Here is a 65,248-nt window from a genome sequence, read left to right as displayed (position 1 = left end):
ATAGCATTGCAGTGCAAAACTGATGAATTTTATGCGCAAAGTGACCATTATAAAGAAAAGACTTCCTCTCTCTAGAAACCCTTTTAAAGGTAAATGATAAACAATATATGTAATTTTTTTTTTTTTGGGGAAAAAATCAATAATTAGGATAAATCAAGAAATATATGTCCCTTATTTCTCATAAAAAATGAGGTGGAGAGATCGAGAGAGTTATTGGATAGGTTTGCTTAAATAGATAAAGTAGTCCTGGTCAACAGAGAGAGAGTGAGAGATAGTGCCCATCATTTACTATAAAAAATGGCGCGACAGAAAGAGAGAGCCATTTTCTTCAACAAAAATAAGAGTGAGAATCTGCACCATCATTTTGGTCGCCTGCCTCATCAAATCATGACTCCCTCTGAACAACCTCACCTTCCCACTTGTCTCCTTTGATTACAAGTGCCCCATTTGCACTGTAGACATCAAGTGGCTCTTTCTCTAGTTGCGGGCATTCCTCTATCATCACATGATAAATCAGTGGGCAAAACAACACACATTTGCCGCATATACTGCTCAGCAGAGCAGCGGTAGAGGTTTGAACCGCAATGTTATTAACTTGGATAGAGTTAATGATAATGGTGATGGTCCATCATTGTTGTTGTCTTCTTCAATAACCTCCTCCAATCCTTCACATCTTTTAACATTTATGTACACCAAGTTGTTGAAATGTGGCGCCATGCCCTTTGTGAATTTCAAACCGTGTTACACTTAAATTCAAGTATCTTAGCTTACTTATATCTCCCATACCATCAGGCATCGTTTTCAAATTTTTACAACACCAAAGGTCCAAAACCTGGAGTTGTTGGAGCCCTCCAATTGGTGGTAATTCTTGCAGGCAACTGCATCCTCTTAATATGAGCACACGGAGATCCACTAAATGTGATAGGGAAGAGAAGACGGAAGAGATTCAATCCGTGTACAACTAAGATCAAGCACACGAAGGCGTCCCACGCATTCAAAGAAACTACTTGTTGGGATGGGATGGCCGCAAGAGTTTCGTTGTTGTTGCCCTGTGACAATTCAGGGAGAAACTCTAGCTCATTTTCTGATAATGAAATTCTGTCTACTGCTTCCCACTCAGTAGCATCTGGTGCCTCCCTCAATGAAGCTCCCTCTCGCACCAAGAACTTTTGGTCTCAGGAGAGGTGATCCACAGTTGCTAGCTCACGGATTATATCATGCATTCTCACCTCGCCCTCTTCTTCCCCATTTTCTAGCATACATGAGCTTTTGAGACTCCCGACCAAGGTAGCAACTTTATTGTGAGTGGCTCTCAAGCTGCCTAGCCTGTCCACTAATCCTTCTCCGATGCATAGAACTGCTAATTCATATCGGTGTATTGAACAGTTCTCAGGAAATAAAGCACAAAAAAGGAAGAGAGACTCGTGCATATCACTCTCTAGTCTATCATAACTGAACTTTAAACAATCAAGTACTTTTTCCTTCATACCTCGTAGGCTTGCAGCTGACTGGTTCAATTCTCTAACGGCACCCTCCCATTCCCCTCCCCTATTGTGTGTCGGTTTTCCATAGCATGCGCAACAGTGTTTATGGCTAAGGGCGGGCCCTCACATTTTTTAAGTAGAGTTCCAGCATGGGGTTTTATTGAAGGTGAAGTAACATTCCCACCAGCTCTTTTAATGAATAGTCTCCAAGCTTCCGCCTCTGATAATTTCTTCACTTCTATTATGAATTCTGCCCCTGTGTCAGTACATACATCTTGATTTCGGCTGCTTACCAAAATTTTACACCCACTCTCATTTTTGGGTCGAGGGATTCCTATGCTCTCGAGTTTCAGTTCATGCCATAGATACTTCTTCCTCCTTAGAGCACCCAACAACTTATCTTTTGAATCCTCCTCACCGCAACTCGACAAGTCCAATCCGAGGCGTTTGCCAATCTTCTTTTGGATATTCAATATATTTGTAGTGGCAGACACTGTAACCACTATAACTGTGTCAAAAGAAGGCTGCTCTTTGAAGCGATTATTGATATTCATGAGCAGAGTTGTTTTGCCAACACCCCCAATGCCATAGACTCCGATGATGCTGTAACTTTTGTCATTTATGCCATCGAATACCTTTGGTCTTCTACGGTTGGGGCCTCCATCTCTTCCACGCTTACCGGAGGAGGTGCTCTTGTCAATTCAAATTGTGCTGCAAGCCTTTGATCAACCTCTCTCTTGAGTTTCAGAGCTCTCTCGCTCAGACGATAGCGTGACGGACAATCTATACACAAACCTCTTAAACATGTCTTTCTGTTTCTGTACTCCTCTTCTATTGCAGCTACTTTTGCTTCAATTACACTGACCGCTGTTAGCCAATTCGTAGCTTCAGGAGTGGGGACTCAGCCATTAATCTCTGCTGCATCAATATCGTGTTGTTTGTTATCCCTCATCGCCTTTAGATTGTTTGTGGCTCTTACCAGAGTCTCAACATTTTCCTCGAGGTGCACTGAGTAATTACATCGCAGATGAAGAGGATCAACTACAAATTTACCAACAACGTTTACAATTGCACCTTCAATTGGACCTATTATGGAAGCCATAGAGAGAGAGAGAGGGAGAGAGGGATAGCTGATGCTTTTAGAGAATTGCTAGACTAAGTATCAAAAGAAAGTAGATGGTAGATGGAGCAGGTGTATTGACTGTGTTACAAAAGGAAGTAGAATGGCATATGAGGCTGATGTTTAAGGAAAGATGGATGGCTGATGGGGCTGTTGAGCGAGACTTATTGCAGTAACCAGCAAAGAGGGAGAGAGAGAGAGAGACGAAAGGATAGTGTGTTTGAGAGAGAGAGAGAGATGAAAGGAAAGTGTGTTTGAGAGAGAGAGAGAGAGAGAGAGGGAGATCGACTACTGAGTTATGAGTGCGGGGTGATGATGGTCTTTCCCCTAAGGCTGCTGGACGTTTAAATAATTGTGTTTTCCTTTCACTTTTTGTGATGCATCTGGACTTTGAGCTGTTACCTATATAGAGAGAAGAAGGAGACCATGTCAATGTGCATAACGGCAAGTGGCATATAATTAAAGAGAAAAAAAAAAAAAAAGGTGTGAACTTAATGTTCACTTCATAGACTTAGGGGAAGGACCACATCCCCAAGTTAAAAAAATTATTTTTTTTATCAAAATACACTTAGTTAACCCATATTTCTCTTGTTCTGTCACTTGTGCTCTCCAAGCCAGGACCAACACAACTTGAATACAGAAGATGATCCCACATATTATCATTATGAGCTGGTCCAATGCATTTTGCACTGGATTGTTAGAATTTTAATAGCAAAAGCCAATGTAGCATAATTTCTATCAAACCAACGCATTTTTTCAAAAGTTGGCTTAATACATTATGTGGCATGTCAGCATATTATAAAGATAGGACGCCAGCCAGACACTTTTTTTGTGTCGGGCTAGTACATGCTGGACGTCACATTTTGGGAGAGAAATGTGGTTTAAATAGGAACGTCTTAGGTAAAAATATCAACTGGAGTGGGCGCAAAAGGTTTAATAATATGATATAAATTTTTTTTATTTTTTTTTTGAGTTATTGGGTAGTGTGGACTTACTATTCAATTAATAGAATGGCGGTTGGGTAATGTGGACTTAATATTCAATTAATAGAAGTAGGTAAAATGTCGCAGTGCGGAATAGAACCAAGTTGATTTGATTTCTGTTTGTGTTTAGAAAAAAGACAGGGTACGTGAATCAACGCAAGAAAGACAAAAACAAACAAACAAAAACAACTTAAGAGGGACTAACCACCAAATGAAAATCCCTAATTTAAAAGTGAAGTACAGTAATATTTAGAGGGACCCTGTTTTTATGCGGCAAAACCCGCATATGTAGAAATACGGCCCCCTTAATAAGTCTAATTTTTAGGTGAATTTTAAGATTTAATTTTTAAGGATATGTAATCTCTAGTACTTATATCATGAATTTAAAAAAATAAATAAATTTTAAAAATTAAAAGTAATAGTTCTAACAATAAAACTGTGCAATAGCATGGCATCTAACCGCCTGAGCACGTCAATAAAACCACCTGCAACGCTTCATTAAGACAGCTGGTGGGGCCTCTAACCACCTGAGCACTTCAATAAAACCACCTGCAACGCTTCAATAAGACAGCTGGTGGGGTTCGTTTGGTGGTTAAAGCGTTTTATGAAAAATGATTGTATCGTGTGAATCTAATGCTATAAGGGTTTTATTTTGTTTTGGGTGAGTCATCGGGGGAAAGGGCCCCTATCCATGGTGAGAAATGAGTTTAGAATGTAGCATTGCAAAGCACCAAGCCTTAACCAATTAAGCCCAAGTTTTTTTTCTTAATGTTATAAGGGTTTATTAAAAAGATTTATACCAAATAGGTCTTCAAACTAAGGGGGTAAATGTACAGTATGTTCCTGCTGGTACAAAATATTAGGTCTTCAAACTAAGGGAGTAAACATACAGTATATTCCTGCTGGTTCAAAATATGTATTACGTTTCCATTTTATTTTCAGTGAGGCAAGTGTCTTGAAGTGTACTTCTTTTTGTTTTTTCCTTTATGTTTTGGGAAAGATTTATATGTTTTTTTTACAACATAGAAGTTCTATCATCCTCCTACCATCCAGCCGTCTAATTTTAATCAAGAGAGACATTCATCGTTTGATTTTAGATCCGACATCTCAAAATATTTTATTTTTAATTTTTTTATACAATTGTATAAATATGAAATTTGGTACATGCCATCTTTTCATTGGAGTGCACCTATAAAAAATATTTAAAATAATTTTTCGATAAAATATAATGACCAAAATACCCCTTAAAGTTTTCAAAGGTACTTTGGTCATTTTATTTTATTGAAAATATTTTTTTTTATATTTTTCGCTAGTGCAGGTTTAATAGAGGAATAGACTTCTAAATTTTAGTGTCAAAATAGTTTATAAAAAAAAAACTAAAAATAAAGTAGTGTAGAGACGTGACATTGTGATTGGGACAATTTTAGCCCTCTATTCAGAATGAACGGTTGGATAAGGGGTAAGATGGAACTTCTTTACTATAGAGGAAGCATAGAAAGCTTGCCCTACTGTTTTTATCATTTTCATTGGGTACCACTAGTCCTGATCAAGAGAGAGATGTGATCAAACATATAAGAAAACATAGAGGGCAAAGGTTTATATGCTCCCTACTTCACAAAAGATATATGCTTCCCCTTCATCCACTCGTCTAATTTAGATCAAATTAGTCCCTAACCATTTAATCTGGATACTTTCTCTTTTTAAAATTTGATAATCTCTTTCCTATCTCTAAAATTTTAATAATCTCTCTCTCTCCCTCTCTCTAAAATTTAAAATTTGAGATAGTTTCTCTTTCTAAAAATTTTAAGATAGTTCTCTCTAAAAAATTTTAAGTAGTTTATCTCTTTAAATTTTAATGTAGTTCATCTCTCTAAAATTTTAAGATATTTTCTCTCTCTAAAACTAATTTTTCTCTCTAAAAGTTTGATATATTTCTCTCTAAAAAAGTTCTAAGTGATTCCTCTCTCTAAAATTTGATGTAATTTCTCTCTCTAAAATTTTAATATACTTTTTCACTCTAAAACTTAATATTATAGTTTTTCTTTCTAAAATTTTAAGATGCTCTCTCTAAATCTTTAAATTTGATGTAGTTTCCCTTTTTAAGAATTTCATGTATTCTCTCTCTAAAAACTTTCATGTATTTTCTCCCTCAAAATTTTGATATAATTTCTCTCTCTAAAATTTTAATATCAAAAACCTTTCCCATTTCTGTTCCTGTACATGCAGGCTTTGAACCTCGTTCCACCTCATTTACGATGGCTACGATCCTACGTCTCCATCACATACAACCCCAAAAATTACACACTCTCAACTTCCCAATGCCTCTGCTAATTTAACAAAATTAGAACCCAAAATTTAGACACTCTCGACCTCCCAATACCTCTTCGGGATAGCAATATGGCTAGGGGAGAAGTCACTGGGATTTGTGCGTTCCTACACACTCCTTGCCACACTGCATAATATGGCAGGGAGAAGTTACTGCAATTTGTAGGAGAGAGAGGGAGGACGAGTGGAGAGAGTCAGAGAAAGATAAGAGAGAGAGTGGAGAGAGTTAGAGAGAGAACGTAAGAGAGGGCAAATAGAGAGAGAAAGTGTCAAGGGCTAAAAAGGAAAAAGAGTTAAAAAAGGAGAAAGACAAAGAAATATAAAATAATAAACTGAAAAGGATAATAAAGAGAGAAAAAAAAAAAGAAGACAATTTTATCTCAAAATTTATTGACTTTTTTACTATGGGTTTAAAACTTTAAATAGAACGAGAAATAGAGTTGGGAAGAAAAAGCATTGGAGGATAGAAGCCGTAAAAATTTGATTTTAGGGTATCTATAATTTACTTTTTTTGTTTTCTTTTGTCGTCGAGTAGCATCGGTTTAAACAATTAACGTTTTTGAGCAATTAATTTTTCTATTTTCGATAGGGAAGAAGGGGACGATGTCATAACTGCAAGTGACTTCAGAAAAAATATGATGCCAACTTAATATTCAATTAATAGACGTAGTAAAAATGTCACATACCATGAAAGAGAACGAGGTCATTTGATTTCTATTTTTGTTTATAAAAAGATTAAGCTGGTGAGCTATGCCCCACAAAAAGTAGTAAAAAAATGACAAAAATAAAAAACTAAATAAATAAATAAAAATTAAGAGAAGACTTGAGCGATTGCCACCAAATGAAAACGACTAATTCAGCTGAAATATAGTAGTGTCTAGAATTGAACTCTGTGATACCATAGTTTCTAATCAAAACCACCTCCAACACTTAAAATCAGACACGGGTTCGCCTCATTGGTTAAAGCATTTTCGCCATATCAAAATAAGGGATTGTCTATAGAAAGACCTTAAACAATTTTAAACAAAAAGATCTTTGGGTGTGGTTTGTATTAGGTTGCAACCTCAAGCAATCCAATAAGGGATTGTCTACACAAAGACCTTAAACAATCTTAAACAAAGAGATCTTTGGGTGTGGTTTGTATTAGGTTGCAACCTTAAGCAATCCAATTAAGATGCATCTCTAAATTTTATTATAAATTCTTAAAAGAAAAAGTTTATATAGAGCCAAGGCTCTAAACAATTAAATTAGAGCCTATGCCCAACAAGTTTTGGATGAGCTATCCAAGATTGGCAAGGTCAGGTTATTCTCACTTTTGTTGGGTTGTGTGGAGTTACCACCGCTAACCAAGCTGAAATATTCACGGTTCTTTATGGTTTGACATTATTACTGGCAGAAAATTATGTGGGAGGTATCATCATAGAAGGGGACTCGATGAATGTGGTTAAATGGTGTAAAAAAGAGCAATGTATCCCCCTGGAAACTCAAGTGGATCGGGATTCAAATCTTTGAGCTTTTGTCATCTTTGACCTGCTTCTTGCAACATGTGTATAGGGAGGCCAATGATTTGGCCAATTCCTTAGCTAAAAAGGTGTTTACCTCGCTACTTTTGTTTCCTCTGCTGATATCGCTGCAATCTTGTAACTCTGCTTATTATCAACAAATATTGAATTTTGTTAAAAAAAATAGGGCCCACCTAAAAAATTTTACTAGAAGATGTTGTTTTGATGCCCAAATATCCTTAAATTGATCATCTCATAAGAAGAAGCATGGACATGAGAAAAAATGAATTTCAAGTTTTGGAAATAGTACATCTTGTAATGCATTTTTTGACCGTTTCAAGATTTTTAAGTTTTCATAGATCTATTCGATGTACTCTACTTTCGAAGCTTTAAATTTTATAATTGAAGATGAAAATGTATTTTAAGGCTATCACAATGATTTTCAGTATTGAAACCACATTTCTCGACACTATTTGAAAGTGGGCTCTACTTTGATTGTTTAAAGCCTCGGATCTATACAAACCGCACCCTTCTTAAAATCACTTGAGAATCAATTTTCATCTCTAATTATAAAATTCTAAACTCTAACAATTGTTCAAATCAAATAGATATATAAACACATAAAAATCTTAAAAATAGATGGTCCAGATTATTGGGTTTGTGTGGCCTTTAGAGGCCTTATGACAGCTTGTATAAACATTTTATATAAATGAAACATAAACTTAGTGGGAGAGTGTTCATCTTGAGAACCATACTAGATAAATGTTATTTGTCGATATTTGAATTAGGCTTGACGTGTTAAGCCAATCGAGTTGAAAAACCCAAGGTACCTGAGCATACAGTTAAATCGAAGAGGGTTCAATGGGTCATTCCTCGATGAAGTCGGTGTTGCCTGGATGAGTGAGCCGAGAGACTGTAGCCCTTGTGTGTAATGTTTGGTCATTAGGGATAGGGCTAAAACCTCATCATAATACCATCATATGACATGTACATAAATAGCCGTATCGAGATAGTAATCTATCATTGAGGGTGAAGTGTGTACATGTACAAGGGATTACCCCTATGCACCATGGAGCTGTGGTAGCATCATTGTCTGGAAGACTATGGATTTATATCTAGGAAAGAATTTGAAATCCATAGACTGGGATTACATCCCTTAGTTTTTTGGCTGACTTAAGTAGCCCAATCATGAACTCCTGTAATGGATTGTGGGTCATGAAAATTGTTGAGTCAGTTTGAGAAAGCTAATGTGGATCGTGGTCTACAATTGAACGTGGAGTGCTCCAGTATATCGATAATTATTAGACCTATAACGATCTGATTCCCATCAAAATTAATTAGTTTAATTAATTTTATGTTATACAATGTTTTAAAATGATTATTTGAATTCTTGTGATTCTCTTGATATTTTATTTCCATCATTTGGATTTATAAAATAACAAGAAATCAATTTCTGATATTTTAAATAATCTAAGAGAAATAAATTTCAGTTTTTAAATTCTAAAATTCAAAATAAAATCTTTTCTAATTTACGTGGGCCCTTCATATCATATGGAGGTCGTTTAACTACATAATAGATTTGGGTGGGGCCCATGAGGGGCCACCAAGGATGGCGAGCCCAACCCATAGGAACCTTCTCTTACTAATTTTGTGATAGAGGCTTCCATGCAACTTGGCTTTCTATTTTGTGTTGAAGCTTTCATGGATTAGGAATCAATATAATTAATTATAATATGCCTTGTGAATCAAGATATTTGACTATTCAAATATGATGTCAATAATGAATGAATATCCATAAAAGAGAATGTATTAGTAATATTGTTCGTTTTAAATATTTGATGGGAATAAGTTTAGGAAATTGAGGATGAGGTTCAAGCACCTTCATTAGAATCTTGATGGTGGATCTAAAGATTTGATAGCTCATATCTCTCACCTAACAAATCTTTTTAGATCAATAGTAGAAATTTAATCTCACTAAAGATGGTAAACCCTATGACATAGAAAATCTTTAAGTAGCGGCTATCCCTCGTAATTATCTACATCTCTCTTCTTCTCTCTTCTCTCTCGAAAGGGTTCTCTCTCTAAGCTCTCTCTCTCTCTCTTTCTATCTCTAGGGGCCCCGTCCCACCTAAGGCTCTCCCTCTCTCTAGCTGGTTCCAAAAAAGGGGGGGGCGGGGGGGGGGGGGGGGGGGGGGGGGGGCACACCCCAAGCTAGCAAGATCTCTCTGTCTCTCTTGGTAGGTTATAAAAAAAAGGGAGGCACGCCCCAAGCAAAGATAGATCTCTTTCTCTCTCTTGGTGGGTTGTCAAAAAGGGGGCACTCCCCAATTAAAGATAGATCTCTCTCTCTTAATTAGTCTTTTCTCTCTATAGTTAAAACAAAGGGCTTGAGGTAGGCTAAGGCATTAAGGCCTAAGCAATTTGGTTTTAAATTGAGATACATATGCTCGTGAGAGGGTTTTGCCATATTTAGTATAATTAAGATACCAATCATTGATACTGTGCACTATTGTATTATAGAGTATTTTTGACGTATTTGTATCCTCAGTGTGAATAAGGAATGAGCCGGTCGCAACTTGGTCCTGCAGGTATCGAAAACTCATGCGAACTACAGAATCATTGTTTAAATAAGCCTAATTTTGGGTGAATTTGAAAGGCTTTCGGAACGGCCTCAAAACGTATGTGATGGTAGCTTTGGATGCTCTAAGGACACTTGCCAAGTTTCATCTTAATCCGATACAGTTAAAGCCGATCTAGACGAAATTTAGTTAATAATTCCAGTTCATATAATGCTAAAAGATACCTCATAACTAGAGCCCTATTGTCGGGGTCTCAAATGAGTACCAAACCACTTCCGGTTAACTCAAAACTCACAAAAACCCTCGAATACCAAATTTCGGCTCATTTGGACCTTTCCAGACCATTTTGGGCCTAATTTACGTAAAACGGAAGAGGTTTACATTATTTATGTGCAACCTCAGTGAAACAGTTTCCATATCTAAAAGTTGTCTTTTGATTTCGAGATTGCTTTAAAAATCATAACTCTCTCATCTTGAGGCCAATTGAACCCAGATTTTGGTATGTAGTAGAGCTCATCAAGCCGTACGTTTCGGTAGAAGGCACGACTCATGTTATTGTCCGAATGAGAGAATTTATAGAGAGAAGTTGGATCTGAAAACTTATGTGTTGCAGAATTTTTAAATATGAACATCCATCCATTCAATAACTCATATCTCGAGGACCCAACATTGGATCGCCTCAAATACGGATCCGTTGTGACCACAATTCAAAGGGCTTCGATTTGAGGTATAATTTCCACGATACCACGATATTAAAGGCCAAAAGACACCCAAATTTTGAGTTCAAGAAGAGTATGTTTTCCAACCGTCGCAGTCTCATTCAGTGACCTCCCCAATTTGGAAAGTACTCAAACGGTAACCAAATCGAGGGATTTTCATTGCAAATGATCCCGAACTCCCCTTCGATTTGCATTCAAGAAAAAGACTAAAGACATGGCAGATCGTCCAACACCTATGCTCGAAATTCACAAGTTTATGGGTTTGGCCAGATTTTGAGATCAATCTCAATAATAGGTGTTAAAATGATCGTGACGATACAAGCAACAATTCTATGGTGCCCGACTCCCCAGATTGTCATCGAAAAGCTCTGAAAAATGCACTGAAGCTTGGCAATGGCATGAGGCCCCTCCAAGAGGAATGGTTGTATCATTTCCCAAATTGTGCCAAAAACGGGATTTTCATTTTAATTCATTTTAATTCATTTTAATTGTAATTTTAAGCAATTCAGTCATGTTTTGAGTATCCACCCATGTTTCAAGGGTACCATATATAAGTTCTTTACCCAATTTGTAACCTAGAGTTTTGGAAGTTTATGAGAGCATAATCAAAACATTAAGCTTCTTATCCTTGCATGTGCATTGCTTCCAAACCCAAGAGAGATGAAAGAGTAAACTTTACCACTTTGGGGTGGAAAAAGTTTTTATAAGGTTGCAAACTTAAAATGTGGAACTACAGATGCACCTTAAAAATCCATCGGAAAAGGTTATTTTAATATTGAAAAACTTTGTAATTGATCATCTCAACATCGAGATGTATGACTAAAAATATATATCTATATATATATTTTGAGTCCCAGAAATAGTGCATCTTACAACACAATATCTATACCATCCATTTTCAAGATTTTCATATATTTATTGCTCTACTTGATTTTAACCCATTTTTAAGTTTAAAATTCTATAATTAGATATAAAAATATATTTTGAGATAATCCTAATAAATTATTATAAATTACATATTACGATAAAATTTGGAGGTGCACCATAATTGGATTGTTTTAACTCCTTTGGGATTGCCCTTGGACTCCATACTCCCTACTCCCTACTTCCAAATTCCATCCTCCCTTCTCCCTAGACCACCCTACACCGAACCCTTTCATACTCCCTAGATTACCTTAGACCATACTCCCCCATACTCAGCCATCTAAACCCACACACACTATACTCCCTAGTCATTTTGACCCATACACCCTAGTCACCTTGATCCACCTAGGCTCACCCATAATCAAACCTAGACCCCACCCCTCTACTCCAAGGTTCAAGCCCACACTAAAGAACATTATAGGGATCATCGTGCATGCACATAGCCGCTCGGCTCGAGCCAACACTCGAGCCTAGGTACCCGGTCTACTTTCTCACTCTTCTCTCTTATCTCTCTCTCTTCCTTCTCACTCTTCTCTCTCTATTATCTCTTTCTCTCCCTTCTCTCTCATATCGTCTCTTTTTCTCTCTTCTCTCTTTCTCTCTTCTCTCTTCTCTTTTTCTCTCTCTTTTTTTCTTTTTTCTCCCTCTTCGTTCTTTCTCTTCGTCCTTTCCCTCTCTTCTTTCTCCCTCTTCTTTCTTTCTCTCTCTTCTTTCTCACTCTTCTTTCTTTCTCTTCTCTTTTTCTCTCTCTTCTTTTTCTCTTCTTTCTATTTATTCTCTTCTCTCTCTTTCTTCTTTTATTTATTGTCTTCTCTCTTTCTTTTTTCTCTCTTCTTTCTATTTATTCTCTTCTCTCTCTTTCTTCTTTCTCTCTCTTCCTCTCTTTCTCCCACCTCTCTCCCTCTCACCGGCCTTGCTCTCTTTCCCTTCCTCTTTCCCTTTCTTCTCTCTCTGCCTCTCCCCCTCTCCTCTCTCCCTCTCCCTCTCGCTCTCGCTCTCCATGGGTCGTCTTGGGCCTATACCTCCCCCTCTCTCTTTCTCTCCTCTCCTCCCTCTCTTCTCTCTCTCCCTCTCTATGGGCCCATCGGGCTGTGCCTCCCCTCTTTCTCCTCTCCCCCCTCTCTTCTCTCTCTCCCTCTCCATGGGCACATCGGGCCCGTGCCTCCCCTCTCTCTCTCTCCCTCTCTCGACTTTCTTCTCTCTCTCATGGGGTTGCAGCAAACTCGTGCTCTCCACCTCTCTTTCTTCCCTCTCCCTCTCTTTTCTTCCCTCTCTTCCCCTCTCCTCTCTCTCTTTCTCCATCTCACGGGCCCATGCCCTTCCTCTCTCTTCCTCCTTCTCTATTTCCCCCTATCACGGGCCCATAGTGGGCCTGTGCCTCTTTTTCCCTTTCTTTCTTCCCTCTCCCTTTCTCTTCCTTCATCACTCCTTCGTTTTCTTCCCTCTCTCTCTTCCTCTCCTTCTTCTCTCTTTCTCTTCTTCCTTCCTCTCTTTTTCTGTCTCTCTCCTCTTTCCCCTTTCTCACGGGCATGCAGCCTCTCTCTCCCTCTCCTTATTCTCTCTTCCTCTCCTTACATCCCTCTCTCTTCATTCCTCTTTCTCTCTCTCTCTCTCCTCTCTTTCTCTCTCTCTCTCTCTCCTCTCTTTCTCTTCTTTCTTCTTTCCTCTCTTTCTCGTTTTTTCTCTCTCCGTCTCGTTCTTTTCTTCTCTTTCTCATCTCTCTTCCACTCTCTCTCACTCTCTTCTTTTCTTTTTTTCTCTCACTTCTCTTCTCTCTTTCTCTCTCTCCTCCTCTTTCTCTTCTATCTCCCCTTTGAGTATCTTACTCATCTCTCTAATTTGGACACCCTTCAGGAGGCTCTTTGGGAAGCATCTCTGAAAAGGCTTCTCCAGGGTACGTCTTTATCTCAGTCTCTCTCCTTTTTTCTTTTTCTTTTCCTCTTTCTCTTCTATCTCTCTTTTGTGTATCTTATCTACCCCTCTAGCGTGGATACTCTTCGGAAGGCTCTTTGGGAAGCATCTCTGAATGGCATTGTTTGCAAACCCTATTTTTCCTTAATCCTCCAGAGTACCCTAGACTCTGATTAGAGTCATGAGGCTGTCTCCAATATTCTCGTTTATCTCCTTAGAGACGGGACGTTGAAAGGCTGCCTATGTTTTGAAAGGCTTTTTTCTCTCTCTCTTCCTTTCTTCCCCTCCGCCCTCTTCTCTTTCTTCTTCACTTCTTTCATTTTTCTTTTATCTTATTTCATCTATTGATCACCTCGTTTTTTTGTTATCTATTAGGAGGCTCTTCGGGTAGCGATTCTTGCCAAGCTAAACCCGTGGACTCCGCTATGTTGAATCCTTCGGCATACTTTGGCCTCAAGCCTAGTATCTTTTTTTACTCCAGTAATGCCTATTAGTAGAGGTGACGTCAAAAGGCTGCCCAATTTTTGGGTCGATTTGTCTTTCGATCATCTTCTATTCCTTATCTCTTCTCTCAACCCCTCGAACCCCTAGATTAAACCCCCAACCTACTATAAATTCCCATTAGGAGGTAACCCAAGAAGTATATTCCAAAAACCATTAACAAGTGGATATAAGGTTGTATAATGACGCAAGGGAGGCAAATTCAAATCGAACTGCAGAAGTTTACAATATGCTACTGCAAGAACATAGATGCACACTCTTCTTTTAATTTGCACATTTGAGCTTGCCTCATTTCTAAGTATGAGAATTCTTAGGAATGAGCTCAAGGCTAGATGACCAGAGTAGTAGTTTGTTATTTTATGATGCCTTGAATTTTATTCTTATGATGAGTATGGGACTTAACCCCCACTGCTAAGTGTGATACTTCTCCAAAAAACACAGGCAATTTTAGCCCCATAACTGGTACGACAAACTCAAGCAGCCCATAACCAAAGTAACAATGAAATTAACACCAAAGTCAAAAGTGCAAGCGACAACTTATAGGCCCCCACCATTCTTGAATGTCCCTGGATTATCCAAGAGCAAATATGGACAGATTTTGCAATCTTGGAAGTGATCACTTACATGAACGTGTTATTTCCCAATACATAGCCCACGATTATTTGGACTCGAATTCTTCACCTTTAGTAATGAAAGAAGTTTAGAACTAAAGTGCATCTGAAAAACAATCGACAAGTTGCTTTAATGTTAAAAAACTTTGCAGTTGATCGTCTTAACCGCGAGATGAATGAATACGAATTAAAAAAAAAAAAAATTTAAGTCCTACAAATACACATTTTGTAATATATTAACCGGACTATTAATTTTTATGATTTTTAAGTGTTTATATATTTGCTTTATTCGCACCATTGAGTTTTAAAAATCATGATTAAGGTGAATTAAGGTTCAAATAGATTTTCAAGCTATTGCAAAAACTTTCCGCACTGAAATTGCAACTTCCGAGTTGTAGGGGCCCTTACTTTTATTTATTAAGGTTGACACCTCGTGCAAACTGCATCCTTTAATAATTCATGAAAACATAGATATTAACAGGCAAAAACTATATCTATCACCACATTCCAATCAATTAGTTGTACAAATGTAGTCATATTCCAACCAAATAGTTTTACTAGATGGGGTGGGTGTGGGGTCGCACTCCAACCTCTTTTCATCACTTTCAACAAATTGATCAGAAAGTGATGAGCCTCATGACCACGTAATCCACCTAGTCAAGATGATCACCATATATGGACCCCAATCTCAAAGCATCAAAACGTTTTGTTGACCACTATAAAACAAATGGGAGAACCTTTCTGCAATGGATTCCCCAACCATATATAAACGATGTGCCTGAGGACTCATTTGATTGAAGGAATAGCTTGTCACATGATGTACCGGACCCTAATGGGCGTTTGGGCAATCAGGGTTTGCTGGTCACATTTCTTAGTTTTCGCTCAGCCATCACGGAAACCTCTAGGCAAAAAACATGTTAAAGAATCTTAAAGATGGACACAAAAAGATCGCAAAACTCGCGGGAAACTTCACCACAAACTTTCAACAACTCATTCAAAAACATCATCCAAAGCACAAATTCATAACTTTGAAATCGGAGACCTTGTTGCCTGATTTCCAGAGCTCAGCTTTTTATCAAAGTAAAAACTCTGCTTAATCATCAGGAAATAGAGATTTTTGGGTGTAAACCCATCCAAATTCAGCTTCTTGGCAGTTGGATCTTTTCCCGTTGTCCTGATGAAATAGAGAGAGTATTGAAAAGGACTGCATGAGTGTTTCGTATGGGATTCGAAATTGCCGGCAAAGAGCCAATTCCCAATGTATATTTTTCTGCAGGTATTCATCCAAGCCATCCGATCGAATTGAGTAGCAAGAAGCCCCAAGAAAGATAATTTACATTTGACATTCTATACTTTTAAGACCATTCGCTTTTTGCTTAGGAAGGTCACATTCACTTTTTAACCATTGGATGCAAAATCCAACATATTCAAGTATGTCACATCCGAGAAACAAATTTTTGGACTGTCTCCAATCAATGACAATCCCCAACCACCTATTTTCACATCTACCTGTCAATAATGATTGTTACCTCCTTTTTATCAAAGTAACGTATTTTTTTGTATATTTTTGCTTTATATTTTTATGAAAGTAATGTATCTTTTTGTATATTTTTGCTTTATATCTTAAGTGGTTGGGTACTCGTGGAAAGTTTTCCCTAAACAAATACTTAGTTTTGAGGGATTCTTTCCTACATTGTTAGCATGGATTTATTTTATTTTTTATTTTATTTTATTTTTTCAAAATAGGTACGTCTCCTTAATTCAGTTCAGTTATTGGATCCCTCCAAGATCCAGGACTAAGAAGAAACTAAACATACCTATAAATGCCCCAAAAGCCAAACCCAAGACTTAAAACTAGCCTGCTTCACATCCAATATATTACACAATATACTGGTAATGTCCCTCTATATTGGGATTTTCGGAAAATCTTGTCACGACATCAACAGACCATGGATGACATCTAGTCATCCAAGGCATTAAAATTACAGAAGCCAGAACACAAGAAATCTTGTCAAAAATTTTATTTTTGTTTGAGAATAAAGATATACTCAAGGAGCCCACAGAACAGGTGCCTGTGGTTGAATACTCGATGCAATTAAATCCTGGGTTCTGCCAGAAAAACAAAAAGGCAAGAAAAAAGAAACAGGAAAACCGATCCGACAATGTGCCGGATTGCAAGACCAGGCCTTAACTTTTAGGAGTCAGACAGGGTACTCATTTGTTCACTAGTTATGATGAAAGTGCCTTCTCGACTTCAGTAGTGACTTCTTTGGGAGGTTTCTCAGCATGTACCGTAGCAACAACATTCTTCTTCGAGTAGTAATTGATAACCTGAAGATTAGAGAAGAAAAAGAATGAGACCTGATGTGAAAAATCATATTCTAAATGATTGAGCCTACAGTCTAGCCCCTTGATTGTTGCACACTTCTAAAAAAAAAAGAAAGAATGGTAACAGAGCACCGAGCACTGAGTTTTGAAAGAGAAAAAAACACAGACGTTTCATATAAAATGCCATGATAGGTAATAATATTCAGCTAGAAGTCAGCCATAAATCAATGCATTAAGTTCAAGATCCAATAAAGTTAAATAGCCTAAGTCACTGGCTGTACCTCGCAATACCTAAAATTCGATAAATGAGAATAGCACTAAAGATGATCAAGGAGTCATTTGGGGGCTTTTCCAATTGGTCACTAACGGTTCACCGCATGGATACACTTCAACAAATGACCTGTAAATGCAGATAGCATGCACATCTCCATTTAATATATTATGGACACGTTCTCAAGGAACCAATTTTTCCATAAAATAACCATCCCTCCAAAATGTCTTAGTAAAACTCAGATTATCATGATTGCTGACGGAATCAGCAATCAGCAATCACCCAAAGGAGACATCAAAAACAGGAACTACAAATTCTGTAAAAGTACGAATTGCCAGTTATAAATAGACATCACATTTAAATGGGAAGACATACCAATACAGACATCACAAAGAAGCATTTGTTTAGTTTTAGACAGAAAAATCTAAAACTAAGCCTAGATCAAAACTAGAATTTCCATAGTGTGAAGATATTCCCTCATCAAGAAACTCTACCAAAATATCCAAGACAAGAAAATATCACATGAGAGAAACAATGCTATAGGACACCTCCGATGAAATTTATACTGTCAGCAAAAAAGTTCTACAAGACATCATAAAGTTGAACTTAAGGATCCAGGAAAAGCTGAAAATACACATAGCTATAGATTTTGTAGGTCACATATACCCAAGGAACATCACACAAGTTGCATAGGTGGAGAAGTAGGCCTACAAACTACTCGAGGAATTGAAGCAAGTCAGCATCCAAAAAGTTGATGCTGTAAATCAATGTGCCTAGAGGTAATATGACAGAACATCAACATCAACATGAAGTAGATGAGGCATTTTTAGGAAGGCAATCATCAAATTACAGTAAACCTCAACCCGAAAATTGATCTCTCTCAACCAATGTTTAGCTTACTACATATAAATCTTGTAGGTGCCTTTGATTAAGTAGGTCACAATCAGAGTCACAGCTCTATGGAGCTGGAGGAAACTACGAATGGCAGAATTTTGTTCTCCTTCCCTTGGCAGCAAGAGCCTCCCAGGTTGCCCATGCACCTCTTGCTAACCTCATAGGAGCCTCCTTATCTCTCCCCATGGTCTCTAAACCTCTGGGCTTTTAGAACCCATAGAGTTAGGCTGAGTCTTAAACATTCCCCTTCACGCCTGGACCCCCCACACCTTCAAGCTCATTGCCAACTCCTGCGGCAACCTCGTCGCCATCCACTGGAAATCAATCGAACAACTCCCCTTGGGTTCTATTCAATTGTTGATCGACGTTCTCGACCCCCAATCCATCCCCTCGTCACTATGGCTAGAGGTGGAAGGCTTTCATTATTGGAGTCTGTTGGCTTGGCAACCCGCCTCTCCACCCTCCCCATGCCATGTCCAGCCTATAGAGCTCGATAGCCAACATCCTCCTGACCACACGGAATGGACCATGAGCCTCTGTAGATGAAAACCCTCAGTCAATCGTCAATGTTCATGGTCTCATCTGAGGGCCCGAACCCAGCCCAGACCCTTGCCCTAGCAAGGAGCCATCCCTCTCCAAACGTTTCCTCTAACCCAGCCTATCGCCACCTGTCATCCTACTTCCTCAACTACCCTAACGACCATACAAGCATCCATTGCAAGAGGTGACACCTGCCCCACCCACTCTGACCCCCAGCGCCTTACCCCCCAACCTTTTTCTCTCTCTTCCCCTTTCATCATCTCCCCATCCTAATGCCCATGTGACATAGCCTCCTCCTTCTAGCCATATCACCAAACACGTGGCTCTATCCCCGATCTCTCAACCCTCATCTCCCTCAACTTTCCCGAAGGCAAGGTCATCCAAGGCTATCGCTCGATCCACATCTGCAACTTCGCCTCGCACACATATGGAACCCCCTCCCTTGTCTGCATGAGACAGCTGTCTCCATTCACCTTTCACGTCGTCTCACATCTCCCTCAATTCTCCGTCAAACTAGTCCCCCCCTCGGTGGCTCCCCTCGGCTCTAATTGGCCCACTCCTCCAGGCAGCCATCACACTAGTTGGCAACCTTGGAGGCTCCCCTCTCAACTCATCTAGCCCTCATCCCCTCGCGCTCTCCCCCATCTCTGCGGCAGCTCTCGGCAAGCACCCTCCATAAGACACTCACCGGAGATCCCCTTCTCTCCAACCCATGTCGTCAATTCAGACACCTTCCACTGAGCCACCTCTAGACCCTTCTTCGCCTCTCCTCATCGACCCATTAACCCCATACCTTCCACTCGCAGCAGCCCATCTCCTGCCCATCCCCACATCCTCCTGTTCCCAGCCTGCAATGTCAGCTTATTGGAACCTGCAGCCTTCTCCAGTTTCCTTTGCAGGTCCTTCCACTTCCCCAACTCCCTTAGCTCAACCAGCCCCTGTCCAAGTGCCGCTCCTGCCACACCCCTCACTCCCCTCTTTTACCTTATCTATACCACTGTGGGGATTCCTTCCCTCTACTACCTTCCCCTCCCCCTCCTCCCCCCCTTTTTCCTGCTTGACCCCATCGTTCACGCCCCCACCATCTGAACCCATTCCATCTTGCCTCCTCACCTCCCAGCGGTCCCCTATTTTGGCCACGTTAAGTGTTCTCCGATGGTGTGAAGTCAAACCCCAACTCTTCCCCCCTTCCTTCTCTCGAACTCATCCAGGCCCAATTCCCATCAGTCGGCTCAGCACCCCTGCCCCTTCCCTTTTTCTCAAACCTCTTCAAGCTTTCTCTCAGACGCTCTTTCCCATTCTCCCAAGTCAGTAGACTCCACTTTTGCTATCAACTTGGACTTAGCCCAAGGAATGTATCCCAAGTCCTCCGAATAACAGGCCTCTAGTTCAATGGACCAACAGAAGCACTCCAAGCTTTCCTCAGAACAGAAGTCTAACCCAGATCCAAAAAAAAGGGCTGAGGTAGGAGGGAGCTCGCCAACCTCACCTGCAACATTACCTACGACAAGCTTTCCAGAACCCCTCCCTCTTCGGGTCTCCTCGAGGGCCCGAACTCTCAGGGTAGCTCATCCACCTGGCACTCTTCAAGACGGGTCCTCTCCCTACACTCTCCCTCCCCATGATTATCATCCATTTTAAGGGATTTAGGCAACCCCTAAAGCATAGCATTGTTAGAGACTTCTATGTCTGTCATTCCCCCTCGATTTTAGCCCTCACAGTAACAAAGCAACCTCTGCCCTCCCTTCAACAAGTTAGACAAGTCTAGTGGTGTCAACCTTGCCAATGGGAAGCTCTTCCTACACAAGGAGCCTCGGGAGGCATGTGGGTCATTTGGGACCCTTCCCTACTATTTATCTCTCTCGGCCACTCAGATCGCCTCTTCTCGATAGCATCGCACTGTTGAGGATCTCAGATGGACTCTCGCTTAAATTACAGCAGTCTACGACCCTAACTCCAAAAGTTTCAGGGAGCTATTTTTGGAAGAGCTCAACCAAGCGACAACCATCCCCCCCTCCCATTGGTGCTTGGGTGGAGACTTTCAACATAACTAAATGGGTCCTTTGAAAGGAACTCTCCGAATTGAATTACTCCAGCAATGCTTCAGTTCTCTGACTTCATTTCCACCCAAAATCACATTGATATCCCGTTGAAAGGAGCAAGGTTCACATGGTCTAACCACTCTTCCTCCCCATCTCTTAGTAAGCTGGATCGTTTCATTCTTAGCCTCGACTAGGATGGTTCCTTCCCAGGATCCCATCGTAAGGCCCTTGCCAAGCCCACTTCGGACCATTGTCCAATCATTCTTAACATCCAACCTGTTACAAGGGACCCCAAACCTTTCCGATTCAAACTTGCCTAATTAGAAGAACCTAATTTCCTCCACCTAGTGCCACTTTCGTGGAACTCCATCCATCCCCTTGTCACGGGCAGGACGGGATTTCACCTTCAATGCAAGATCCAATAGTTTTAACATATCCTAAAAGAATTGAGCAAGCAACTCCCAGGTTATTTGCATTCTCGTTAAAGCACAATTCTTTAGGCTATTAAAGAGGTCAACATCATTAAAGAACATCACATTCTAATAGTGGAAGAACGACAGCATAAAGTTCGGCTCAAACTACATTATCACACCATCCTCAAACAGGAAGAGATGTATTGGTACCAACGCACTTGTCAAATGGTTAAATCTCGGGGATCTGAATACTGCTTTTTTTCACAAAATACCGAATTGTAGGAGGGAAAATTCTATCACCCACATTAAGATCGAAGAGGAAATATTGGGTCAACGAGCTGAGGTGGACGAGGCTATTCCTAACTTCTTCATAAAGTTCTTCACCGCCGCTTCAGGGCCTAGACCTATCTTGGGTGACATCTCCTTCCTCACCCTACCCAAAGAGAATGCTTACTGGCTCGAGCGCCCTTTCGAAGAGGAAGAAAGACTAAAGGTCATCCACAATTTGGGCCAAGATTGCTCCCTGCGCCCCAATAGCTTCCCAATAGCCATTTTCAATCACTTTAGGTTCTCAATTCGATCTTCTAGCCTTTTTTCACAAATTCCATGAGAGGGGAGTTCTACACAAAGCCCTCAATGTAATTTTTATCACTCTAATCCCCAAGGTGGAAGGACAGAAGAACCGAAGGACTTTCGACCAAAAAGTCTTATCAATAGCACTTACAAAATTCCCTCAAAGGTGCTGGCCTCTTGTCTCCGAGAGGTATTAGACATGGTAATCTCTCCACGGCAAGGCACTTTTGTCAAAGATAGTTAAATCTTGGATGGAGCCTTTAAAAGCATCCATTCAAGCCTTCTTTCCAAATTACCTGGACTGGTCATTAAACTCGATTGGGAAAAATCCTACGATCGTGTAGACTGGTCCCTTGATAGCATTTTACTTTGCATGGGCTTTGGCAACCAGAGGAGAAAATGGATCTCGTGGTACATTTCAGCACCTCACTTTTTGGTCATGATCAATGGATCCCCCAAGGGCTTCTTCCCACCTTCGAGAAGCCTTTGCCAAGGGGATCCTCTCTCCCCTTTCCTTTTTTGAAATCCCGGCTGAAGCTTTCAGCCGTTTGATTAGCTGCTGCTTCAATCCTGGCATTCTCCATGGTTTTTCCATTGGATCTCAAGGGCTACCAATAACCCACCTTCAATATGCAGATGACACCTTAGTGTTCTGTGAAGCCTTCCCCCAGAAAGTGGACTCTCTACTCCTTTTCCTCAAATGCTTTGAATGGGCCACAGCATTTGAAGGTAATATGCACAAATCCAAGATGATTGGGGTAGCTCTCGACCCAGAAATTACCCAACAGTTGGCTGAAAGGTGGGGTTGTCGACCTGAAAATCTTCCCTCAACTTACCTCGGACTTCCTTTGTGCCTCGGTAAGCCCAAATAGAGCCTTTGGGCACACATCATCGATACGTTTATAGAACGTTCACCACATGGATGGGTCTTTTTTATCCCAGGCAGGCAAAGCTACCTTAATGAAGGCGATGTAGAGTGGTGAGAGGATCTCTCTATAGATTGCCTCGGGTCTTTTATGGAACTTCTTCTGGAACCAATTGGTTAAAAGCCTTCATATGTTTTTGAATCAACAATAGTTCAGCTCCTGAATCTCCACACAAGTGCTAACCAAATTTCACCAAGAAAGTCACATCTTATGAATAAATGGTTGTCGTCTTTGAGGTTTCCCATGTAAAGGAAGCACATAATAGACCCATGAAAACCCTCATTTTTGTACTCTATTAGCAGTTGGAAGACTTTTATGATAAGTTATCCACACGGACCACAAGGCTCTAAGCTGTATTGGTTTATATCCGATATGGCTACAAGTTTTTTGTTGCTGACTTCAAGCTCTCTAATAAGTCCATGGGCACTTTTTGATGTGATTTTCCTCAGTAATAGGTTACCATGCCAAGATAAAGTGAGAATTGGTTATACACATATGGTTTTTGTTTCTTATAGCTCCGTTCCCGAACATCGCAAAATGGGAAAAGATAAATTCCCAATTTAATGTCTCCCTCCCTTCCTCCATGGGGGGCAGCTGGGCATTACATGCTCATCCTTTAAGCATAAGGGGCCGAAGTATTAACTTGAAAAGTAGCTCCCTTGGTCATCGAGTAAACCTTGCTCCATAGGTAATTGAGTAAACCAACCAACTCCGGCCGATGTAAACATCACTATTTACTCATTTGCAGCATTCCCAACTACCAATCCCTTCCTCCAATCCTCTAGCGAGTTAGAGACTGACAAGCCTCATGATGGCTCTGTACGGCCCAGGTACAAGAAGGTTGACGAATAGAACATATAGTGCCCACTCAAGCTGGAACAACAAGCTTTTGACATGCCCATCTTCATGGCACAAATGTTTGAAGCCAACAACCTCTCAAATACTTAACGCATCATACATTGGGAAATGTAAAATATCATAGGCCACAGCATGAAAGTAACAATGTAGTTTATGATGAATTCATCTGCATGAAACTAGAGTCCCAAGGGAACAGTATCTACTACCTAAAAAATGGAATGCAACTAACTCCATATAACTCCATATGGACATGTATGGTATAGCGTCAACATTATGTGGACAGCACCTCTCAATGGTTCAGATTAACCTAGCATCATCCAATGATCATAAAAGAGTTCTATTTCTTTTCTTTTTTTTTTATTTAAAAATATATTTACCTAAAATTGGGAGCATAGATGCATTTTTATATGGTGCATAGAATAATAATAATAAAGAGAAATTTTCAATACAAAAATTGAAAAAACTTTCAGTAAAACCAATAATGGCGGAACAGGATTCATGTAGCCGACCACAAATAGTTGGGATAAGGCTCGGATGATGATCATGACGATGATGATTTTTATTCTGCCGTATTAAAAAGTATCTAGGCCTCCAATTTTAGATAACTATAATTTTTAAACACGGTAAAAAATTAGAAACATAACTGCTTCATGGGCCCTTGTGAATCTGAACCGTTGGAAGGGTGCTTGTTCACCCCTTACATTGTCACATGATGTGGATAGGAGACTTATCCCCAAAGAAAAACTTATCCCACTCAAGTGGTAGGCAAATCCCCTGTTAATGATACAAAGAAATTTTCAATTAAACCTACCAAGAATGCCTATGCACTCCCTCACCCAAGGCAAGCAACATTGGAAGCATCAATTCCCTGCCCAAGTACCATGCCTCTGTTGGAACGCACTCTTGGAGTACCACTACGGACCATTGAATCAAAAGACTTGATCTCTACAGATTCCATGAATTATATGCACTATTCAGGTAGAACTAAAGATTAAAACATATTGACATGCAATATCTACATCAAATTATAGAATTTTCCCACATACCAATTTAAGTTGCAAAATTGAACTTGTCATTCAACAGTCTAAGACTATCAAAATCAATTTTGAAGTTTTGAAAAAACAGTATAACCCAACAGTTTTTTAACAGTAAAGCCCTTATACCACTTGTAGAAAGTCACACCAGATCTCGGATTCTTATTGTACATAGAAATCAATGTAGAGAGAGAGAAACACACCTTTCTATTGTATCACTTCGGACTCTAATGCATAACACATCACCCACTCATGCGCACACTTATGCTTACACTTACACATATACGTGCACACTCACTCTCCTACATGCTCACACTCATAACACTCCTACACCCATGCGCACTACCCCTATTTAAAACTCAAAGGACCCCCTTTAAAAAAAAGGACACATGGTTCTTCTACTTATAGTCCATGAGGGTCCACATGACCCATGTTTTACTAAGTAATGAGGCAGCTTTAGATGTTGCCTCTTAAGATTTACCGCGAGAGAGAGAGAGAGAGAGAGAGAGAGAGAGAAAATGAAAACAAAGAAGCAAGCCACGTGTTGCTCCCACAATTCTCCCCTCAACACTGGCTTATTCCGATTATTGACCTGATCATTCCGAGTTGTTCTCTATGATGAATAAATTTTGTGGGAGTAACTCCTTTCATAAATATATCAGCAACTTGTTCTTCCTTCCCAATTGGTGCAACCGATAATACTTTCAGCATCGGATCAGCAGCAATCTCTTAGTGCAGCAAGACGCAACCTATTGTCTTCCTATCAATCACCCAAGCAGAAAACAGATCTGCAGCAATAGCTGCCCGAGAATTCACCTAGCTGACACTTCTATTGGAGAATCTGCACCAGCCAGTAGAACAACTAGTGTCGCTCTTTTGTGACAACTTATCAGCCATTCGATTGGCTAAGAACCTAGTCTTCCATGCATGGATAAAGCATAGTGGGGGTACATCATCATTACATACGAGAAAAAAATCTTGGAGGAAGAACTCACACTAGCACCAATCATGAATGAAGAACAAGTTGCAGATATATTTATGAAAGAACTTATTATTACAAAATTTCTTCATCACAAAGAACAACACGAATGATCAGAAGATGAACAATTGGACTAAGCCAATGTTGGGACGGAGACTTGTAGGAGCAACACGTGGCTATTCTCTCTCTCTAGATACCTCTTAAGAGCCAGCACATAAAATCGCCTTATTATTTGTAAAATATAGGGTCACATGGACCCTCATGGACCATGAATTAAAAGGACCATGTGTCATGCTTCTTTTTCTACATTTTATAAATGGAAGCACGCATGTGTGTGGAGTGTGTGAGTGTGAACATGTAGGAGAGTGAGTGTGCAAGTACAATAACTGTAAGCATAAGTGTGAGCAAGTATACAGTGTGCGCATAAGACGTGATGTATTATGTCTTAGAGTCTGCAATGATATAATAGAAAGAGGTAGTTTTCTCTCTACATTGATTTTTACATTTAATAAGAATCAGAGACCCTGTGCAACTCGCTACAAGTGGTGAATACACACACACACACCCCCTACTATAGCAATCTTTCATTCAAATATCACACCTTAATTTATGCACACACCCACCCACCCCACTATAGCAAATCTTTATTTCAAATATCACCCATTATTTGGCAATATTTGTTGTAGTGGCCAATGCTTATTACTGTTGTGTTGGCCAGTGACAATTACACTTCTTAAAACAATCCTCATGCATAAGACACTCTTTGATTCAGGTTACCATCCAAAATTTTGCGAAAGTTGAAAAATATTTGCAATGGGAAATCGTCTGTCATAAACTAGGCCAGACAAGAAAATGAATTCCATCTCTGATAGCCACATGGAACAAGATAGTGAATGAATCTAGTAGTTCTGGTTAAGTTTAAAGCTACATGGGTTTAAGTTCAATCGACCTGAAGTTCTAGTCCACTCAGAAATACAATTCAGAGTCCTCAGTTATCTCATTCAAATATGTTCAGCTTTCATAGGCATCAACTATCCTTCTTCTATAGAAAGTCATTTTCCTGTGAAAACACTAAATAATTTAAAACTTCTTCCACCCATAACAATGCAAAACTATAGTCATCCAACATATATCACTTACTTAACCCTAACAAGTCCAGAAATTGGACTCTCGACCCATGTCTCTGGTTTTCTCCTCTTACTTATGCTTCCAGCCTTTAAATCTCTCCAAGATCAACCACTCTCCAATTTTCCTTAGAAGGCACATTCCTAAAGACCTACTGATTCTAAACTTCAGGTTTGGCATTTAACAAACGAAGCTTCTTGAGAACTTACACATGCTCCCCCAGGCATATCAAGAGATGCCACCCACCACACCATTTTACTAAAAATATTTATTTACAATGCATAAGGGAAAAGGCCATCAAGCAAACAGGAACATGTAAACTTGCATTCTAGCTACTCATGTGGATCCATAATTATTGTCCAATTATGCAAGATATTCCAGGAAGAAGATGAACAGTTTTTTTTTTTCTGAAAAAAAAATACTAATAAACTCAAGGGAAAGTTATCAAAATACCATAAGAAATTAATTGTTTAACAACTTGCCCATTTGCAACAATTCGAACTCAAGACCACGTGTATTTTCATGGGTATTTTGAAATTAAATGAAAAGATATCGCCAAAGCGTTAAATTGTTCATCTCTCATAGGTAAGTTGATAAATTTCCCTAAATTTAATGAATCTCCAGAGCATAACAATATTACTACTTGAGAGGAGTGGTTATGTAGAACTCAAGGTATTAAATTTTAAAAAAAAAAAAAAAAATGAATAAGGGTAACTTTTGTATTTATTTAAAAAATTACATAGCACGAAAACTAAAGATGGCATCCCACAAATTGGGTGCTCAGACTACAACTGCAGCTAGATTGATGAGAAGACAGAGAGAGAGCTAATACTGAGAAGAGACAAACTAAAAATGAGGGGAACAACCAAAATAGGGGACCCGATGCAAGGTGCTACAGGATCCATCTGCAAAGAAGAGGAAATTTGAGAGCAGGTGTGGAGACATGAGTGATCTTGAACTTCTACCATGCTCGAGTAAATAAGATGATGACGAACTGTTGAAAAGAATCCCTGGCTTCAATATCCATGGGGAGATCCATAGATAGAAAAAGGTGGGGGCTCCTGTTGAGCAGGGTGAGAGGATAATGTTCGTCTAGCTTTGGGGGAGCTCCTGGCCTAGGAGCAAGCCGCAAATCAGGAGAAACTTCTATCCTTAGAAGCATCAACTTGTGAATTCAAAGAAGGTCATGTTGCAGGGGAAAGAGGGTATCGGGAAAGATAAGGGAAGAAAATGAATTGTAGAGGATGAAGAAAGAGAAGAGGGAATAGGGGGGAAGGGGGGGCGGAGGGGGGGAGAAGAAGATGGAGAAAGAGTAGAGATTGAGTAAGAGTTTAGCAGCGTAGATCAGTCCGAGAGAGGAGGCCCATTAGGCTGCGGAAGGATTATAGGCGAACTGACAGAAAAATAAATGGATAAGGGGCTATGTTAAGAGAAGTTTGGAGGACGGCAAGAGAGAACGAGAGAGGAGAGGAGATGAGAGGGAGAAAAGAGAAAGGTGCTCCCCTCAACTTTCTTTTTTTTCCTTCTTTTTTCCTCTACTTTTTTCCTTTTTTTCTCCACCTTTTTCCTTTTCTCCTTTTTTTATCCCTTTTATCCTCCTTTTTCTTTTTCTTTTTTTGGGTAATAATACTGCTAAGGGATGAGAGAAGAGAAAAAGAGAGAGGATAGAGAAAGAAGAGAGTGACTGGGAGGGTCTAAACATACCTGTTTCAAGGGCTGAGGAGATGCCGTATCTTTTGCAGCAATAAATAGGAACAAAAAGCCAACAAAAATTAGGGGCAGGGAGATGAAAGGTATAGAAAAAAAAGGGGTGCAGAGATTGGGTAATAGAGTGTGAGTGTTCTAGGCTGCCTTAGAGAGTAAGGTGAAGATGAGAGAAGAAAATCTAAAGAGAGAGAGGAGCAAGGGAGACAATCTAGGGGAGAAAAGAAGAGGGTGGGTAAGCTGGAGACCTGAGAAGCAAGGGCCACAAAATACCGCTAAAATCCTACCTTCTTCCTTCTTCTTTTTTTTTTTTTCTTTTTTTCCTTTTCTTTTTTTCCCTTCCTTTTTTCTTTTTTTTCCTTCTTTTTTTTTTTTTCTTTTCCCATAGGAGGCCACTGAGGGGGAGAGGGTTTGGAGAAGCGGAGAGAGAGAGAAAGAGAGAGAGAGAAGATAAAGAAAGAAAAGAAAGTAAAGGAATTGGCTGTGCTCCTGCACCTACAGAAGCTCCTTCTTTTGCCAAGCTATCTGCCTCACCGTTGGCTGCACAGTGTATATGATTGAGGGTGAGCTGAGGGAGAGAGCTGCATAGGAAAGATAAATGCTCAAAAATTGAAGTGAGCCTCCAAGGCGGCCGTTGCTGTAGGGTGGACCAAAGAAAGGTGTTCCTAGAGTCAGTTTCAACAATAATTTCTTGAGCACTGGTTCCCACCAGAGCCACCCGCGAGGCCTTCTAGAAGAGCCATGGCCTCTGCAGATGTAGAGTCCTGGACTCCTATATATACTGAGAAGATCATGATAGTAGTAGCACAGTCAATCAGTGTGCCTCCAATGCCCGAGGGTCCTGGGTTCCCTAAGGATGACCCGTCAATGTTGTGTTTTAAAAAACCCAGGGGAGGGGGGGGGGGGGAGTCCAACAAGGTCTAGGTTGATTTGACTGGGCTGTTAAGTTCAGGAGACAGGCCCAATTGTTTAGAAAATGTTATATTGGAAGTGTAGCATAGATGGGGATTCTTTTGGCCCATAGGAAGATAAGGACCGCCACAGACTCAAAAACAGATTGGGTGGTTATCAAAATTACTCTGAAAGTTCTAGAATTTCTCTCGAGCCATAAGCTCCAAAGCAGAGCCTCAACAAAAAGGTGCCATAGCTTTTTCCCATACTTAGAGAAAGGGGGGGAGAAAAAAGACTCAAAGAGGTTGCTCAGGTTCAGAGGCGTACCCACTGCAATCCAAAGAGTTTAAGGAGGGAGGACCACAGACTGAGGGATACTTCACAATGGATGAAGAGGTGAGGAATAGTCTCCTCTTCCTGAAAGTAGAGGATACACAGTTGGGGAAGGAAACTCTCTTCTTTGGAGTTGGTCTAAAGTGAGGGTTTTACCTTGGAGGAGAACCCAGATGAAGGCTTGAACTTTGAGGGGGATTGGAAGAGCCCATGAGAAATTGAGGGGTTAGGGTTCAGGTTAGGGAGGACGTTGGAATAGAAAGAAGAGACAGAAAAATATCCCAAAGGGACTGGGGGCCAAATTAAATAGTCTTGGTAAAGAAGAGTAGAGAAAATGGGGTTTAACAATTGGAAAAGAGAGATGAGGGAAGTAGATTCGTGGTCCATGAAATTTCGCCTAAGGATTGGGGTCCAAACCAATTTGGACCCACTGAATACTACATAATCTGTGATCAAGGCTTTTTGGTTTCTCACCACCGAAAAAAGAGAGGGGAGAATATCCAATCCAGAGATCAGACCAAAATTGGATATGGGAACCATTTCCTAATCTATATCTAGAGCGGTTGAGGAAAGCATTCCTGGTGGAGGCGATGTGTTTCCATGCACCTGTGAATCTATGGGGGTGAGATCCAGGGAGCCAGTCTTCACTGTTGAGACCATATTTCGCTTGTTTCCAAAGGAGATAATGTGCGGAAAAGAATTTCCAGCACCATTTGCCAAGGAGGGCAAAATTCATGTTTTAAAGTTTTTACTACCTATTCCCCCAAATTTCTTGGGGGAGCAGACAATGTCCCAAGAGACGACATGAATTTTTTTGGATCCCTCCGCTCAGACCATAAAAAATCTCTCATAAGTTTCTCTAGGCGATGGATGACTGAGATGAGGATCTAGACAATAGACATGTTATAGATGGGAATACAAGCAAGGGCAGCCCGAATTAGGGTGATTCTTCCCCCAAAGGAAAGGAACCTACCCTTCCAAGAGGCGAACTTCCAAGTGAACCTTTCTATTAAATTGTCCCAGAGTTGTTTTCTAGGTTTTCCTATACACAGGAGCATGCCTAAGTATGAGGACGGTAAGGGTTCCATGGCACAGCCTAGGCGACGAGCTAAACTGAGTAACTCGGCATTGCCAACATGGATTCCTAGTATTTTTGTTTACTTTCATCCTGGCGAGAAGTTCAAAAGTTCGCAGAAATCGCCGTAGGCAGACAACTTGGGTAGGGTTTGCTTCGCAAAAAATAAGGGTATCATCTGCATAAAGAAGGTGCGATATAGTTGGATCAGATGGAGATGTCCGAAAACCCGAAAGAAGGCCTCTGTCATAGAGTCTCGATATGGTTTGGGTGAATAGCTCTCCTATGAGCGTGAAAAGGAAGGGCGACAGTGGATCCCCTTGCCTAAGCCCTCTTTGGGCCTAGAAAAATCCTTCCGAGGATTCATTAAGAAGAATTGAGAACGATGGGTTACAGATACATGCTAAGATCCATTTCATCCAAAGAGGGCTAAAACCAATTCTAGCTTGGGTAGAGTCTAGGAAGCCCCAATCCACCCTGTCATAAGCATTTTCGGAATCCAATTTAATTATGAGGTCGTCTGACCTGACAAAGATCTGGAGTGAATGGTCTCGTGGGTGGTTAGGGCTCCACCTAGAATTTGTCTATTGGCTACAAGGCAGATTTGGTTGGGGAGATGACAGTGAAGAGGACCTCTTGCAGGTCAGATGCTAGCAACTTAGCCAAAATTTTATAGGAGGAATTTAAGAGGCTGATAGGGCAAAAGTTAGTCATCCTGTGGGCTCATTCGAGTTTGGGCACCAAGGCAAAGAACATACAGTTGAGTGTCGCGTTAAAGCCTACCTCTGAGAAAGAGGAAAAATGCCAAAGGTCCGGGGCTGTAGTATTCCAGAAGGACTGAAAGATTTCTATGGGGAACCCATCTGGGCATGGGCCCTTGTCTTTAGAGAGATCAAAAGCAGCTTTTCAAATCTCATCTATGGAGAAAGGACTTTCAAGTTTTCTGCCACAGCCGATGAAATGGTTTGGAAGGCAAGGTTGCCAAGGACATGGAAGTGTGTTTAGAGAAAAGATTCTTGAAAAACCTAATGAAGAGCCAGCTCATTTGAATGGGATGGGAGTAAGAAAGGGAGCCTATAAGAAAGGGTGCCTATTGAGATTTCAGTGATAGCATTAACTCAACGTCTAGAACTAGCCGTCTTATGGAAAAAAGCAATGTTTCTATCGCTGTCTTTGAGCCATTTAATCGTAGACCTCTGGTAACAATATGTCTCCTCTTGCTTTAACGTTTGAGATAGATTAACTTTATCCCGGGGCCTGCCATCTCTCTTTTGGGGGGGTGAGGGGTCGGGGTTCCTCCAAGAAATCTAAATCTGAAATAACGGTTGAAAAACTGCTGATAGGGACTTTGAAGTTTGAAGGAAGTTGCTGGCTCCTCTGCTTCAGAGCAGCTTTGAGGATATGAAACTTGCAGGTAAGCCTATATCCTACCCATCCAGTAATAATGGAGGAAGACCAGATAGAAGACAAGAGGGGAGAAAAAGATGGGTCATCCATCCATAAGAGTTCGAACCTAGAAGGTTTATTAGAGATGAAGACATGGTTGGTATCTAGTAGGAGAGGCTTATGGTCTGCTCTTGATTTAGGGAGGACCCGAGAGCAGGTTCTTGTGAAAAAAGTTTCCCAAGGCTTTTAACAAGGAAGCGGTCAATCTTTGACAAATTTGGGATATTTGCGTGATTCGACCAAGTAAATGAAGCTCCAGACAGTGGAATGTCAATGAGAGGGATACTCTCAATGAAGCCCGAAAATCCTCTCAAAGACACATTCAAGCAACCACCCGTGGATTTTTTGGAAGGCCGCATGGCCATGTTAAAGTCTCCTCCCAAGAACTAGGGGAGATGCTGGGAGAGGCTACTGAGGAGAGCTCCTGCCAAAAGCTAGGTCTAAGGGATGGACAATTGGAGCCATACGCAAAAGATGTCCTAAAAAGAACGTTATCAGCGATGTGGCTAAAAGAGATGGAGACAAAGAAGTCATGTATCTGGGACAAAAAGCCCTAGAGAATAGTTGGAAACCATAAAACCCAAATAAAGCCCCTTGGGAGCCTTTGGCAACCCAAAAGCACGGGAGATGACCCCAGATTTCTTGTACCATAGCGTGGTCAGGGGAAGGAAGTTTAGACTTGAACAGGGCTAGAATGGTGGGGAAGTGGGAGGACACTAGGGAGCAGACAGCACACCTCTTGGCATGCCTGCCAAGACCTCTGATATTCCAGCAGAGGACCTTCATCTAGGCGAGTTGGGGTGGCGAGAGGATTTCCTAGCGGATCTCCTCTTGGTTGGGCTAAGGGGAAGAATTGAAGTGAGGGAGATCAGCTGCCCTGAAGTCCTAGGGGCGTCATAGTTCACCCCTGAGCGAAGCTTGACTAGCCCGCAGGAACCTCTAGTAGATTTGGGTGCGAGGTTTACCTGCGATGCTCCTACAGCTACCCTGAGATGGTCCGTCAAATCAAAGACATCTCCTAAGAGAGACCAACATCACTAATCATCGCGGAAATATGTGGCGTGCCTCTGTTGATTCTTTTGAGCTCCATGGAGTCTGCTGAGGCTGAGGACTGGACATCTGAGTTGAAATCCACTCCCAAAAAAGAATCTTGGGGAGGGGTCGGAATCGGAATTCCAAGGGGGAAGGACTAGAGGGGAGCCAGGGATAGAGGGGGCTCAAATTAGGGAATGGAGGACAAGAAGGATTTGCGAAAGAACTAGTTAAGGGTGGGATGCAAGGAGGAAGGCAGCCTTCAGACGCTTGGGCTGCATTGAGAGCAAACCGCATTTCAAGGGGGATAGGTATAAGGTCATCCAGGTCATCCAGGTCCGAGTATTGGAGACCTGTTCTTGGTGGGCTGGGGAGGGTGGTGGCGAAGGGGTAGGAAGGAGTGGGTTTGTCCAGGGATGGTTCGGAACATACAAAGAAAGAAGAGGTAACAAAAGAGCTTGGAGAAGGGGACGGGAACCCTTGGCAGTAGGTATAAGTAGCGCGAAAAGCTATAGTTGGAGGTTGGGGTTGCCTTGTTCGAGGAGGGGGTTGGGTTGGAGGAGGACTGCCTTGACCTTCTGAGATAGGTTGGTAAAGTAGCCACCCTGGGTAAGAGGACTTCTACTTTTGTCGGCAAGGTATCTAAGGGGAAGAGGGAGGGTCAAAAGTTTCTGAAGGGACAGGGAGGATGGGGTATTCTGAGGACAACAGAATGGTAGAGACGGAGGTTGAGGAAAGTGGGGAGAGGGACAAAGGGGAGTAAGAGAAAGGAACCAAAGAAAGGGGATAAAGAGATGAGGTTTGCAAGACGCCAGTGATGGGGGGTGGTTTTTTTGAGGAGGGAAGAGAAGTCAAGGGGACAAGGGGAGAGGACAGTGAGGAAGGAGGAAGAAGAAAGAGATTAAGAGATAGGTTAAAGTGGTTATCCTCGGGGACAGTAAGAGATGTGCTAGATGTCTCAATCAGAAGGAGGGGGAAGAGGGAAGAGATAGCTGATTAATGAGACTTGCTAGCGAAGCAGGTTGATGGGGGAGAGAGGGTGGCTAGGGGGCAGCATCTGGCGAATTTCGAAATACGTGGATGGTTGGGATGGAGAGACGTACGGGCCAGTATTAAAATAAAGAAATAATGCTTCGCCTAAAGGCATCGCCAATGAGGAGGCATGATGACCAACCATTCTCGGGAGGCACTCAACATTGATGAGGGGAGTTGACTTTGCGCCTGCAAGCAGTGCTTGAGAGGAGAAAAAGGTGGCAGGTGGCATTGAAAGGCTCCCATCATTTATTAGGGAGGTAAACAGAGCGCCAGAGAATGGTGTTTGAGGTGCGCGAGGAGTGCCGGGTGGCACTAAAGGACACCCAGCATTTAAAGGTTCTTTCAGAGGGCATATATGTCAAAGTATTGGAGAGAATGTATTGAGCGGTTTGTAGTTGACGATGGGGAGTATGTATGATGTTGACACAAGTGAACAGGGTCAGGGTTATTTGCAGGGCCTTTGCCCTTAGCAATAATTTGTTGAGTATCTCGCGGTGCGAGATTAGATGGATGGGCGAAGTATGGATGTTGCGGACTATGGTCTGGAACACAGTGACAGGCAGTGAAAGAAGGCCCCGGAGCATGGTTTGCGACACAATTCCTTCGATGAACCTTAGTCCAACTATCAAGCTCTGGACTAGTGCGTTCATGGCAAATGAGGCTCTGAACTAAGACAGACGATGTACGAGAGACCATTGCTATGAAGGATCAAAGAAGTTGGAATAAGATCTTCCGAGACTGAGGAAATAAAAACAAATCTTACCTAAAGGAAGAGAGCCCAACGATTTCCAGTGGACCGACAAAAATTGGACAAAGCAATCTCTTAAGGAATTCAAAATTTTGTTGGTTTAGAGGTGAAGCAAATAGCTTCAGGAATAATCCAAATCTTCATGTTCTGTTGAGCACCCAATTGTTGATTCCATCTATGGAGGGACAATAAACCTCCGCTGAACTAAAGGTTTTTTGGAGGAATTTCTAGTGAAGAATTGTCAAGCGAAAAGATGAGGTACTATTCATTGTGGAGGAGCTTGCAAACTACATGAGGGTTGTTGAAAATTTTCCGCAGCCAATGGTTGATGCCTTTGACATCATTTCGTTGCGAATGGAAAGATTCTAAGAAGGAGCTCTCTACGGATGCAATGTGCTCTGAAATCTCTTGAGTTGAAGAGAGCCAGATATGAGTAGCTGAATTTAAGAATGTTACATGATGATCAGCGTGGAGACTAAGAGAGATGTGGGATTGGTCAGGTTGCAGGGCGGGTCTGGCTGGGGTGGTGGCTGCAACTTGAGCAAAGCTTCTAGTGGTACAATTTGGAGGAGATGGATAAGCTGGGGATGGTGGGATGGGGGTAGGAGCTGGGCAAGGCAGCGTTGAGGAGAGGTGGGGGTAAAAGTTATGGCTTTGCTCTCTGTCTACTACGAGAGGGAGACTAGCAGGGTTTGAGAACGGAGGGGGGGGGGGGGGGGGGGATGGTTGGGAGAGGTATGGGTATCCTAGGGAAGATGAAGACTAAATTTGGTGATGTCGTTTGTGGTTTCAAGAGGATGGAGCAGGGGTTTGGCATGAAATAGTGTTGGTTTCTGGGGGTAAAAGGTGGATTTTTTTGCTTAATGGAGTGAGGTATATGCTGGTAAAGGTGGGGTTCCTGCGTTGGGGAACAGGTTGAAAATGATGCAGAAGTTAGAGGTTCTGGGGGGAGGGGGTGGCTTAGAATGGTGGGCGAACATGTTAGGAGGGGATAGCTAAAGTGGTGGTGATTGCAGTGGTGTCTGGTGTTTCTAGAGGGAAGAGGTTGTCAAGAGTGATGGTGGTTCTAGTAAGGTGATGATTGGTAATGGTTGGTGGATCTTGAATGCTCTGGTGGGTGGGTCTTGAATGGATGATGGTGTCTAGTTTCTTCCATCCAATTTACAATGTTTTGCATTGCCAATTTAATTTATTTTTCATTTTATTCAATATACTTGAATTCCACTTACAAAGGCCATTAAATACTGATTGACATAAAAAACAATACCCTAGATACAATCTAGAATCTTTAAATTTTACTGCTAAAACAAATAAAAATTATCCAAGAGTTTTAAATAAACTTCCACTATAACTTTTAGTATACCATATGTTCCTGAAAATTCACAGAAAATAAGAAATATTACTGAAAATTAATTAAATCAACTGAGAAGACTTACTGGAAGATGCTTAAATTTACCCTCACATGTTTTGATACATGCCACACCGGATTCCCTAACTGACACACTTTTAGCCAGTTAGGTGTTGCTGGTATTTCAGAGATGGGGAAGCTTTATAGGCGATACCTTTCGATATAGGATTTTAGAGAGGTCAAAAACTGTACTAGGGTTTCAGGCTACAAGTATCTCTCTTTCCTTCAAAAATCAGCAAACCCTAGTCCTAGGGTTTCATGTGCCACCATCTATTTTGCTGGTTTTTTTCTTTTTTGGGTGTCCTCACAAGCAAGAGGAGGAGAATAAGTGTCATCTCAATCACGAGGAGAGGATTTTTGTGCCCATTTAAAGGCCTTATAAGATCATGTAACCAATTTTGTTATAGTGGGACAAAGAACTCCGGTGGGAGTATGATCCAGAGGGATCGAGATTGGCAATATTGTTTGCCAAGACTCAGACTGGGCTTGACAAGCTAGACTAATCGAATACCAAACCCTAATTAGCTAAGCATAAAGCACAACCTAGAAGGATTAGCACGTTTTTCCGTTGATGAGGTCTGAGATGCCCAAGGTAGTGAGCCAAGGGATTGTGTGACCCTTATGTATGATTGGTGGGCCTAAAGGGATGAGGGCCAAAGCCTCATCTTATACCATCACACAGCATATACACATAATAGCCGTATTGGGAAGCAAAGCACCATTGAGTGTGATGCGTATACATGTATTTGAGATAACCCCCATATGTACCAATGCAACATGCGTGCTCCCTAAGGGAGAACCCGTACCCATAGACTAAGATTTTGTCCCACCTATTGGCTGACTTTGGTAGCCCAATCATGAACCATTGTGATGGACTATGGATCACTGGAACCACAGGATTAGTTTGAGAAGTGGGTGTGGCTCATGGTCTTTAGTAGAAGATGGAGTGCTTCAGTAATTTCGTTATTTCCTTAACATCATTGGATTCAAATCCTAAATTAATTTGAGTTTAATAATTTTTTAAATTAATAAAATGAAATTTCGGAAGTCTCTGGATATTTTATTTTTTGAAAATAGATTTATAAATAGCCAAAACTGAATTTTCAGTATTTAATTATTCAGAAAGAAAAACAAAATAATAAAAGGTTTCTAAAAATCATGTTCACAACTTTAAAATTTGTAATACACATGGGGGCCCATTGTACTCCATGGGCCCCACTAAAATATTGCATGAGGGGAGCTGCATGGGGCCCACTTGGGGCTCTATGAAAGGCATACCCCACATGTGTTATCCCTTTCCTATTTTGTGGCATGCAAAATAAGCAACTTAATCAAAATGAAATAAAAGGGAAAGTTTTGCAATTGAACGAGATTGACTTTTCAAAGAAACATGTATAAGAAAATTATGAAAATTAAAGGAAAGAGTAATATATATTTCATGTATTGAATATTTGATGGAATTAGGTTAGGGAAGCTCAAGGATAAGGTTCTAATACCCTTCCTTTAGATCATAATGGCTTGTAAGGCTAAGATCTCTCACCCCAAGGTCTCTTATGATCAATGGTCTGGATTTATTCTCTATAAGGATAGCTAACCCAAGAAGCCCTAACTCTAAGTATGAGTCTATAAATAATCTCTATGGGGGGGACTCATTCTCTACACCCCAAGTTATATCTCTTATTCACTCTCCCTCACAAAGGCGGCATGCCACCCTCTCTCTCTGATCTCTCTCATCTCTCTAGCCTCCCCAAGAGTTAGAAAATTATTTGTAAGAAAAGAAAGAGGGAGCATGCCCCAGTTCTCTAAGTCTAGAAGGGGCATGCCCCAACATAGCCTAAGGCATTGCTTTGTTCCACCGTGCTCTATGTGATTGAAGGGTTCCTAGCCTTAAAAGATCTAAGATAGACCTTGATCCCATGCGCCATCGAAGGAGGAGACCCGAAGTGGGGTCTATCAAGTCCAGTTGAGGTAATCTTCTAGCGCTTATGTTATGCAGTTTGTGTTTTATTATTGATATAAAAGACTTTTATTTAGTGGCAACAAGTGAAAAAAAAATTGTTATTCTTCTTTCTCTTTTGAGTTTATTCTGTATTATTTGGACCTCTATAAGTGCTCCAACCGGTAAAAAAGAGAAAAATTAAAAATTGCATATACCGTGCTAGTTCACCCTATCCAACTTTCAGGTGCCACATAAAGCGAACAGGAAAGGCTAACGTGACTCTAAGAGAAGAAGAAAGAGTCACATGCCAAAATATGGGAGAAAGAGAAACTTCCCTTTTTTTGAAGGGGAAAGAGGGGGGCCATGAGAGAGATAAAAAAACAAAAAATTACGTGAGAGAGATGGAGAGAATAACAAGGCATGAGAGAGAATCTTGTTGTAACAAAGGGGGCTCAAATCTTATTTAAATAAAAACAAAATCTATGTTCTACTAAGAATAAGATTCTAATCTAGATATGCCTTATCTAATTTTAAGCTTGACCTTTAGGATAATTAGAAAATTAGTGGGGGTGAGAGAGATTTAATCCGAGCCATCCATCCTACAAATCAGTCATCATGATTTTATATGGAAAAATAGGAATTTTATCGTCTTAAAATTTGACCCAGATCCAACTCCTACTTAAATTTGAAATATAATTAATCTTATCATTATTAGATCTCCTATAATATTTAGGAAGTCAAGGATAATCTATATTTTAAACCTTCCACTACAATATGAAACCAAATCTTATTTAAAATTAAAAAATTTCCTATCTTAAACTAATTTCAAATTTGAACAAACAAATTTAAAAAGTGTGGCACGCCACATTTTTAGCTTCTATATTTGGGCGGTCCCCGTAAGGGGGTTCACGTAGGCCCTACACAAAAAATATGCACACACATGTGGGACTGGATCTTTGGTCCCACAAGTGTCATCTTAAGTCATGAAAATTTTAGAATGCTTTTTTTAATGCATTTTTCAGTAAAAATAAAATTTTAAAATTCTGAAAAGTATCTAGAAAATCACATAACATTTTTAATACCAAAATAAAATATACTAGGAGTGGACTGGTACTACTGGGCCAAAATTGGCGACAATAAGAGCACTGCACTTGCCCCAAGAACCATGATCCATTACTGTTTTCTTATTCAACCCAACAAAGACCCATAACCCACTGTCTCGTTTCAGGAGCTCATAATTGGTTTGTAAAAGTTGCACAACAAACAATGGGAACATGATCCTGGAATGTTGATTTCAATTTTCCCCTTTAAGAGCAAGTCCAACACTTGTCACCACAGTCCAAAGGGGGCCCTCTTTATGCAGATATGCATGTGTCCCTCTATAGAGCTGCTTCCCAGAAATACAGTCGTCATGTATATATGTCGTGCGAAAGTTTTTTGAGGCTTTGGCCCTTGCTCTCACTAGCCTACAACCCCACACAGGTGACCACGCTATTTTCCTGGCCTACAAACATCACCGCTAGGCATTTGTCTGACCTCAACAAGGGATGACCCACTATAAACCCTTCTCAGTACTGCCACATGCCCAAGCGTAAGGGTTTTGGACATAGCCAGGGCTATAAACCGCCAAACCTTGGTCAGTCAACACACACACACCCAATAAATGCATATTTCATTATAAAAGTATCATATTTACAAGCTCTCTATACCTATAAAGGCCACAAAACCCAATAATAATCCCAACCTCTTCTTTAAGAAAATTGAAGATCACCAAGCAGCAAGACACCGGGGAATCACACAATTGTTTGATAATAAGGATGTTGCCAACTGCAGTTATTCCTAGGCTCGAATCTAATCACTAACAGACCCAAAATGAAGAAAGAAAAAATAAGCTCAAAGCTCCAAGATCTCACCTCTCCTTGCACTAAGGGGAAAATTTCCAATTTCCAAGTCTCCCAAGAGTCAAAATTATTCGAGTCATCAACTTGCTCAACAAGAGAAAAAGCTGATGAGAAGTGACACTAAATTAAGGGATAAGAATAACTAATAGGTGAACATGAGATGACTTGAGCTCATAAACCTGACAGTAAGAATGGGTAAATTGGTCATTATTCTTCACACAGAGTGAGTATAATGTATCTGAAAACTTTTGCATGACCAACTATATCTAAATATAAACGAAGAAAACGAAGAAAGAAAGGAGCAGAAAAGTGCTAGAAACAGATAATCACAGCAGAAAAATAGCAAAACAATTTCATATGTCATCCTTGGAACGTTACTATACATCAAAAATTAAAAGAATGTACAACACTAATACATCAAAAATTAAAAGAATGTACACCACTGAGAGATAAATAGAGGATATGTACAGGTTCAGTTTGCCGGTGGAAAGCTTCCAGCCTTGATTTAAGAACTTCAGCAGTATCATCCTTGCGTTGAATCAAGGGTTCTCCTGTCACCTTTCATTAATGGAAAAAGGGGTATAAGAATGCAGTTTTACTCAGATAGTACTATAACAACCATAGAAATTTTTTTTTTTTTTTAATGTCACTAACAAACATAGAATTTGTGAGAGCAAAGGCATCCTATCTAAAACTAATATCATGAAAGAAATTTTGGTTATGCAAGGTTTATACAGTTTAGAACAAAGAAACAAATGGAATAAGGGATCCATCAAAAAATAAGCAAATAATAAAGGTAATGATGAAAATGATGAAATTATCTACCTAATCGTACATCTTGATAGCAATCATTCAGATCAAAACCACTTCAGAAGTAAATAAAAACATATCTAGGCACCATCTTGATTAAAGATGAGGGAAAAGGAAGTGCACCCCCCTCTTCTTTTCTTCACTTCCAAATGACTTCTTTGAATCCTAATATTCTAACTAATCCCACGCAAAAGCAACAAACCCAATACACCCATGAATCCCTATCCCCACTCTGTCTCCCTCTAAATCTTGCCCCAATCTCTCTCGTTATCTAGCATTCACACTCTTGTTCTTCCTCTTCCACTCTCTCTACCCCTTCCCCACTCTCTCTGCTTGCCCCATTGATCATGTTGTCTCCCCCTCTCACTTCGTGAACCAGAGTTCTATATATCTCTTTTTCCCCCTCCCCCATTGTTTTTTGGCACACAAAAGATGGTAGAAGTGCACCATGCAAACACATACAAGCACACACACACGTAGCCTCAGCACAAAAGTAAATGGTATGGCTTCTTGACTCCACGTAACGGCATAAGAGCTAAAGCAAGGCCCATAAAAACAAACAATGACTGAACTTTGGACCGGATCCTTTCCAAGTAGGTTTTCTAACTGAGGGAGCATAGTATACCTGCTCCCTCGGTCAGAAGACCTACTTGGGTGGAGTTTTTCAATCTGAAATTGTAGGAACCACTAAAAATTACTAGATGATTATTCTCAAAAAAGAAATTTGAAATTTGAGTTTTCTAACACATAGATCTCAACATCTAAAAATTTGATGGTCTCTATTTAATCTCAAAATATTATTTTTTAAGTGCATAGATAGTACAATTAGGATTTCTTTTTTATTGAGGTTCATCTATGGGTTGAATAGGTTACACCCCCAGAATTTGGGGTTAATTCTAGGTGGAGTTTTACCTGAAGAAGTAAATGGACATTCTAGTCCAGTGTTATAAGAGATATCCCATTTGTTTAATACTTAACCCATGCGTTCTATAGAGACCATTAACATTTTTTTTTATAATGACAGAAACCATTATCATTATCATGTTTACACTAGATTGTACACACTGAAAAAAGAAACAACAACAATCAATGCTTTTAAAATGGGGCCGCATCGTCGCATATGTGGCTGCATAATGCAAGATGCGCTGGTAACCGTATCACATGGGGCCGCATATGCGCTTTAGAGGGATGCGCCTGCATATGCACAGCATCCCACCGCATATGCGGCCACATCCTGCATAGGGCGCATATGCAGCCAGCGTTTAAAGTGAAAATAGTCCCTCAAAAAGGGGTATTTTCGTCTTTTATAGCCCCGTCAAAGGGGGGAAAGGGTTTGGGGGGTATTAAACCACCCCCCCCCCCCCCCGAACTACTAAAAACAACCACATTAGTGGCCTTTACTTCATCAAATCGATCAAAAAAAAAGTGGCAGAAATTTGTTTTTTTCAAATTCTTGGATTTTCATCTTAGTTGATCTTTGGTTGTTGATTTGTTTCTTTTAGGTGTTGATTTCAAGAAGTTTTAACAAAGCAAGGGTTTCAAGGGCAGAGAAGAAATCGATATTTTCTTCAAGTAATTCGTAAGTTTTTTTCCTACTATAGTAATACTTTTTCTGGGGCAACATCTTCATCACAGTCTTCTAGCAACAAGGATCCAATACGGAAATATGCAAAACTAAAAAATCCGAAAGGCCGAAATTGGGTTACTAGTATGCTTCATGGAACTACTTATATGAGGGGGGTATTTTTCAGCAAAACGAACACTTAAGCCAGTACTTGGAGAATGTAAGAGCATGCCCACAAGCTATCGAAAGGATAAAAAAAGAGATTAGAGAATACATGGATAACTTGAAAAAACAAAAAGAGAAGAAAAAATAAAACGAAAAGAATTAATTGATGAAATTCAATTATTTGATGACGATGAAGATGATGAGGATATGTCAGAAATTGGAATGAGGCAAAGGGGTACTCCAATGTTAAGAGCGAGGGTAAATATTGGTGGCAGTATTGGAAAAAAAACACCTCTCTCTAAGGAGCCAATGGACACTTTTTTCACACATGGCCCTGAAATTGTGGTTCAAGAGAAGAGGAAAAAAAACAAAACAAACCTCAATTGTAAATCAATACAAGAAAGAAGAGAGGAACACGGTAGGTAAGTACATTGCAAAGTGGTTTTACATGGCCGCCATTCCTTTTGATGCTATAACCCTCAATAGTTTGGCATGTATGGTTCGAGCAATTCGGCAATTTGGCCCAAGACTTGATCCTCCTACACTACATGAGATTAGGGTCCCTTATTGAAGGATGTTGTATTCAATGTAAACATTTGTATCTTTTATAGATAATTTCCCTAGTGGACTACTTGACCCTAAGTTCAATAACCAATATATTGACTTCAAATCTAAGGAACCCTTCTACAAGTCTAATAAGAGACATTTGATATCGATTGCTTAAATAGGTTCTAAGTCGATAAAGCGTGAGATGTTGTTGATATTGGAAACTTGTTTCTATGGGGCTTCTTACTTGACTCCATAGAGTTACAAATCTCGATTACCAGTTGGGATCATGCTCGATTCTACACTAACATGAATCCCAATTCCAAACTAGCATGAATCTCGGTTCCACATACATAAGAAACTCGATTCAAATATGTTAGAATCTTGATTCCAAGCTGCTAAGAATATCGGTTCCATATACATTGGAAACTCAATAGCTGAGATTTCATAATCTCGATTCCTTGGGGGTCGATTTCAAAGAGGCAGGAATCTCAATTCCAAAGAGGTCAGAATCTTGATTCCATATGTGGCAGAATCTTGATTCCATTTTGGTCATTTCCCGATTCCCAAAAAATAGGAATCTCACTCCCTGCGATTCCCATGGTATCGATAACGACTCCAAAAACAAGAATCTTCTAGCCGGCTGCGATTCCAATTCCTAAAACGATTCGGGTTCCCTTGCATTTTCAACAACTATAGTACAAATTGTTACTGACAATAGTGCCAATTACGTTACAACTAGGCATTTTTTGACTTTGAAGAGGATGCATATGTTTTGGACTCCTTGCGCAACTCAATGTGTTAACATCATGCTTAAGGAAATGGGTACAACATCTATATTTAGTGGGGTGATTTCAAAAGCAATAATTGTTTTTGGATTTATATATAATCACACCATAGTCCTTAGCATGATGAGGAGTTTTACAAAGAAAAGAGATATAGTGAGACCGGGTGTCATTAGATTTTCCAGATCATTTCTCACTCTTCAAAACCTATGCAAGCAAAATAATGCCTTGATGATCATGTTTGCTTCAAAGCAACGGAGTAAAAATAAGTGGTCAAAGCATCGGGATGGGAGAAAGGCTGAACAAATTATTCCCAATACATCCCAATACATCGGGATGGGAGGTGGTTAGCCCTTTCGTGAGGGTGCTTCGATTGGTTGATGGTGAAGTGAAGCATGCCCATGGGCTACATACATGCAAAAATGTTTAGGGAAAGAGGAGAGATAAAAACTGCTTTAAAAGATGATGAGAATAAATGCAAGGCTATACTTGAAATTATTGATAGGCGATGGGATAACCAACTTTACAAGCAACTTCAACCTGTTTCTTGCTAATCCATCTCTTCACTACAAGCACCCACCATTGAGTCTGATAGTGTAATAAATGGTGGATTCTTAGATGTGCTTGAGAGGTTCGTCTCGAAGAAAAATATCCAAGAGATCCAGAGCCAAGAAATGATTAAGTTCAAGCTAGCATTGGGAAAGTTTCGAAGAGAGATTGCTACTCGAAACAGGGACCCTATATATCCAAGTACAGGCCAAAAGTATCATTTCTAATTTCTATTTGTTTGCGTTACAGTTTTTTACTTGTATAATGTATACTTCCATTTATATAAATAATTAAATATTTATCTAAAATTTAAATTATAGAATTTTATACAGCTACATGGTGGGCATTATATCGAAATCTACGTCTGGCTATTCGAGTGTTGAGTCCAGTGTTCACAAAATCGAACCGAAACGGTTAACCGAACATGGGCCCAAAAGTGATTTAACCGGCCTAACCAGTAAACCGACCGATTCAACTGTTCTAACAGAGTAAGTCCCCATCAGTCTAAAAAGTGTTGAAAAAAATTAAAAAAAATACTAAATTACCAAAAGCATATAAAAAATGATATAAAAGAAAACACATTCAAATGAAATTGAAAATTAATGAAAAAATTAATTTTAACGAATCAATTTATGCTTAGGGTTATTTTTTAAATGAGTAATGATCCTATAGAACCCTCCCCCACCCATGTATGTAGGACCCCAAGGGATCACCATTAAAGTTGGCACGGATCTTTAGAAAAGTTATCACATGGGTGTAGGACTTGACTTTTCTATAGATCCATTGCAAATTTAATGGTGATCCTTTGGGGCATACACACATGGGTGGGGAAGGGTCTATAGGATCATTTCTCTTTTAAAATTTTCTAAAAAAGATGGGAAAATATCAAAGTGAGTATGAATGACCAAAACAATTTTTAATCTCTATCATAATGTAAAGAATATTACAAATACATTACAAACCAAATTCCTTATTTTTGGGAATTTATATATATATATATATATATATATATATATATTTGTAAATACCAGTTGATCACCAAAACCGCCCAAAATCGGAATCGACTAGTGGCCGGTTCCAATCTAACCAGGCGGTTAGCGGTTAGATCGCCCGGTTTTTCTAACAGGACTCATATAGCTCATCTGGTTGCGACGCAATTGGAGTACATTTGAGCATGTAAGTCCTTAATCCTTATTTCTTGAATTTCAAATTTTGAGTTTCGAAAATCATATGCGCCCTATGCGGGATGCGACTGCATATGCACTGGGATGCAATGCATATGCGAGGCATCCCTCCGAAGCGCATACGGGGCCTCATGCGATGCGGTTGCCAGAGCATCCCGCATTATGCGGCCACATATGCGGAGATGTGGCAGCATTTTAAAACACTGACGTTACCCATGCTATTTTAAAATTCCACGAGTTGAGATGGGACTTTGTGGAGTCAACCAGCCTTCCGATATAAATATTGTAGGACTTGAGTAAATTTCACCGTTTTTGCTATTCTAATGCATTTTCACAATAGCTCGGCCTAGTCCATTGAGACTTGACTGAGAAAATCCCTAGTAAGTCCCAACCCCATTCCATGGTTTTAAACACTGTAGCGACAAATACCTTTCAAAACCTTAGCACCATCTAAATCATGGAGCATCAAAGCTCTTGAAAAATTACATGAACTGAATATTCATCGTAGTTAGATCTTTGTGGGCAGAGAGCAAAATGTCAAAGGTCTGAATTCCACAGTTAATCTTATCCGAGAAACATAGTTGGAATAAACAGGTATGATAACTCGTATGTCATTGCACTTTGTTATTTTCATTTAAATCCGCAAGTTCAGTCCATAATTATCGGAAGCACCTTCAGTAGGGGACAGTCCTGCTACAGGAACAAAGTTCCACGACCTGGAGCTCACCTATGACTATATGGAATCTCAATCCCATATAGAGTTGGATCTCGATCACAATGATGGATTAAATGATTTTTTTTACAATTGATGTATGATTAATTACATAAATTATCAACTATAAAGATGACTATAGTCACTAACTCACTATACTTTGGTAGCATGTGTATGCATGTCACTGACTCATTATAATATTGTAGTGTGTATGTGTCTGTATCTATATATGTTGATTATCTGCCTTACATTGATAGGATATCCGAGATAGATCTCAAGCCTTCGTGAACACCATCGATAGACTATGATGGTCTAAAAAACACTCTCAGTGCCTTTCTTGTCAGAGACCTACAATCTCTATTATTTTTATAGAAAATGACATATATCCCCTTTGTTCTATTTGCGGTCCCAATAAAAGCCTGGGGTCCACAAAAAGGCCCTGGACCCTCGCAATGTTTTAAAAGTAGGATGCCAAACCCCTCCAATACCCCCGCAATGGGACTTTGTTGAGTCAACCAGCCTTCCTCTATAAATATTGTACGACTTGAGTAAATTTTACAGTTGTTGCTATTCTAATGCATTTTCACAATAGCTCGACCTAGTCCATTGAGACTTGACTGAGAAAATCCCTAGTAAGTCCCAACCCCATTCCATGGTTTCAAACACTGTAGCAACATATACCTTTAAAAACCTTAGCACCATCTAAATCATGGAGCATCAAAGCTCTTGAAAAATTACATGAACTGAATATTCATCGTAGTTAGATCTTTGTGGGCAGAGAGCAAAATGTCAAAGGTCTAAATTCCACAGTTAATCTTATCCGAGAAACATAGTTGGAATAAACAGGTATGATAACTCGTATGTCATTGCACTTTGTTATTTTCATTTAAATCCACAAGTTCAGTCCATAATTATCGGAAGCACCTTCAGTAGGGGACAGTCCTGCTACAGGAACAAGGTTCCACGACCTGGAGCTCGCCTATGACTATATGGAATCTCAATCCCATTTAGAGTTGGATCTCGATCCCAATGATGGATCAAATGATTTTTTTTACAATTGATGTATGATTAATTACATAAATTATCAACTATAAAGATGACTATAGTCACTAACTCACTGTACTATGGTAGCATGTGTATGCATGTCACTGACTCATTATAATATTGTAGTGTGTATGTGTCTGTATCTATATATGTTGATTATCTACCTTACATTGATAGGATATCCGAGATAGATCTCAAGCCTTCGTGAACACCATCGATAGACTGTGATGGTCTAAAAAACACTCTCAGTGCCTTTCTTGTCAGGGACCTACAATCTCTATTATTTTTATAGAAAATGACGTACATCCCCTTTGTTGTACTTGTGGTCCCAATAAAAGCCTGGGGTCCACAAAAAGGCCCTGGACCCCCGCAATGTTTTAAAAGTAGGATGCCACACCCCTCCAATAACAACCCCCCCACCCCCCTTCCCTCCCCCTCCCCCTCCCCCTCCCCCAACAAAATGAAAACGAAGCACCAAAACTACTTTTATCCCTGTCTGATTTACATTCCTTACTTTTAAATAATGAGAAATTCATTCACAACTCAAAAAGATGGCCTCCCATCAAGAAACTCCCCTTTCTCTTCCACCCATGAACCTCTATGTCTTCACCAAGTAGCCATCTTTCTCTCTCTCTCAACTGCAATATTCACTATTTAAACCCAAGAGATAGTTCTTCACCAAAACTTCAGGCACAATTGATTCCAGTATCCGCAACAAGCCTTATGAATGTGACTTCAGATATCATCACCTTTAGGACTTTGAAGCATTCATCAATGGCATTCATCAACACCACTAAAGTGATTCCTGCAAATGGACTTATTCCAAATAATGCTAGGATATTTATGCTAGCAATGGCCTCTCTAAACAAGCTCTTGGGGCGGTGCTCGGGATTGACATGGGGGAACCTATGATTAACCTGGAAAAGACACTCTAGAAAGAGCTTGCTTTCCTGATCAAAGATTTTATTTTCAAAAATCCACTACCAAATCAAACATTTTCAGTGGAAATCTTAGTTATAGAAGGGGACAAGCTACCCAGGATACAGCCCTTGATGTTGATGACAAACTGTGTGACTCTTTCCATTACCAACTTCAACATAACCCAGTACTTTAACAGTGAACCCTGATTTTACATATTTCACAAGGATGCATTTCTGTGATATTGCGTGCTCTACACTCGACCGCCTATACTAAGATGTTTATATTGAAGATTGGTCAGCTTATTGAGATCTTGATCTTTTCATCTATTACAACATGCTTGGGTTCTCCTTCACTTTTGTTAACCATATAACCGATAAATCGAGCAGCAGCATGACATTGAGTACTGGTCCTTCAAGTTGGCTGGTGTCCGTTTTTTTTTTGAGAAAGGCAGTTTGGCTGGTGTTAATCCAAATGCCATACTGAATGGATTGTAGATTATGAAGATGAACAATTCAGTAGGAAGCCTTGGTGGCTTGTATGCCACAAATCCATCTTTGCCACGCAATCAATGGGGAAAGCGGTTGATTTTCAATTTGGCATTAGGAGCTTCTTCCCTTATCATTTTCAATTTGGCATTAGGAGCTTCTTCCCGTACCCTCCATTTGATATTGGGTTTCCCCTTCTGCAAGAGAAGGTCAATGATGTGCAAGGGAGAAGAGCGCTTATAGTAAATAGCAGAACCAGTTTATAAAAAGAAATATTAGACTATGGCTCTGGAGTGAGAAGCCGACTAGGTAAATGCCACAAATGTTAAAATCAGCAATTTATCCAAAGTCAGGCAGTAGAGGATCCTCCAAATCTTGCATTGATTTTTATTGGTCAAAAATCTAAATCAGATATTTCACATGAAAAAAAAATCATAAAAATTTCACAGACACATTACTGAAGGAAAATTCAATGCCATACATCATCTAAGCCCAGCACTTTAGGGGGTGCAAACTTGGAGTGGTATGTCCGACCACTCGATGGGTGGATCCATCGACCAGTGATTCTCTCCTCCAAGATTTTATCATCGATCTCAAAGTTTAGCACCTTATCAATTTTGGTCCCCTGCTTCTCAAGCATCTCATCGAGCTGCATCCAGGAACATTGCTAAGTACAAGTAAAAGCCAATGCCCAAACGTAATAAAAAACTCCATTTTTCATATCAATTTTTTAAAACAATAATCAATAACACAATCAAACGGAGACCTTTTCTGCTTGAGCTACAGTCCTTGGGAAGCCATCAAGTATGAAACCTTTCTGACATGAAGGCTTCTTCATTGCTTCATCAATAATTCCCACGACCAAATCATCGGATACAAGTTCTCCCTGAAGAAAGCATGAAATCAAAAACTTAAAAATTTACTACAACAATTCTCAGATTTACACCTTTTCTTTGCTCTAGCTAGCTGGAGTTCAATATTAGCCTTCTCTTTACGTCTGATTGTTATGTCTCAGTATTAGGATTTCCAAAAAACAGTAAGAAAAATCTCAGTCACAACAAGAGATCACAAGCAAAGCAATCATATGAAACACTTATTACCTTATCCATGGCTTCTTTAGCTTTAATGCCCAGAGGAGTTTTAGCAACAACAGCAGCCCTAAGCATATCACCAGTTGCTAAGTGGCACAAGCAATATTCATCCTTGATGACAGGTGACTGTGTACCCTTTCCGGATCCAGGTGGACCTGCAAATCACTCAATCCTCACTATCACAAGAAAACTAGCCTGACCCAAACACTATCACCATTTACCAAAAAGAAAACGAAAAAAGAGAAAAAAATGATAATCTGGACCCCAAGATGCTAAATTTCAACAGGGGATATTGTTTGGCATCAATATGGAAGGTATGCATGGTTATTGGAACAACCATAGGTGAGATGAGTATGCTTCCAATCGTTAAAAAGTACGCTAAGCTGCTCCAATGGATGGGGCGGCACCAAATGCAGCTAGTGACGTAATGGATACCAGTCAATAAAACATAAATTGGCTATCAGTGACAAAATGAAATAAATAAATATCCGTATTAAACAATTTCTACGATAGAAAAATGCCAACCAGTCAAATAAACTCAACTGCATTGCTTCCCGCTTATAGTAACAGAGTTTCCTTACTTTCTTCATCTTAATCATTCTTTCTAGGCCCAAATTGATTAAAAGTTTCTAATTGCTTCACATAGTAATGACCAATGCTTAATGACCAATACCAAATGCACAAAATAAGCAAAGGCAGCTGAACTTGACGGAAGACAATGAAAGAGTCGCAGAGTCTAGATTCAAACATCTAGGCTGCTAACAGCAATTATCAGAAAAGAGGGAACAAAGAGAGAGAGAATAGGTTCAAAAACTTAAGAGAGAATTGGTTCAAAAACTTAGGTAGTTCAGAAGAACTACCAGGAGAGAGAGAGAGACTGAGCCCTTAAATTCACGACCTGCGACCAGATTGACTCCACTGACTGATGAAAACTTCACAGAGATGAATTAATAGAAATAAAAATCGTTATTTAAGAGTTAAATGACCAGGAAAAAACCAAGTTGGAAATGGTTGAAGGGGCCATGGTAGCAAACTTACGGCTTTCTGAATATTTTGCATTTTATGGACGAGGGCCTCTCAGAAACACAAAGAGATAAAGGGAATGAGAGAGAGAGAGAAAGATTTGTTGGGTTAGAGAGAGAGGGGGAAGAGAGGCAGAATGCATCTTACCAACAAGAATGACGCGTTTGGAGGGCTTGTTCGCACATTTCATGCGGCGCATAAGCTCTGCCATCAGATCGTTTGAAGGAACATCTTCCAGGTTCGCTGCGCTACCCATCTCTCGCTCTCTGGAACTCTCTTTCTCTCTCTAAAACTCTCTCTCTCTCTCTCTCTCTCTCTCAAATTATGTACCTCAAGAGCAAGAAACACAGAAAGGGAAATGGAACCAGGAGGGGAGAGAGGGTTGCTGGGATAGCAAGTCAAAAGTGGGGGAAAGGTTCCGGTCACAGGCGGAGATTTTAATTAGGACGCGGTTTCTATGCGGCGAAGCCCGCAGATGTAGAAATTCGGGCTTATTAATAAATCTAGGTCTTTGGAAGGCTGCAGTTTGTATAGAGCGGAGGCTCTAAACATTTAAAGTAGAGCGCACCTTTAAATAGTGCGGAGAAATGTGCTTTCAATATTGAAAATCTTTGTTATAGCTTTAAAATATATTTTCATCTCTAATTACAAAATTTAAAGCTTAAAAAATTAATGTAGATAGAGCAAATCTATGAAAACTTGAAAATTGACTATCAAAATATACATTATTTCCAAAACTTGAAATCTATTTTTTTTGTACCCATACATCTTGATATCGAGGATGATCAATTTAAGGTTATTTAGGCATTAAAACAACCTCTTCGAGTGATATTTCTTAGGCGGGCTCTAATTTAATTGTTTAGAGCCTCGACTCTATATAAACTTTTTTCTTTTTTAAATGAATTTTTTAACTCTTTTTTTAAGGACGTGTAAGAGATTATGAATATAAAAAAATAAATAATTTAAAAAAATTAGAAATAATAATTCTAATAATAAAATATCTTGGTATGGGTGCAGTTGGCATACGGACGCCTCCGTAGGTGTAGATATAAGGTGCCTTTCAAATTTTATCATGGTATATAATTTTGATGTAAAATATTATTAGGATTATCTCAAAATCTATTTTATATCTAATTATATAATTTAAAATTTCAAAATTGGTTAAAATCAAGTAGATCTATAAATATATGAAAATCTTAAAAATGAACGGCGTAGATAATATGTTGTAAAATACACTATTTATAAAACTTAAAATCTTTTTATTTTTCATAGTCATGTATCTCATTTTTCATAATCATGCATCTAAACTTCAAAACTACATTTTTCGAAAGGATTTTTTAAAGGCATCCGTAGTTCTACATGTTACATCCTTATATAAACTTTTTCCTTTCGATAGACCATGGATGTTTTACGCTTTTTTTTCTTGGACGGCATACGTAGTCATGCGGTCCAGCCCGCACGAAACAATTTTCTTTTTAAAATTGACCGTAGCTACGTATGCGCTATTCCTTTAAGGTTGACTAGAAGAGTCCCAATCTTTAGAAATATATCCGAACTGTCCTCCGGTATTAATGCCATCTCCTCCATCCTTTGCTTTCCCACACCCCAAGAACCTTGAATAGAAGGTGGCGCCCCATTTTAGATCTTGGAATGGTCCCCACGGGTTGTGTGCCACAATGGGGGAGATGATGGACCAAGCGGAGCCGGGCAGCCCGGCCCACCCTCAACCCAACCCTAAGAAAACTAAGGGCCACATCAGGGCTTGCCCTATTTCTACGGGTCTCATCTTCCTTTTTCTTTACTTCTTTTTCATGCATTTTCTTTTATCTAGCTCTGCAAGCCTGATCGGGCTAAGTTCAGGTCGAGGGAAGGCCACTTTCGCCTGACGGGGCCGGGCTAAGCATAGGCCACCCCTATGGGGACTAGGTCCGGCCAAGGTTATTGCCAGGGCTAGCCACAAAATATAGATTGCAGGGTTGACCGAGGCAGGCCACATCTGATCAAGCCTAGCAAACTTACCCAAAAGTTTCTCTTACTGCTTTTAGGTTATTTTGTTTGGCTCAGCCTAACTAGGACCTAGGCCCATCCCAAACCCAGCCCTTACCAACTCCACACATTTATTTTCTCTTTTCCCCATCTTAAGCAAATGTAGTGGTGTCTTACACTTAATTCTTTTAAAAAGAAATATATTTAGAAAAATTGTTTCATTCAAGCTGGACCTCACTTCTATATATGCGGTCCAAAAAGTATAAAGCATCTATCTTAAAGATAGATGCAACTAGGTGTTCCATCTAAAAACGATGGAAACTAACGGCCCAAGTGTTTTTTTACTAGAATTATTATTTTTAGATTTGAAAATTAATTTATTTATTATATATTCATGATCTCCATGTTAGCGATTACATATCCTTAAAATTTAAGTCTTAAAACCTATCTCCAAAATAGATTTATTAAGAAGCCCACATTTCTACCTATACGGGCTTAGCCACATAGAAACTGGGTCCATATATTTATGCGATTTTTTTCTCACTAAGGAAATGTTTATTGAGGACTTTGTGGGATGAATCTTTGTGCCGCCCCAATAATCTCAAGCTAATGTAGTTCTTTGTTTATAATTAGATTCTCTCAAAGGTAATAAATCGATGTAATTTGTTTTACAAAGGACAAACACACTAGATGGGTTTTTGGGGTTTAGGGTTTAGGTTTAACCTTGTACTGTGCACGTGTGAGAGATGGCACTTAGTAATGCATGATGCAAGCATCACTGATGGAACATTTGGAGAAAAAAAAGAAAATAAAAAGAATATGCAAGCATCATGTAACTTCATATTGAGCGTCCAACAAAGACTTATAAAAAGCTCAAACCAAGATTTAAGCAAAGTGATATAACACTTCATCTTTAGTGTCTACACGATAAATAAAAGGAAAAAGTTTATATAAGGATGCAACCTTACCTCTATAGCTACGGATGCACTTCAAAAATCGAGATGTATGATCATGAAAAATAAAAAGATTTTAAGTCTAAAAAATAGTGTATTTTACAACATATTATCTACATAGTCCAGTTTCAAGATTTTCATATGTTTATAGATCTTTTTTCATATGTTTTATAGATCTACTTGATTTTAACCATGTTTTAAATTTAAAATTTTATAATTAGATATAGAAATAGATTTTGAAATGATCCAAAATTACATCAAAATTATATACCATGATAAAATTTGAGGGTTCACCTTACCTCTACCGCTACAGATGAATCCGTATGCTAAGTGCACCCCAAATAAAAAGCTTGACCAAGATTGAAGCAAGTGTTATAACCTGGTCACAACTCACAACTAACAACATAATTGCTTGAACCCTTAGTTGGAACACTCTTTTTCATCATGCATACAAAACCTTGTATGAAACATTGTTAGAATATATTTTACCTTAAATATAACATGTTGTAATCACCTTAAACTCTAGCTCTGTGAATGGTTGAAGCCGTACTCAATCGAAAAAGAATGTTATCAAAATATATCTAGAGTAGTTGCAATAAAAACTGCCTTGTTGACCCTTTGGCTTTTCCGGCGATACGAACATATCAAAGTAATTGTCTGAATTTAACCGGCTAGAAATACGGTGTAAAATTGGAAGTTGTCAATTGATGTTCATATGCCCCTCCTTTTAAGGGGTAAGACAATAAGTTTATAGCTCATCCTCATTATCAGAGTTTTTTTTCAATTATTTGGGGTGAGCTCTACAAATCTTGACATATTATGATCCAAAAGACATACTCTCATTGAGACCCTAATAATCCTATATAGGAGAACACAAAGATTGGGATCCACAACGGTTTTATATCTATTTATTTATTAGTAAAGTTCGTAGCACACTTCCAACCATCCACTTTCACTTATAAATTGTAAAGTGACATTGTAGGTGAAATTCTAATTATATATACTAGGCAAATAAGGCTTTCCCTGCCTTCCAATAGTTGAATGGCCCTAATAGAGTAAAGGAAATGGTGGGGTCCGCATGTAAGGAATGGTTGACCTCAAATTCGAATTCATTCCTTGACTACCTGTTGGGGGTGTTCACACACCACACGTGAAAGTGGGGGGAAACTCATATTCTCATGATGGGTGGGTTTACTGCTAATTACCAATTATGCGTATAATCATTTCTCAAACTTATGATTTGCTTAGGTGACTAGTGTCTCAAAAACTTTGACTTAAAAATTAGAAATGTACATGGAGAAAGAAACCCTTTTGCTTCTTTATCCATCCAAATACTCATCTTAGGGTGGAAGCCAAGGCTCTCTTACACACTGAGGGAGGGTTTTTATTTTCTTGGTTTTATCCGATGTTTTAAAACCCGACGATTTCCAACCAAGTTCACCATAAAACCCCACTTTTATATATATATATATATATTCCTTTTTTTTTAAAGCTTATATTATATTTTTTTATGTCTCCTCTAAATTCTCACCCCAAAAACACCCATTTTAATTTTTAGTTTATTTTATTGACTTAATTATTTTTCTAGATTATTGATTTGTATCAAACCAAACCCATTTCATATCACAGATCCTATGATCTGACACGGACCTATGGGGAATGATCCGCCGCACCGATCCGGGTTTTAGAACACTCCATTTGGATCCCTAGAAAAAATTGTTTGAAAATAAACTATTTTTAGAAAAATATTTCTTATAAAATAGATTTTCGCTATTTGAATAAGCATATGGATCAATGTTCAAGAAAATGTTGATCCAAATTAGAACCGGCTGATTCAGATCGAGAATTAGTGGGATTGGTCTGGTTCTCATTCAGAACTAGGGATCGATTGGTTCCCCACAGCAATGGCCGGTTCACTCGGCTACTTCAGCCGGTCGCTCGGTTCCCACTTTTTTTTTTTTTTTTTTCAATTTTTTTTTTATTAGCTAGTATTCTCGGCCAGATCAGATCCGCCGATCTAGACCAATTTCTTGGATGGTTGATTCACTCGTCTAGTTTGCATTTTTAAAGGATGCAATCTGGAAAATAACTTCTAATTGGAAAAGGGGTTAAATGCGAAGGACTCTCTAGAGAGGAAAATGCGGTAGAGATAGATAAAGAAATGACTAGATCGAGATGCAAGTAACAAGGGATTTCTATGAATAGGCAGAGATAGATAGAGATATGAAAAACACATACATGGATTTTTTAGAATGAGAAGAGAAAGAGAGAGTTGGGTTAGGGGAGTTAGGTTAGAAAACTAGATCGGACGTCTCAACAGGCCATCCTAAAAACTAGTTTGAATCGGTGACCGGGCCAATGGAATCTGCTAAAAGAAATAAATAAATTAAATAAAAAATAAAAAATGAAAAAAATAAGAATGTGGGAATTAGTTGTTCAATTTCCTAACGGAACCAGCCGGTTGGGGAACTAGTTCCTATCGAGAACTAGACCGATCCTACCGATTCTTGATCCGGATTGGCCAATTTCAATTCGAGTCAACGTTTTTCAAAGAAAGAGGTTGCCCTTATTTCTTTAGGCCTTCGTTTTAATTTTTTATGTTCGGCTATCTAAGGAATTTGACGAGGAAATTAAGTTTTCAGTTTGTGGGGAAAAAATAATTTATGTATTTTCCGTTGAAAATCGAGAAAGAAATTTTTGGCAGAATAGAATTTCCACCTTAGATTTTGAATTCAAATGGTAGAAATGAGCAATCTATCGGGAAAACCAATCCTATATTTTTCTAGAGATCCAAATAGCCCTAAGTTTGCAAAGAAAAAGTAGATGGTTGATACATTTTTTGATCAGTGCATTTGCCTGAGTGAGATTAAAGCAACAAAGAGGTGGGTAGAGAGAAAAGAATTAGATAGAGGGTTAGATGTTGTTGTTTGAGGAAGTGGTTATTAACTACTAGATTATTTTAGCAAATTCCACGTAACAATTTGTTCTGGTAGATTTTGCCATTGGTTGTGAAAATTCATTTTCAAGAATCTAAGGAAAACTGCATTTATGCAAAAGGCAAGTACAGCATGCCTGATTTTTTGAAACCCTCGAGGAATCCTACTCAAATGGTTTGTTTTTTAAAATTGGCCCAAGTGTTATGCAAAATTAGGAATTTACAGTTAAAGTAGGTATATTTAAGGAACACTTCATATTTTTGCATAGAAGAAGACATAGGGAAGAGCTGTTTCTCTTTAAGCATGCTACACCTGTCGTTGTAAGTAGAGACAGGTCTACCAAACGGTCCAACCACGACGGTTAGGGTCACATTATTACTTCTACTAATTCATACAACTGATTTTGATGAAAGATGAAAGACGAGTGTCACCAGGTGACTCACAAACGACAGAAAAAATTGTTGCAATTTATGTGAAATTATTTGGTGGGTTTCTCTACTTGTCAATTATTGAAGTAGAGGATAGATATATTATTACATGCAGTATTTGAAAAGTCAATTTTCGACTCGGCTGAGTTAATTGGGCTCAGGCTTTCTAGAGCCTGAGTTGAAAGTCCAACTCGGAGATCTTAAAATAAAAGGAAATAATTACAAAAAAAATCTAAGAAAATAAGAAATATATATGTAACCTGTTTTCCATCTTTTTTAAAAGAAAATTTCAAAAATACCCCCAATCACAAACTTGATTTTTTAAATTTATTTTTTCGCTACATTTTTAACTACAATAAGTTGGGTTTTATTAAATTTTACTTTGAATATATTTTTCCTTGTTTTAAAGATTTTTTATTTGATTAATAGTTTTCAGCTGCTACAATACTTGGCTCTACTTGGCTTTAGTTACTCGGACTCGGGCGAGTACTCAGTTGGGGCATGGGTCGAGTAGTCCGCCCGAACCGATTTTTAAAATACTGATTACATGTAAGTGTCTAGGAGAGGCATCAAACATTTCTTTCAAACATTTCTTTTATAAACTGCTTGTATATTTGGAAAAATAGCATGCATATGGGACAGCTGGGAGATCAAAAAAAATTATTTTTTCTTTTATATATATATATATATATATATAACTTTTTTTTTTTTTGGGGATAGAGGCATTTAAACGGGAATGACAAACTACACCTTGTAGAAAGAAGCTGATCATTTGTTTGCCATCGTTATGAACTTCTCCACTGTTAAGATGATTTCCTACATTATAACTCAAGAGAATGTGGCTTGCAATAATCTTGAGGTAAAAGATAAAATCGGGAAGATGTGAGTCATGGGGGTACCCTTGATTCCATTAGATGAGGATCACATTTGCAAGCATTTGCATTTGCAAAAGCTATGAGCATAAAACTGCCTATTCTTCTACCACAATCAAATACCAATTGGAGTTTTGGAAGCATAGGAGTGGATGAAATGGGCGAATTGAAGAACACATTCATCAATACAAAGCTATAACTGAGGAGATTTTCTAATTCGAAATAGTAAGTGAAACAAAGAGACCTACCATGTTTGAGTAACATCTACAATGCTTCAAGATAATATTTGCCCCATATTGATAGAAAGTAGTTGGCATAAAGGACTCCGGGCAAATTTATCCTCATGATATATTTAAACTGAATGTCCAAAATTGTGATATATTTTGTTCAAATCCACACCTATAACAAAAACCTCAAATTGCAAAAGTTTTCTTTTTCCTTTTGTGAGAAACAAATATTTTTGGAGAGAGAATGTCACTAATTTGTTCCACAGAATGAGAGGTTTGAGCCTTTTTATATTAAATGTTCAAATGCCCTTTTAGGTCATGGAACATGGCCATCAAAGTGCTTGTTTATAGAAGAATCACTTCTTCCATTGTTAATAGTTAAAATCTCTTATGGGTTGTTTGAATCTAGGGTATCTAAAATCATATTTTGTATACCCAGACTATTTTACATAAAAATATATTTGGCAACTTTTTTTGGAGCCATAATTACATTTTTCTCTAATATGAAAAAGGGCCAAAACATAGAATAAAAAGTCAAAGAAAAAATTGGCTTATCCAAAACGCGACTGTGTGTAAGCATGAGAGAGACAATACAACATAATATATTGCAGACATGAGGGTGCATCCATAGTAAGAGGGAACACCCAAGTGGACCACACTCCCTTCATGTTTGACTTACAACATGAAGGAAGGTAGGGAAATGTTACACCTCTTGATGAGAGGGTTACATCACTTCATGAGGTTACACATCTTCATAAGATGACACTTTCTCTCATTATAAAAGGGGGAGGGGTGGAGATCTTCATAAACACTACAACACACACAAGAAAGGTGTGAGAGCTCTTCTTGAGAGATAGAGAAAAAGTATGAGAGAGAGTACAATCCCCCTCCCATTTAAGATCTAAGTAGAGATCCGGCCCTAAGTGAAAAAGAGTTGTGCGTGAGAGTCGAGTTTGGATTGTTCCTATCACATCTGTTGGAGTGTTGTGAGTTTCCACCTCGCTCGGGATTTGCGATGTGATATTGATTTCAGCAACTCTAGTAGTATTCGAACGTGCCTACGTGAGTTGATCATACCTCTCCATATTTGTTCACCAAAGTTGTTGTGTGAGCACTCAGGTATGATACTTGATTTTCAGATATTTTATTTTGCTTCCGCTTTAGTCATTGGACCATTTTTTCAACATTAGTATCAGAGCCATCGTAGAACCGAGTTCCCAATTGTACCCGCATTATTGTTCCCGCCGTACTTATGAAGGCTAGCTATGGTTGGCCCATGATGTTGCAAAGTGCACATAATGGTTATATTAAAACCATAGGCATGTGCATTATACAATCTTCATAGTCGTATTGGCCTGATGCATGGTTTATGCAAGTCGAGGCATTCTAGACCATGAGGATCATGGCTAACTAATCTTGATAGGCCTCATATGCTAAGCCATGAATGGTAGGCTTTACTCTTTTTTTTTGGCATGTCAAGGCTGCATAAAAAAAGCTTTTTTTTTAGTGGGAGTGCATCTAGAAAGGTGTACTGCTTGCAAACTGTGAGGTATTTGAGATACTAGATCCAAGAAAGAAACTTTGTATTGATTACAAGCAACGTACACTTGAACACCTAACTACCATTGAGCAAAAACCTGAACAAGGTGTCACTGAAGAACTTGTCGGTGAATATGAGGCATGAGACAATGTCGACCGTAGCACTCGCTTTACTTTGCTAAGTGCTATGGTTGATGACCTCATTCGTAAATTCGAGGGATTCACCACGACGAAGGCCATGTGGGATACGCTTCAGCAGAAGTATGCTGACACTTCTGCTGCTCGGTTACGAGCCTTATCGATGGCTTTTGAGACATATCAAATGCCTTCAAATGTGTCAATGGCAGACAATGTCCGAAAAATGTCGCAAATGATACGTGACTTAGAGGCAGTTGGAAACAAACTCAATCACGAGCAACAAATGCTCGGAATGCTTCGGTCACTTTCAGAATCTTGAGAAAACATAAAGTCATTGATGCTGCTTAATGAAGTTATAACAACTTTTTCTCAACTTTCTCATCACCTTAAGATAGAGGTTGAGTTCTGTGCATCTTCTAGAGCTAGAACCGCTCTAATTGCTCAATCTAGTAGGCCTCGAGGCCGTAAACCTCGAGGTAAGTTTAGGAATGAGGCACCTCAAAGGACGGAGCAACCTAAGTAAGAGGCTGAGGAAAAGAAAAAGGCCAAGCATAGAAGCGGGAGGCGCACAAGGGACAAATTTGAAATAATTTGCTACAATTACGAGAAGAATGACCATTATGCACGTGAATGTCCTGAACCTAGAAAGATACGAACTGATTTCCTGAGCTATGCAAATGTTTGCACTCTGTTGCTTGTTGCTCATTCACAATTTACTGGGTCGATTGTGGATTCAAGAGTAACAGGGCATAGCAAGGGATCAAGAAGGGTTTCTTGAGCTCCAAACTTTATCGGTTGGAAGTCAGAAGATCATTATGGGGAATTGCGCATAAGAGGTTGTACTAGGGGTTGGAACTTACCAACTCTTATTCCAAAGTGAACGGACCCTTCTTCTCCATGACATCCTTTATGCTCTCGCAATGAGACAAAGTTTGATTTCAGTTCATGTTTAGTTAGAGATGGTTGCTTAATCAGTTTCATACTTAATTATGTTACCTTTACAATTCCAGATGGTTTTCACTGTTATAGCCAGATATTTAATGACTTATTTATTTTGGATAATAATAATATTAATTTTTTCCTTCCTTCTACTTATATGACATCGTCATCCTTTTTCACCTCTTCTATTATATATAACTCCATAATGTGGCATGCTAGGCTTGCTCATATAGGAAAAGATAGGATGATCCGGTTAACCAAAGAATGATTGTTGCCTTTATACAAAATAGACCTACCTATCTGTGAATTATGTATAGCTGGAAAATCAACTAGAATGTCATTTCCTAAAGCAAAAAGAGTAATCAGTCTTTTAGACATAAGACATTCTAACATTTGTGGTCCATTTAATGAGATGCCCCATGACGGTTCCCGTTATTTTATCACATTTATCAATGATAGTTCTCGCTATGGATATGAATACCTAACCTCGTATAAAGCGCAAGCAATAGATTGCTTTAGCCATTTTATGTTAGAGGCTGAAAATCAGTTGAACGGAAGAATTAAGGTTCTTTGTACTGATCGATGACGAGAATACTTATCTTATCAATTTAAGAAGCTTTATGAGATTAAGGGAATCCAAAGACAAGAGACTATGTCTTACACTCCGCAACAAAATGGTGTTGTAGAAAGAAGGAATCGTACTATGTTGGACATGATGATGTCTATGCTGGCTCGCGCCAACCTCCCAATATCATTTTGGGAAGATGCACTCCTCACTGTGATATATGTCTTAAACATAGTGCCATCAAAATCCGTTCCCAATACCCCATATGAATTATAGATAAGTAAAAAGCTAGATCTTTCTCATTTACATCTTTGAGGGTCAGCTGCACATGTTCACATCCATTCTCAATATATAGGAAAACTAGACAAGCGGTCTCTCAAATACATTTTTATCAGATATTCTGAGCACTCGAAGGAATATGTGTTCTTTCAAAAACATGATGGTGGTGGAATGAAAGTAATAGAATCTCGCGATGTAGATTTTATAAAGACAAAATTCTCTAACAGGAAGCGGTCTCGTATATCTGAAGAGCTCTATGAAGAGCTTGAATCTCATATAGACGTTGAGATAGTTCCTTCACTTGAGGGTAATAGTGGGAGTCTTCCCATGATTGTCAATGATAGTGAGAGTGAGTCACTGGTTGAGAATGAGCATATGACCCATATTGAGTCATCGACCATGCTAGTGACACCTATTGAGAGTGGATCACAGGTTGAACTTCAAAAAAGTCAACGTGGGAATGTTCCTCATAGACACTTCGAAGTAAAGGGTCTCACGTGCATTTCACTTGATGCTGATAAGCCTAGCTCGTTCCAAGAGACCTTGAATTCTCTTGCTGTGGACCAGTGGATGTCTGCTATGAAAGATGAGCTTAGTTTTATGGAGTTGAATCAAGTCTGGGAACTTGTGGATCTACCGCCTAATAGAAGATTAATTGAAAACAATTAGGTCTTGAAAATCAAGATGAAGGCAGATGGAACTATAGATAAGTATAAAGTTCATTTAGTGATGAAAGGGTTCACCCAAGTTGAGGGAGTGGACTACGATGAGACAATCTCCCCGGCGATGAGAATGATCTCGATTCACCTAATCCTAGCAATCGTCACACATATGGACCTGGAACTCTTTCAAGTGGATGTAAATACTGCTTTTCTAAATGGTGTCTTGATGAAAGATATCTAATATGGAGCAACCTAAAGGTTTTGTAGCCTCTGGCCCTGAGCGCAAAGTGTGCAAGCTCAAGAAATCCATATATGATCTTAAACAATCATCAAGAAAATGATATATCAAATTTCATAGGCTTCTAATAACTTATGGTTTTAAAATGCTTCAAGAAGACCATTATGTATACATTACAAAGTATAAGAAAAGCATAAAGATATTATATTTATATGTTGATGATATTCTATTAGCTGGGAATGACCTGGAGCAATTGGTCCTACGAAGGAGTAGTTGTCCTCTAAATTTGAGATGAAGGACATGGGTGAGGCGAGTTACATACTCGGTGTTAAGATACATCAAAATCGCTCTCAAAGGTTTCTTACTATATCACAAGAAACATATATCCAAAGGATTCTTGAGCGATTCCATATACAAGACTCGAAACCCATAAATACTCTAGTTGAGAAAGGGCATACTATAAATCTTGACATGTGCCCGCAGACAGAAGCTGAGAGGAACAAAATGTCTCGTGTCTCGTATGCAAGTGCAGTTGGTAGTTTGATGTACGTAATGCTCTGCATGTGTCCAGATATTGCCTATGTAGTGGGTCTCGTTAGCCAATACCAGAGTAATCCAGGACAAGGTCATTCGCAAGCAGTGAAGAGGATTTTTCAATACCTTCGGGGAACCTCGAGTCAAATGCTATGTTTCCAAAGAACCGATTTGGGATTATGGGGATATAGTAATGCTAATTAGGCAGCAGATCTAGATGAGCATAAATCGACTTCAGGTTATGTCTTCTTGCTAGGAAGCGGCGGTCTCATGGTGTAGCAAGAAGCAGTCATGTGTCGCTCTCTCCACTATAGAGTCTAAATACATTGCTTATTGTGGAGCAGTACAAGACGCCATATGGTTGAGAAGATTCTTAAGGAACTTGGGTGTTGTCGTGATTAGTAATGAGTCTGTCACTGTATTCTGTGATAATACAACGGTACTTACTTTTGCAAAAGACCCAAAGTATCATGAAAAGTCAAAACATATTGATGTTAGACATCACTATATTCGATACATTATTGCACATAAACAGGTGGTGTTAACTCATATTCCTACAACTGAAATGGTGGCGAATCCCTTGACTAGGGCAATTGTCAGGGCTGCATATCAGACTCATGTAAGAACCATGGGCCTCAAGATCCTATGAGTTTAGAGGATATTGGTACACTATTATAAGAAATATGGATGTTATTTTGTGTTATGATGGATTATTTGTGCACTTTAATTCACACACAGCAGAGATTATCATTTAATTTATTGGCAGGCTAAAGCTCACTACTCGCATGAGCTACCCTCAATTTCAGGGATATTAGAGGATGAGATATACACGTGGTATATTTATTGCCTCAACCAAGGGTTTGAGATGAGATTCCATAACGGAATTGACATGATCAGTTCAAATTGACATCCTGAAGATCATATAACCTGTAAGTAGCTAGGGATGAACATCAAGGATGTTCAAGTTGACACATAGATGTGACTGTGGGGCGCTAGGTGGCGACCAGTTGCATGGCTGTGAAAAGACAATGACCTGCATGGTGTTGATTTCGACAGTGCAAGAAGATCATCTACTTGTGTGGAAAAAGAAGATCATGTTCCTTTTTTTTTTCCACAGTGCAAGGCTAATAAGTTGGTAACCTATGATGCCCTTATGGACCTTAGACTGCATTAGGAAACTTTACTTCGATCATTCACGTTAGCATGTACTCTTAGGGTCAAGTATAAGACTCGTTTGGGACATTGATGAGACAATGGTCGGGGTCAGAGTAGAATAATATATGTTATAAGGGAAGACCATTTGATACCACAAGAAAACAATACACATTACACGTGCATTGACAGTGATTGTGTACGATTAGGCTAGGTAATCTTTTGACCTGAGCACATGAGGGATTAGTTGAGAACTTAGTCCGGTGTGGTCAAAGGTCTAAGGCAAGTGGAGCAGTTTTTTTGTTTTGCAGGTATTGGAGAGATGAGGTGTTCCATGTCAATTGGTTGGAAACTTGATATGGTTCTCTCTAACAGAATGTTCGCTCTAGTAGGCCGCACACGGCATTTTTCTCTTTATATGAAAGAATACTCATGATGCGATAATGAGCGATAACTCTTGTTTGGGCATATAACCCTCCCACATACTGGATGAGTGGGAGATGTAGACATGAGGGTGCATCCCTAGTGTGAGGGAACACTCAAGTAGACCACACTCCATTCATGTTTGGCTTACAACATGAAGGGAGGTGGGCAAATGTTAGGTTACAACTCTTCATGAGGGGGTTATACCTCTTCATGAGGTTACACATCTTCATGAGATGACATTTTTTCTCATTATAAAAGGGGGAGGGGTGGAGGTCTCCATAAATACTACGACACACACAAGAATGGTGTGAGAGCTCATTTGAGAGATAGAGAAAAAGTGT

The 65,248-nt window shown here is 39.4% G+C and overlaps 2 protein-coding genes across 3 annotated transcripts; both read right to left on the bottom strand.

The window, feature by feature from the left end:
• Positions 1 to 260: 260 nt before the first annotated feature.
• LOC18435053 (disease resistance protein At4g27190) lies at positions 261 to 2,185 on the bottom strand (the record flags this gene model as incomplete). The annotated part of the gene is given in 4 exon segments (XM_088870884.1): positions 261 to 919; positions 922 to 1,059; positions 1,194 to 1,562; positions 1,565 to 2,185. Coding segments are annotated over 4 exon segments (1,371 nt in total), but the record flags the coding sequence as incomplete, so codon positions are not given.
• Positions 2,186 to 16,547: 14,362 nt separating this feature from the next.
• On the bottom strand, positions 16,548 to 51,366 carry ADK1 (adenylate kinase 1). 2 transcript variants are annotated; one of them, XR_002281065.2, is made up of 7 exons: positions 51,181 to 51,366; positions 50,020 to 50,165; positions 49,686 to 49,805; positions 49,401 to 49,568; positions 40,623 to 40,712; positions 17,269 to 17,387; positions 16,548 to 16,990 (listed from the first exon to the last, which is right to left on the bottom strand). XR_002281065.2 is itself a non-coding variant. In XM_006845109.4 (6 exons), exons 1-6 carry the CDS (start codon positions 51,287 to 51,289, stop codon positions 16,889 to 16,891), a joined length of 735 nt encoding a protein of 244 aa, XP_006845172.1. In that variant the 5' UTR covers positions 51,290 to 51,366; the 3' UTR covers positions 16,548 to 16,888. The 2 variants fall into 2 exon arrangements, 1 of the variants encoding a protein (XP_006845172.1); XM_006845109.4 differs by lacking the exon at positions 17,269 to 17,387.
• Between the last annotated feature and the right edge of the window lie 13,882 nt (positions 51,367 to 65,248).

The sequence above is a fragment of the Amborella trichopoda genome, chromosome 6 (genome assembly GCF_054954075.1).
Source record: "Amborella trichopoda isolate Santa Cruz 75 chromosome 6, AtrichopodaSantaCruz75HAP2 v2.0, whole genome shotgun sequence".
In the NCBI taxonomy this organism is placed as follows: Eukaryota; Viridiplantae; Streptophyta; class Magnoliopsida; order Amborellales; family Amborellaceae; genus Amborella; species Amborella trichopoda.
The sequence above is the reverse complement of the archived record's forward strand: the minus strand, read 5'-3'. Positions and strand labels throughout refer to the sequence as shown.

What these genes read in the sequence shown, in the direction of transcription:
- ADK1 (XM_006845109.4), bottom strand. Translation starts at nt 51,289, where the DNA reads ATGGGTAGCGCAGCGAACCTGGAAGATGTTCCTTCAAACGATCTGATG. An exon ending in AAGTGCTGGGCTTAGATGAT is followed by an intron (nt 40,713 to 49,400) that starts GTATGGCATTGA and finishes CATTAATGAAAG; the next exon opens with GTGACAGGAGAACCCTTGAT. An exon ending in TCCACCGGCAAACTGAACCT is followed by an intron (nt 16,991 to 40,622) that starts GTACATATCCTC and finishes TCTAATCTTCAG; the next exon opens with GTTATCAATTACTACTCGAA.